Source organism: Xiphias gladius, chromosome 6, assembly GCF_016859285.1.
Source record: "Xiphias gladius isolate SHS-SW01 ecotype Sanya breed wild chromosome 6, ASM1685928v1, whole genome shotgun sequence".
Taxonomy (NCBI): Eukaryota; Metazoa; Chordata; class Actinopteri; order Istiophoriformes; family Xiphiidae; genus Xiphias; species Xiphias gladius.
The window spans coordinates 28,267,765-28,339,853 of NC_053405.1; positions in this window are offsets into that span (position 1 = coordinate 28,267,765).

Genomic DNA, 72,089 nt, shown 5'->3' on the forward strand with positions numbered 1-72,089 from the left:
GATATGTATGGCCTTGCCTTGAAGTGACAGGTTGAGGTCATTCAGTTTGGTGAACACATCAACAAGATATGCCAGACGTGCATCCCACTGTGTCTTCAAACATTACAGCAAGGGGGATAAGAGTGCTCTTTCAGGAAAGCAAACACCTCAGTGCGAAGTTAAAAAAAGTCTCAGTAGCACTTTTCCATGAGACAGCCAGTGGACATCAGTATGAAGCAGTAGCTGCTCGTGCTCTGACCCACGGACATGACAAAGATTTTGAAACAGCCTGTGATTCATTGGCCTGGACTGAATTAAATTAATCACCTTAACTGAATCATCCTAAACAGCACTTAACTCAGGGCTCATGCTCCTGCTGGCGAGTGCCTCCCAGTGAATGATACAGCGCATCCACTTTATGTCAGGGTTAACCTTCTTCACACGCCCGAGCAACCCATGAACTCTCCCCGTCCTTGCTACCGCGACATCTGTACAAATGTGACATCAGGATTTCCACTCCAGATTGTCATCTTTGAAAAAGCCGTTTATAGCCTGTAAAAATGTCCTCGCCAGTTGTCTTTCCTGTAAGCCTCTTGCAAAACAAAATATGCTAATTTGTGTCTTTATATCTTTATAATGCACACAGGCCAGGAGCTGAGCCTCCCCACCAACATCTGTCATTCCAACTGCAAAGCGAAGTGACCTGCTGGCTTCTTTTTATACACCAATTGCCCCACAATATGCACATATCATCGATTCGACGGGACACTGTTTGTTTGATAATAGAACTGTCTTTAGTCTATCGCCTGCTTTGCAGGGAGAATGACATCTTCGACAATTGAATGTGGCTCTCTTGACTTAGCCACAAGTAGTGACACAGCGTAAGACGCCTCCAGTGCTTTCTTAGACACACTTGTTGTTTTCTTCAGTATAGTCCGATTTGACCTGAATTCTGACAGTTTTCGATTGAAAAAGTTTTAGCAAGACTTCTCGAGTGTTTTGTGCTCTTGTGCCACTGTAGATAGGCTGGCTTCACTGAATTATTTGTCAGGACCTTGCCGCAAAGAAAGCACTGTGGCTACAATGGATCCGCAGACTTACAAGTAAATCCATCCAAAGTATATTTTTCACTGAACTGCTCTTGTTTGGGCTTGTCCTCTTTTTCCTTTTTTCACCAGTCTCCCTTAAACCTGAATTCAGAGCGACAGCAACTGGATTTTGAGCAGTTTATCCATGTTTGCTAAGTAGTTGGTATACGCTAGGTTTTGACTTTCGTGAATGTAACCATTTCACAGAGTAGTGTAACAGTTGTCACCTGCCAGGGTAGAACTAATTGCAGCATGCACGTACCATTTCAGGAATGAGCTTAGGAAATGACTTGGAATATTTCCTTATCATTTTGGAAATAAATAGTTATCCCCTATCATTCCACGTATCCCTTAAAAGCTATTCAGTTATCCCCTGGGGTAAGCATACACTTGTTTGGGACCCACTGGTGGCCCTTTCTCTGCTAATGCCTGCATGGGAGCTTGCTAGTCTGTAAGTCAGCCATAGCGTCAACCTCCAGAAGCTAATTGTAGCTTCAAGCCTGAGAGGAGTAATAGACCAGAAGCATGTTCACGTATTGATTGACAGCCATGAACTCCCATCCATGACTTTGGCCTTCTCTGGTTGGTTGGAAGGGTAAGGCTCACTCAGAAACTTGAGAGGGGAATAGCTCTGCACTGCTGCAGGGCTGTGCAATGAGCCTGGGTCAAAGGAAACTTTGACAGCCTCTCCACATGAAGATATGTTTTTAAACATAGTTCAACTGAAACATATTATATTATATTATAAAGGGTATGATCTAGACCTGCTCTATATGAAAAGTGCCATGAGATAACCTCAATTATGGCTATATAAATAAAATTGAACTGAATTGAATTGATTTTCAAATCAAGAATTCAATTTTAAGGTAATTGTTCTTTAATTCAATATTTTTTTATATTCTATTTTTTACTTATATGTCATTACATTTCAGAGGAAAATTAAAATTGTACTTTTTACTTCACTACATATCTGACAGTTATAGTCACTTGATTTTGCATAAAAATCAATTGATAAATGCAATAAATTGATTAAAAATAAACCAGTGAATCCAAACATTAATTGCTTATGAACCATTAGACCGCATTGTCTAATTAAGCCCTATTGTCATATTGCAGATATTTATTAGTTTTCATTAGTTCCGCCAAAGAAGGGTTTCCACTTTAACTTCTCATATGGTTTCTGAGATGTTTACTGTTTAATATATTAAATTAGCCAATATTTTACAGAAAAAAACCAGTAAGGATCAGAGAAAAAATTCCAAAACTGCATACAAATTTGTGAAGCAAAACTTTGGTTTTTGGCCACAGCACCATGTGTGGGTAGATTACCATGAAGTTTTGTATAGACATTTATGGTCCCCAGAGGATGAATCCTGTTGACGTTAATAATCCCCTAACTTTTCCTTGAGTGCCACTATGAGGCTGACATTTTTCGGTTTTAGTAAAATATCAGTGCCATCATTCTCAGCTGTCCTTTGTGTTTAGCACTACTTGGCAAATTTTTAGCCTGATTAGCTGATTTTAGCATTTAACTTGATTGTAGACTGGTGGCTGTCTGAAATCACTTGCTCATTCAATCATTCACGTCTCTCATTACAATAAGTATGCAATCATTTACTCTATAGTGAGATAACTTTAGATTCCACCCACTAATAATCATTTTTCGTCACCACTGACAAAGTTGCACAAAGGGATTCTTGCTTTTATAGGTGATTTACACAGAATTTGGAGTGATTGCAGACACAGCCTTAGTGTGTTTTCTTTCTTTCTTTCTTTCTTTCTTTCTTTCTTTCTTTCTTTCTTTCTTTCTTTCTTTCTTTCTCTCTTTCTTTCTTTTTTAATTTATTTCCCCTTAGATTTATTGTGTGGCCCTTTGGAGGGGGCTTGCCCTGTAGGTTGGGAATCATTGAACTTAACTAAACTGAAGTAGTTCCATCTGCACTACCAACAACAGTAAAATGCACTTTAACTTGATTTAATAAAGAAATATATGATACTATATCAGTACATGTAAATTTGTATAATTGCTAATAATACCTGCGTAATTTTTACATGAGTAGGAATCTGAATGCTGGACTTTTACTTGTTCCAGACTGCTGTTAGATTGCTTCTTTGGTACTTTTGGTAAATAAAGTACCTGAATGCTTCTTCCACCACTAACTAATATAAATACTTGTTGAAATGTAACAATACATTTCAAATGGCACACACATGTAATAAAATGTAATGTAATAAATTGCTAGATTGTGACGTACTAACAATATTAATACATGTATATCATCAATTGTAGATGATCACCTCATAAGGAGTGCCATGTTTTTCTCTAATGTGATTATAAAATGTATGTAATTCAAAAGGATAATAAGATTATGCATTAGTGAGTGTTATTATAGTATATGTTATTGTTATTATTATTACTACTACATAAGGTAAGAAGAAAATACACCCTCTATGATGTTGAGAGGTAATTTAGTAATGTGATGTAAAAAGATTATCCAGAAATTTAATACGTTAGCCTTTATATAATTTTGGCCAACACATCTTTCTCATATATAGGCCAAAAGTTATTACACAATCAGCAACTTAACTCTCCTACTGTGTTCAGGTCAAATTTGACCTGTTTTAAAGTTTAGATGTGTAAAACATACCTTTAATTTTTCTGATCAAAACAGGCTTCATTAAATCCTTTACATACTCAAAAATGGTTCACTAAACACAATTAAACATTTTTTTCATTTAAAAAAAATGCCTATTAAAAAAAAAAGTTACATCAGTGTTGTTATGGGTCAAATTTGACCCAGTAGTATTATGGGTTATTTATGCATAGATGTACATAGTAAATGTTGCCTAACCATCATGAATAATAAAAGCTAAATAATAATGTGTCATAATGTTAAATTTATGTTAATTATGAAAACATATTGACTTAAATCCATTTTTAGAGTGACAAGCAGCAAATATGATCCCACCTGTTCTGTTCATCATAAGCAATAAAATAGATAAATTGTGCCTATTTTAATCGATTTGTACATTGTACAATGAATAAGTTACTTAGCAGACAAAACATTTTACTGGATGATAATTAGTGTTTTTTTCAGTGCTTGTACACCATTTTTACACACAATAGGAGGGTTAATCTCCCTCACTTATTTTGTGATTCCTGTCCCTCCCTTCCTCTTTCAGCCTCATCTAATCTCATACGTTGTCAGGCTCTGCCATGGCTCCCATATGCATCTCCATGATGACAGCCACAAGGCAAATCAGTGGCTCTCCCATTGGCATGGAAATGAAAAAGATTGCTGGAAAAAATGGAGCCTATACAAAATCTTTCCCAGAGTAATTTAATTCCTGTCTGCAGCCCACGCAGTCTGGTGAAAACCAAATGGAGAATTATTGAGAACTCTTTCTAGGCAGGAAAAGTAGGTCAGCAGGGAAAAAACAAACAAACAATTAAAAAATAATAATAAACAAACAACAAAACAACAACAAAAACCTAAAAAAAATATAGAGGTATAAAACAAAGTACTTGTTACACTGGTAATACCAGCATTATACAGTAACACCAGCTACATACAGTTATAAACACAACAAATTGAAGAACCTGTAATCCAGTTGGTAGATCTTGTGTTAGTCTTTGTTTCAGTTTTAGTTTTGTCAGACTACTCTCTCTCACTATTTTATTATCTCAATATTTTTATTATTCATTACAGGGAATCCTTAGTCTGAATTTTTTTTTTTCCATCAGCTGTAAAATAAATCAGGTGTTTTCATCATTAAAGGACTTTCTGTCTTTTTGTGTATACCAAGTCTCAATTTGGACCTAAACTTAATGGAATTGTGGTGAGATATTTGTGGTTAATCAAAAACGGTGGTTCTAGATAACACAAATTCATATAGCACTTTACCTCATTTAAACAATCCACTATTCCGCATTTGTTTTGACAACGCCGTTAAACCCATCTCACACGGTGTACCATGCAATGAAGTTGTAAGTGTTGTCATCCAACAGTGTATAGGCACCATTAGTCTTGACTAAGTCTCTCTGTTGTCCCTGCATTTTTTGAGTCCCATTTTGGCATCGATCTAACTCGACATACTCACTCAATCTTGCTCCTCTTCATATTAGCCTTGCTGCTCTTTCTCATTTTGCATGCTGTCTTGCTCATTGGTTTTGGTCTTGACTAAGTCTTGCTCATCAGTCTCACTTTTGACTGGATCTTGCTCTTCCATCATTGGCTTGACTTTGTCTTGCCTTCAATCCTTCTTGATTAGATTTAGGTCAGGATTATGAGATAAAACCAGTCATTCTAACCTAGTTAACATGTCCATATACAGCACAACACCAAAAATAGCTCGATTCTCCATTTTTGTAGCCATTTTTGCTGAGATAAATGGAATGGCAGGTTTCCGATTTCAAGTCAATGATGTTGGACAAAAACAAAAACATTCATACTCACATTCAGGCACTCTGACACTCATCAGGAAGCTTCTGTATGATGTTGACATTGACATGTGGCTGGGTGGCTGTGTGTGAGTTTGTCTCCAGGCTAAGTCTGTGAGAGGCCAGATGTTCGTGGAGACAGAAAAAGTCTGGGGGCCGGCTGCACCTGCCAAATAACCAAACGCACACACACACACACACAAACATACACATACTCTACACATCTATCCATAGAGATGCACATACAAGTTTATGCATGCAACAACTCAGTCTTGCACATAGCCTCGCTTAATAATAATAATGATAATAATAATACACATAATTACAATTTTAATCTGACCAAATACAAAACTGAACCCTCTCTGACTTTTTGGTTTGTAACTGTTTGCTATCAGTTGTTTAGTATAGAAGCACATTGCTTTCACCGAGGAAATATATATATATATATATATATGTGGTATGTGGGCACACATTTTTGGTCAGTCTCTCCATAAAGGTAAAAAGTGACTAAAACAGTTGTGTGAGGAAAGAAAAAACAGAACTTGAGAGATAAATTAAAAGCCTGCTCCCCGTCTCACCTCCACACATCTGGGCAATCATTGCATGAAATGAGCATGATTGTTGGATTATTTCAGAAAGTTGCAGGCATTGTTGGACACAGCCACTCCAAGTTTAATGTTGGAAGGGGGTGCTGGGAGGTGCTTTCAGATGCTGTCTGACAAGCACCATGTTTGAAGGAGACTGTTCCAGAGGACAGATGCTACACTGATGTATCTGATCACAAGCAGTGTTTTGAGCGGTGAAAGCTGCTCAAAACACTGCTATGGAAACAACTCAGGTCCAAGATTACTCGCTGTCAACTGATAACAGGAAACACAGACGCTGCAAGAGAACTGAGATCTGTGCTGTGCGTGCGCCAGACTATTTCCAATGATTTAGGATGCCTGGGTAGACTGATAATCAGACCGATTTGCTATTTCATTTTTACTCACTGAAACATAATTCCATTTAGCATTTTATCAGTCACTGACATCTATATCTTCCAAAGCGTCAAATGAAGGAAGAAATTGAAAGCAAATTAACTGAGGTAATTATGAGATATTAAGTGATAATTACAAGAAAATGTTTTGTGAATGCAATGCACTTTCATAGTTTCATAGGCTCATTATTGTAAAGTTTGTTCACCCAAGTCTTCATTTTAGGCCTTGGTGCCCACTTTCTCAATTTCCCATTTTACCAACCAACCAAAAACCGACCAGAGTCCACGAAGCAAAACATTTTATAAACCCAAATAACTAAAGCGCGAAGCAAACCCAGTTTGGTGGCACCAGTTTTGGCATTATATTGAATGGATTGTGGACTTGATTAGTTTCTGAAGCTACTGAAACCGTCATGTTTATTAAGTCTTCATATATCCTTGCAATGTAAAGTGAATAAAATATCGTTGTCTTATACTTTCAAATGTACAAAACATCAGGCACACATTTCTAATGAAAAATTGCACTTCAGTGCCTCAGCTATTTAATTCCTCCTTTACAATGCTCTCTTCACTTTATATGCATATGGCAAGGAGAGATGTTTCTAATGGGATTTACCCATTTATTTAATGAAAAGAGCAGGCTCATATAACAGGGTAGACAATAAAAAGAACATACATTTTCTTATTTTGGTTCACGTGGTAGGCTGTATATTCTATTTTAGATTGAGAGAACGTGTCTTTGGAAAAACTGGGTCTGCAAAACAGCGCGAAAACTCCCCGTGTGGGTGAATGTTAACACTCTGTACCAAGCTTTTCTAAACTTGAAGGCCGACAAATAAGACAGCTTTTAAGTTCCTCTGAGGTGGTGGTGAAATCCAACACCAATTTCAATATTCAGATTATTTTGTTGCCAAGCACAGTCACTTCCAGGAGTCCTCTTGTGAGGAGGCAGGACAAGCAGCAGACACACAAGGAAGTGACTGCACCGCGGCAAGACATAGTCCACCACCACCACTAACCCCACCCGCCGTAAGACCACAATGTGTTATTTTTACATTTTGTTATAAATATTTAGAGTTTAGAATTGCTAGTAGGCAGTTTTGTAGCTTTATATTTACCATACAGACAGGAGAGTGTTAACAACCTTAAGAATAAACTCTTCTCATCTAACTCTTGCCAAAAAAGAAAATATGCATATTTTGCTGAATCTGTATTTCATTAAAAATATCTTTGAAATTTTTATTCTTTTTTTAAATTAAAATTTCCGGCATTTCCACTCAGGTGTAATTGAAAAACAACAGTTACGTTTCCTCTTTGATTTACTGATGTTTAGACAGCAAACTTAAATATATCTCGTTCACATAACATGTTGCTTCGTTTATGGGAGATTAACTGATAGTTAATCAGTCTAACAGTGAATCCACAAATACTATCGAGATTATGGCTACGGTTATCTCAGGCTGTTTTAATAATGGAAGGCAATCTCAGGCAACTGTTTCTGTGGTGTGTTTCACTAGATTGGTATTTAGTTAAGATGTAGAATATCTCCAAGGTCAGTGACCTTTTTTAGCTACTTTTTAAAACATTCAAGAAATGTTTCATCTTTGAAAGGGACGGTGTCATGGTTGCCCTGAGCATGCTTCCACTGCTGCGCAACGCGCGTAAATAAACAAATAACATCTCACCCTCTAAAACAATCTTCCAAGAGTCTGCTATTGGGAAGCGAGGCCCGGATCCGGCCGTTGGGGCAACCATAAATTGCAGTAATCCTTGACATCAAAATTACACTGTGCTAGTTCACTGACACAGCCAAGTTTAAAGTGAGTTACCAAAGTTTTCAGGAAAGCAAATTGAAACCTGTGTGCACTGGGTAAAATGTGACTTTACCAGAGAATATTTGCAAACAGAAAAGTATAACTCTAGTGATTAGAACAGAGAATGTTTAAACTGATTTTTGTACTTTTGAGTGCATTGCTTCAGGCTATATTATGTTATATCAATCTTAAACCTTAAACAACACTTTTATTTACATAAATATTGCACAAATTATTTCTTCAGGCTACACTTCTTTTGCCATGTATGATTTTGGATGGAAAACCCAGGAGGAGTGAACCTGTTGTCAGAGAGGCCCTGCAGGTACACCAATGCTTTTATGTATTAATCTGGTTTGTCCTCATTCTCCCGTCTCTCCTGTCCAAAGCAAGCTCCATTAGCAAAAATGGGTCAGCTTTAATCCACAGCCAAATTAATGGAAATGAAAACACTTCCATTTGTGATTGATGCTGCTGTGTGTGGCAGCATGCGAGTCTTTCTTTGCGAGAAAGTGAGTGAGCTGTCAGCACTAATTAGTTATGCAAGTGCCCTGTGATGAGTATATAAGAGTCTGTGTGTGTGTGTGTGTGTGTGTGTGTGTGTGTGTGTGTGTGTGTGTGTGTGTGTGTGTGCGTGTGTGCGTGTCTGCTCATATTCTAAACTTTAGAATAGGCCTCCTCATCAAGGAGACACATTTCATTTGACCAATATAACTACAAAGTAAAACATTAGCATCTGCAAAATGGAATAGAAGAGAAAAAATTGCACTTCAAAGGAAACTGCTAAAGCAATACAGCCAAAACTTTGTTAGTCTATTTATGAACCTTGATGGCTGTTGTGCTCTCCCTCAAGGCAGCTAGCATATGGAATAACCACAGAGCAGCTGTCTATCTCAAGAACAACACACATATTCAACCTGTCAGCAGTGTCAGCTTTCTAATGACAGAAAGAAGGGGATCTTTGCTAATGTTTGATAAGAGAGGAAGACAGATGGTTAACTTCAGTGTAATTTATGTCACTTCGGTTGCCATTATTGCAGAGAAAAAGACTGGATTGCTTACTCATATATTTACACTTGGGAGGAGTAAACCCTACATCTGCGTCTTACAGATAGATGCATTTACACCTTGTCAACATCTGGCTACAATGCGTGTCAGATTTCAATCTGTCCTCAATGCTTCTTGCATGCATTTACACTAGATATCAGATGGCTATCCTATCAGGGGAGAGGTATATGAAGTGACTTAGTGTAAATGGGATATATGTGATACTGTGCTCCTTAAAAATCAGCTTCACCAAACACCTGATTTGCCTTCTTGGTTGTGTCAGAATAGCAAAGGTATTATGAAGACCACTTTTATGGTATGTACCAAAATTTACTACCAAGGAGATGAGGGTCTACTGAACTTCAGCAAAACAGAAGTATTTGAAGAAATACAGTATAATATCTGCTGAAAGACATTTATTTTTGAACATAAAATCTTCAAAGACACTCCAAATGTGTGGTTTTGTGGCTTAATATTGAAAAAAACCTGCTACCTGTGTTACTTTCTCAAAAATGCCCAAAAAAGTCCCATCCAAGTTTGATGTGAACACAGGTGCTACATTTTGCAAATGTGCTATATATATATGTCTTACATACTCTTGAAATGTGGGTCCTGCTAGAGCATGAAGATAAGACAAATGCTTACATTCTTTTTTTTTTCCAGAGAAATCTAACCTGGCAATATTGTCTCTGCTAAGTAATTGTACTATAATAATTTCCATCACCTGCATTAACGTATGTCGATCTTTCTGCGCTATCATTTCTATGGCTTTGGAAAAGATTTTTAAAGATTTTTTCATGACAAAAAAAAAAAGACTTTTCAACTTTAGCCAAACATCCTTAGAGTCATCTTTTCAACAGCTCAAAAAAAAAAGATCCGTTATAGGTATCCCGATAATTTCAACCAGGACTGGTTGAATCATTGGTACCCCTAAATTTTAAGAAAAGAATTTAGAATTCAGAAATAAATGCAAATGAACCAATCTTGAATAATCAGAATATTTAATAAAATGCCCAAAGTAACTGAGCAACCCCAAGAAATACTTTTATATAGTGAAAGACAAAATACACATAAAATGCACTTTTGACACAATTATTGGCACCCTTTTTATGAATTTAAATTAACTTCTCAAACAAAATAAAAAACAAGTAAGACTCACCTGTGCTTAATTTTCATTCCTCACAAGACCTGAATTAAGTAATGAATGATGGTTTTACTTCAAAAAGGGGGCTGATTGCTATTATCAAAAAACATAACAATTCCAAAGGCTACAAGGTAACTGCCAAAGATCTTGAAATCACTGTTTCAACAGTTCGTAATGTTGTCAAGAAGTTTAAGTTTCTGTTAGGACACTTCCAGGACGTGGTGCTAAGAAGAAACTGAATGAGAGAAGTCTGCAAAGGTTGATGCGGATTGTAGAAAAAACACCACACAAGACATCTAAAGAGCCTCAGGCTGACCTGAAGCAATCTGGAGTTTTGGTTTCAGCCCATGCCATACGCCGCACACCAAACCAAATGAGTATCCATGGATGAAGGCCAAGGAGCACACTATTATTGAAAGTGAGGCACAAAAAGGCAAGACTGATGTTTACAAAAACTTTCATAGATAAGCCACAGTCTTTCTGGGATAATGTTCTGTGGACAAATGAAAGCAAAGTAGAGCTCTTTGGGAATGAGTGCATCTGTTTGTTTATAGGTGATGAAATGAAGCCCATAAGGGAAAGAACCTCCTACTTACAGTAAAACATGGTGGAGGTTTTATCATGCTGTGGGGCTGCTTTGCTGAATCTGGTGTTGGAGGCACTGAATGTATTAAAATAATGATGAAATCACAGGATTACCAGGGCATTTTACAGAAAAATGTGTTACGCAGTGTCAGAAAATCTGGTTTCAGGCAAAAGTCTTGAGTCTTTCAGTAGGACAAAAACCCCAAACACACAAAAGACGGACTGTTTTAAACTGGCCAGCAATGAGTCCTGACCTAAATCCCATTGAAAACCTTCGGAGAGTGCAGAAATCTGCCATTGCAAAAGGGACTCCTGCAAACTTAAAGAAGCTTGAATGCATAGCAATGGAAGAGTGGCGGAAAATATGAGCAGACAGTGCAAGAAGCTTCTAGATGGCTACTAGAAACTTTTAGAGGCTGCCATCGTTGGCAAAGGTTCTGCAACCAAATATTATTGAAGGGTGCCAATAATTGTGTCTGGGGACACATTTTGTGTTTTCTATTATTTCACTATTATGCAAGTTTTTTTTTTCTTTTGTTCAGTAACCTTAGATGTTTTATTAAAATATTTTGATTATACAAACATTTGTTAATTTGAATTTATTTTTTAAGATATTCTAAATTTTGTGCTTAAAATTCAGGGTTGCCAATAATTTCTGTAAGGACTGTACTTTCACTTCAAACCAAAAATTGGCAACATGTAATTTATACTACCGACCTAGACTAATAAACAGCTGAAAAAAGTGTAAGGTGGATTCTACAAAGAAGCACTGACCTCTGATAAGCCTTCTGCTCTGTCATCCTTCACTCCTTCACTCTGACTATGTTGGATCTGCAATCAAAAAAGATGTTTCAAAAAGAGGATACAAACATACGTTTATGTTAAAAAAAAAAAAAACAATCAGTATGTTACTGGCACTTTACACAATAATTATAACAGAATATATCAGTGAAGGCAAGTGTTGCTGATCAATGTGGAAGCTGATCAGCTCTTTGTTACATCAATACCTGCTGAACAGGCAGAGTCAGCCAAGTCTGTTTTTGTTGGGAATGCTCCAAGCTCCCAGGCCCCCTGAAATACTACATAGCGGTATGTGCTCTTGGAGTTATTTGGATTTGGTACCTGTAGCACCTCCAGCAGTTCAAAGGTTAACCTCGTCAAGTGAAATATCTCTTATTCTACAAGATAGGTTGACACACATTTTAGTAAAGACATTCTTGCTACAAGGTGATCAATCCTAATTATAATGGTGATCCCTTTGTATTTAATCTGGCACACCCCACTGGTTGACATTTGTAATTCAGAGTATAATTGCTGGGACAGATGTTGAATGGATTACAATACAATTTTGTTCATTCATGGGTCCAAAATTAGATGGTGTTCTTAAGAGTTACTGGAAAGTACATGAGCAGGCAGAGCTAGAACAATGTCTGGCAGCTCCTGTGGCAGCTTTTTGAAGTTGACCTGTTTTATGGAACTAGTTTTCTACACAGATCCTAAGTAAACTTTCTCAACAAGTTATTTCTGTCATAGTTGTTTAAAGATCTAATTCTATAGTCAGATGCAGTCAAATGCAGTGCAATATCTGCAATAATACACTCAAGCAGTGCTATCTCTTCAATGTAGTAATCGCAATAGTTTTGATTTGTTGCGCTACTTCTGGTGTATTGTTGCTTGAGGATATACTGAATTTATCACAATAATAACGTACCGTATGACCTAAATATGCAGACATGCTAAACAGCTGGTCAAAAAAAGCACATGGGAAGGAACATTGTGCCCAGTTTAACATGGCTGACACACAGTAACTAATAATTCCATTGCTCCAAATTATTCTGTTTTCATATTCTTCTCATTCATTCCTGTTTTTGGATGGAAATAGTGTAGATATGCAGTTTATACCAAATTAATCTTCATATTGTTGGCAATGTGATGATTTTTAAGGGTGAATCCCTATTCAGCTTGATCAAGCATAACCTTTAATTCAATGTGATGCGATTCCAAGCCCTCCCATGGCCGGCTTATGCACGACTCTAAATCCTCCTATAGCACTGCTTACGTCTCCCTGTCTCCCAACAGCTTCATCATCAAATAAGCACACATGACCTGTATTGTGAGCAGAGGGAAAATGCAATAAAACGTGAAAGAAAAAATACACAAACCCAATGGCAGAGAATCTCATTATATATCATTCAAGTGGTCAAACACACAACACAAATACGTAGATAGAGATAGATAGAGTTTTGTTCCAATCATGGGTTTTCTGTTACTGCTACATTAAGGATATTGATGCAAATATAGGGAAAGCCTCAAACAAGAAAAGGAAAGACTACATTGAAATGAGTATTCACACCCTTTTCTATGACACTTGAAATTTAGCTCAGGTGCCTCCGATTTCTCTTAAACATCTTTGAGATGTCTCCACCCGTGGTAAATTCAATTGACTGGACGTGATTTGGAAAGGCACACGTCTGTTTATCTAAGGTGTCACAGCTGACAATGCATCAGAGCAAAAACCAAGCAATGAGGTCAAATGAACTGTCTGCAGAGCGCAGAGACAGGACTGTGTCGAGGCACAGACATGGGGAAGGCTACAAAAAAAATTCCGCTGCACTGAAGGTTCCCAAGAGCACATTGGCCTCCGTAGATATTAAATGGAAGCAGTTTGGAACTACCGGGACTCTTCCTAGAGCTGGCTGCTTGGCCAAACTGAGCAATCGTTGGAGAGAGGGTTTTGTAAGAGAGGTGACAGAAAACCCAATGGTCTCTCTTTTTGAGCTCCAGAGATTATATGTGGAGATGGGAGAGGCTTCCAGAAGGATACTGTATGTATTTGTCCAAACACCTCTCCAAACATCAATATGAAGCAGCACTGTCCATTTGTACCATGTGACTTTGTTTGTTTTGGTGATTTTAAAACTATTTACAATTATTTACATTGTCTGCCTGCAAGGAATTCACTTCTCATTCCTCTGGCCATCTGCATGACCTGGGATTATACATAGGACATTATCAGATAAAGACAGATTATACTGTATGTTCAACAATTTATTTATTTTTTTTAAATCTATCTCACCATGTTTCATGTCTGGCTTGTTTTTTTACAAAAGTGAGAAAGCAACATATTAATCTATAAATTGATCCAGTAAGTCATTGTACTGTGATATATTCAAATCAGACTTAATTGCATTTAGAGATTTTTATGCCCCGGTAGGTTTGCAGGTCATTAGCCAGACAGTTGAGGTTGGCCACACAGAATGAGTCATTAAATTCAGAAAATAAAAGGGAAAGTATGGGCGAGTATAGTGAGTGAAGTGAAATGAGCATTTATTTCATTACTGTATCTAGCAAACCTTCCTTTCCTCTCCATCGCTGCTCTTTTTTTTTCTTTTTTTTTCTGGTTGTTGGTATCTATTTATCCTGATTAGGCAGATAATAGCAAATTTGTCACATCAAAATAGACATTATCTACAGTTTATTGGTAGCTGAAGTGATTTGCTAACAAGCTATAAATGAAAATCGTCACATTGTCCGGCTCTGAAACGGAGTCAAATTACAATTCACTTACCTATCAGTCATCAAAGTGCTGGAAGAGACTGATGAAATCGTAATCTCTCATGGTCCAAGTTTGTTTGCTTCAATTAATCATGCTATTATTCCTGATTTAGACTGCCTAGATATTCATAGAATGGTCAACTATGAACACAGGTATGTTAGGTAGCCCTCTAAATTACAGCTCCTTCATTTCCATAATTATAATCTAATTAGAGTCTAAAGCAACAGAGAACGGGCAGTGTTCTTCTTTGCTCTTTCAAGTGGTAATGGATTATTTATGTCAGGGTATGACCAAATCCGGCAATCCTAGCCCTAGGGGTAGAAACCAGCTGGGACCTGTGAATTCATGCTATTTCTGATTCAAAGAGCTTTAATTCCATAATATTGCTGAGTTCAAAGCATGGCAATTTTTTTCTTTATAATTTTTGCCATTCATGATTACAAAGGAGTCAGGTGAATTTATTTCAAATCAAAACTTGCTTTTTCAGTAAAAGGCTGGAACTGACAATAGGAACCACAGTCTGCTGAGGTCCTCTGAAAAGGGTGACGATGAATCAACGTTGGCTTAACCTTTTCACCAAACCCCCCCCCAATCAGACCCTTAGACTGCACTCTGACAAAAGTTGGATATGAAAAGTTTCCAACTAAGATTGTATAAGATACTTTTTTTTTTTTCTATCTTAATGACCGCCAGTGATTTCCATATATTTCCAACAGTTTAACTGTTGTCAAAGTTATTGACATAGTGTTGTAATGCATTTAAAAGTATGGATTGATTTGAAATGTTTTCACTTCATTACCACATATTGATCACTTTACAAATTTACAAAAAAAACTATAACAGGTTACCATTCTCAAGTGAGTTTCAGTTCTCATAAATGCAAATGAGAGTTCACATAGTGTACTGCAATGCACGGAAACTGGAGGCTGCCTTCATGGCGAGAAATCAAGGTGATAATGATAATAATAATATGATTTGTTTATTATGGGAACTTTATTTATTTATTTATTTTAATCGTATGCTTGCAAATTGCTAACACTGATTTTGTTAGACTAACCAAGCTGTAACTGTTTTCACAGGCTGAATAATATTCATTATAACATAGTACCCATCAAGATTAGTAAACTACTCTTAAAATGTAACATCTGAGATCATTTTTAAAACAATCCCTCACTTGTGTGATGTCAGATAACCACCTCTCAGTGAATGAGTTTGCATTTAGGAACTCCTAACATTGAGTGGTCATCCGTTACACTTTCCCCTGAAAATGTTGACTTTGTGAGTAGTCTGAAATGCAGTGTAAAAAGGTTTATAGTTTTCTAGTTTACAGGATTTGGGGGGTTTGAAATTTGAAAACTTCAAACACCTTCAATTTCTACAACTGAAACTTTCTAGTGCAGCTTTACATTGTGATGAGGTAAGCGCAAGGCCTTATATTCGCAAAACAGTTCACTTAAAGAAATGACGGGATAAGTGAACAAACTGTTCATTCTGGTACATTTTTGCCATGCAGTTAATACTTACTGACCCAGTACCTTTGCAGGCCAACTCTGTCTTCATGTGATCAGTTACTTTGGCACAACTGGGTCAGACATGTTTGGATTCTGCCTGTGATGTGGTGGGCGTAAGGACGCAAGGCAACTTGGCTATAAGTTAAATAAACTTTAAACCCACACCATGAGGTCGACAAACAGAAGTGCCTCAGGGCGCAAAACAGTCCAGGCTTATTCCCCATGAGACAGAAATGTGAAGAAGAAGAGAAGGAGATAACAGAAGGTTGTGGGTTGGGAGGAGAAGCAAGAGTAAGGGGAGGGAAAACGAGACAGAAACAGACTTAAGGGTGACAGGGAAGAAGAGAAAGAAAGAGCCAGGGAAAAGAGAAACGGAGAATTCCCATCCTCTGTCAAAAACTCCTCCAATTAAATGCCCTTTGATAACTGTTCTGGTGAAAAGGAGGCAACATAGGAGGAGGGAGAGAATCTGATGGGAGGAGGATGAACGAGGTGGATAACAGAGGGGAGGAGAGGCGAGTACCCGAAATAATTTGTTTCTGTCATTTTCTAGCAAGGTTAACTACATAGGGCTAGTGCTATATGAATTCCATACACCTCGTCCCATACTTTTCACTTCTGCTTCTCCGTCAGCTCCCCCATTCCCCTCTCCTCAACCTCCATCTTCAAACAAAATTTACTCTGACATTGATCACATTTGTTGTGCCTGTAAGGCCAGGGGTAAACTGTCACTGCTGTACAACCTGTATCTTTGGTCACACCACCTGACACCTCACCAGCTCTCACAATCTTTTTCCTTTCATATAACAAAACCAGATATCTTACTTTATTCCTTGAACCTCAGTCACCCTAACCTTGAGTTACACCAATATGCTGTGGGATTTTTTTGTGTGATATAGTTAGTCGACCACTCACTCACTCCTGCGTGGTGTTGTGGCAGGATTTTTCCTCTATTGTTTGTAAAAGCTGCAATCAGATGCTCAACAACTTGCCTTAAAGGTAGAATGAAAACTTCCCTTTATCATTATCAGCACCCTCCACCTCAGTGCCCCGACTCTTATCGCTCATCTTAATGAATTGTCAATGGTCCCGAGACTCAAGTAACCAGCATCTTTAAAGCCTCCACAGGTGCTGCAGAAGCAGATGGGGATCATGTGTATTTTTGAGTATATTTAAATCAGAATATTTAATAGTGTCTAAAATTACTGAACAACAACAACCAAAGAATGCTTTCAGGCATTTTAGAGCGAATTGTGTTACCCAGTGTTAGAAAATCTGGTTTTAGGCAAAGTTCTTGTGTCTTTCAGCAGGACAACAACAAAAGGGACACGTCCAACAGCACAAAAAAATGGTTGAAAAGGAAAAGATGGACTGTTTTAAACTGGCCAGCAATGAGTCCTGACCTAAATCCCGTTCCAAAAAGGACTCCAACAAACTTGAAAGAGCTTGAACCCACAGCAATGGAAGCGAGGCAGAAACTACCAGTAGACAGGTGCAAGAAGCTTCTAGAAAAGTTTAGAGGCTGTCATTGTTGGCATAGGCTCTGCAACTAAATATTAGTGAAGACTGCCAATATATGTGTCTGGGGTACATTTTGTGGTTTTATTATTTCACTATTATGCAAATTTTGTTTAGTTTTTTTATTTACTTCTGTTCGGTAACCTTAGATATTTTATTAAAATATTTTGATTATACAAAATTGGTTAATTTGCATTTATTTTTTAAGATATTCTAAATTACGTAATTAAATTTCAAGTGTTCCAATAACTTCAATCAGGCCTGTACAATAAAATCAACGGAGCTTAGTGCAGTCATTAACATGACCAGCACCTAGTCTTTGGTGTACATTAATCAGCCAATTCTTGCTGAAATATGAATGACGTGTCACAAGTAGATGTGTTAATAATAGAACTGAAGAGGGCAGGTGCTTCCCTCTGTCATCTTCCATTCCTTTATCTCTTTGTGTTTCCTCTTTCTCCTACCCACTCCTCCACACTGCTCGATTCTGATGTAATTGTGTCTGACATGCCGGAATACATACTTTTTCTGGGTGAAAGCAAAGCACTTGTATCATTTACAGGTTGCTCCTCCACCCATAATGCACTGTGATGTACTTAGGCCTCAACATAATGGATGAGAGACAAACCATTATTCATAGTTCTATGGATATCCTCAAAAAAACACTTGAGAAGCCCTTGAAAGCACCTCAGTGTGAAACAGTGTCGGAGTGAGAATAGGAATGTGTGAGCGTGTGAAAGAGAGTTAGAGGGAAGAAGAGATCTTAATTATGCAGGATATTTCTGGGTTGGGCGGGGGCTCACAGGCAAAGGCAGGGGTTTAACTTAACTGATTTATTTAGCTTGTAATTGTTAGCTAACAGGACAAGCAGCTTACACAGGCCTGCAAACTCAGATGGGATGAAAGTGACAGTTCCAAAGCAGTTGTGGCTAGCTACAGTGGCTGAATGTTCTGATCTGGGGAGTGAATGTGATAAAAATTGTTGCTTTTGTGAGAGTCAGCATGCATCAGGAGCCACTGTTGTGGGATTTGGCATAGAAAACAATAGGTGCAGGCAGTTTGATTGGCATCATGCAGTACGCTGGCCGCTACAATGCCGAGTTTTTCACAAACATGAGGTCAAGCAGTGTCTTGCATCAATTGCAGGGGTGTCTGATTTTCCCAGAGCAGTTAAGTACAGCTTTTGACTTTTGTCACCATGTTCATGGGTCTGAATAATGGAGAGAGTGTCCCCGTTTGTAATCCTGCCTTCACAACAACCATCTAACCTACAATATTAACTGGAGTCTGTAGGCAGAGCACCAAGGTGGCAAGTCAAATTTTCATGTGTACTGAACATATAGGTTAGCTGGTAGGTGTGAGCTCATAAATTTTGTCATTTTACATTTCTATATTTATCTGGTCCTATTTACTACTGTGTGTGGTTTCATAATAACTTCATTGATTTACAGGATCTACAAAGGATACATACAAAAACTGAACAACATTCAACATAATGCAGCACAAAAGCCCTGCAAGAAAACCTTCCTTCGTGGAGCGTATAATGGTCATTCGTTGTTCAGACTGTTACATAGTTAATTGAACTCATTTGTAATTTGAGGAATAAAACACAAGCCAACCAGCTTTCAAGTTGGGAAGTTAATGCATGTCTAAACACACCAGTGAAGATTATACAGTGCAGTCCATATGTATCGGCTCTATAATGCAGCACATTGGATTTGAAATTAAGGTTAAATTGGGTCAAAGTGCTGACCCCCCAACACCCTTAAAGTGAAAGTTTTAAAAGTGTTTCAGTGCCCATATTAGGTGAAGTGTACTGTAGAATTTGCGGTATATCTGAAATGAATGTAAACAGCCACAGATTAAAACTGAAAGAAAGTAGCTCACAGCCATCAATTCCTCTCAAACCCAGTGTGCTTGAGTACATTAAACACGAGTCACTTTAAAAAATTACCGTAAAGAGCTCGAGTGGGCTGAGGGGACTGGGTAATATTCTTTCATGTCACCACTTAGTATTAATGCACATTTGCTTTTGTAGTTAATGTGTTTCTAAATCCATAGAAGTATCTTCCTGACCTCAGAATATGGTCAAATTCATTATTCCAACAAACTGTTCTATAAGTAAGCTAAGAGTGAGAAGCTTGACTGAGTCAAGAGTGGCTAATGTACAGCATACATTACAGTTTGAGAGGATGGAGATTAAAGACAGACAATTACATACGTGTGAGGAGGATACTAATGATAACATGAGAAAAAGGCAGGGAGCATTGGAGAAATACATCGATGCAAACCAGATGAAGGTACTCAGGCTTTTGACAGGATTGTACAAAAGGTCTGGATGACAAAAACAACTTGTATACAGTATACATCAGCTCAAATTATAGAACATCTTATGTCTTATACAAGAGCAGGAGTAAGGAAAGCAACGGTCATATGCTTTTTTCCATCTGACTCTTAAGTGATTATGTACACTTTTTGTTATGTTGCAAAAAAAAAATTACGCTTCCATCAGCTTGAGTTGAAGTGGATAATCAGCTTCCCGAGCCTAAAAAACTGTATTTGAAAGAATTGATTAATACAAGGAAAGTGGTTATTATTTCTGAGTTTCAGCTAATGGTCACTCAAGGGGCCCTACTTGGTTTCATGTGCAGCGTATGGTACTGGCTGGAACCACCACTCAAGATTTCTCCAGGTCAGCCTGAAGCTCTTTAGATGTCTTACATGGTTTGTTTTTCCACAATCCGCACCAACCTTCACAGTCTTTCTGCCGAGCCCCGCATCCTGGAAGCATCCGTTTTATGTATAGTTTTTCTTGTAGCCTCTGGAATTGTTATGTTTTTTGAAGTAGCATTTCTGATGCCCTCAGACGAGCTCTCTTGTCTTCGCTATTGTGAAAAAGAAAGCTAGCAACAATCAGCCCCCTTTTTGAAGTAAAACCATCATTCGTTAGTTAATTCAGGTCTTGTGAGGAATAAAAATTAAGCACAGGTGAGTCTTGTTTTTTATTTAGTTTGAGAAGCTAATGCAAATTCATCAAAAGGGTGCCAATAATTGTGTCAAAAGTGCATTTTATGTGTATTTTGTCTTTCACTATATGAAAGCATTGTTTTTGTTGTTGTTCAGTTACTTTGGGCATTTTATCAAATATATCAAATATATTTTATAATATATATTTTGTATGATTATACAAAAATGATTATTTGCATTTATTTCTGCGGATATTCTAAATTCTGTACTCAAATTTTAGGGGGTGCCAATAATTTCAACCACGACTGGTTGAATTATCGGGACACCTATAAGGACTTTTTTTTTGAGCTGTTGAAAAGATGACTCTAAGGATGTTTGGCTAAAGTTGAAAAGTCATTTTCTCTTGTCATGTCCTCGATTTTTAAGTTTAAAAAATGTTTACCATGGCCATAGAAATGATAGCGCAGAAAATTAGACACAAGTTAACGAACGTTTTTTGGTTGTTTATGGTCAGTAACTTTGGATATATTAGTCAATATTCTGAAAATACAAAATTGGTTAATTTACAATTATTTCTGGGGATATTCTATATTCTGTACTTAAAATTCAGGGGTGTAGATAATTTCAAACAGGACTGTAACAAAGAAATTCCGATTGAAAAAGTTTAAATGTCCCATGGAACCCTGAGAGCAAGCTTCAAAGAATTAGGACTGAGGAGACAGGGAGGCTACTCTACAACAAGTGCCATCAGAGGGGTCATCTTATCAAAGCTGCGTGGACCTGGAAAGATGTTTGGTTACCAAACTATGTGGTTGACTTTAAAGAAGAAACACGGCCTCTGTGGTAAAAGGTCACTAAATACCTCCAAATTTGTTGGCCGGCTGCTTTTTAAACCATAAAGTCTCATTTTCTATGTCTGCACATGCTGAGATATACAGTGGCCTCAGAAAGTATTCAGACCCCTTCACTTTTTGCACACCTTATCTTGTTTTACATTTATTTATAAATGATTAAAATTGCCATTTTTGCCCATTAATCTACCTTCAATAACCCATACTGGCAAAATGGAAATATGTTTTGCAAATTTATTAAAAATCAAAAATTGAAATCTCTGATTTAGACGAGTATTTAGACCGCCTCCTGGGCACTGCAAATTGTGGACAGGTGCATCCTTAAGTATCCTCTAGATGTGACTAGAACTTTATTGGAAGACTGAATTGATTGGACATACTTTTTAATGGTCCCCAAAATACACATACGACACATCAGAACAAGTTATGAAGTCCAAAAAACTCCCTATAGACAGTCTTATGGCTGTATTTTGCTTAGCAATCCTGTACCGTATGAAATCCATATAATTTTGAAAAAAAATCATTTCAAACGGAAAAATATGTTACTCATAGGCGAGAGTTGAGGTAATATGCACATGGTTCTGTTTTCCCCTGACATCTCTATGCAAATCGGCCTTTATTTGATTGCCTGGTTTTATTCTGCTTATTATTACAGGTGCTTCACACCATTAATCAGCTGTGTTCAGCCATATAACTCCCGCAGCCTTGTTAAATTCAGTTCTAGTTATCCTTAAAAATGTATTAAAAATTCCTAAATATTATTTTGGAAACCTCAGATACCTTCTAACAGGACAAATTAGAGGTAAATGGACTGCACTTATATAGCACTTTTCCAGTCTTATCAACCACTCAAAGCACTTTAAAGTACATTACACACCCGTGAATGTGTGTGAATGGGTGAATGTGTCTTTTCTATACATACAGTGCTTTCTATACATAAACTCACACACACTCACACACCGATGCCACATAAGGGGGAACTGGGGGTTAAGTATCTTGCCCAAGGACACTTCGATATGTGTACTGGACGGGCCGGAGGTCAAACGACTGACCTTCCGGTCAGTGGGCGCCCCACTCTACCTCCTGAGCCACGGGTGCTTGAATGGCAACATGGCACGAGTTTGCAGTACAAGTTTGCAGTACTAGTACAAGTTTGCAGCCCCAGATGGCATCAGCTAATGTGTTGGAAATGGTTCATCTTAGATTAGGCTGCAGTGAGATCTCAGATGCAGAAATGTTTATCAGCAAGGCCTCTCCAAAGTTCCTCAGCATGTTTATTATTCTGGTATTATTTGTGAGGGCTGTGGCTGCCTCTGGCCTCCCATCTTGCTCTGCACCATGCTGTACCCTCCAGTTTGTGTCAGCCTTGATAAACTGAGCCAGTTAAAAGTGAACATCAGTTCCACTCCCTTTGTCACTGTAAAACAAACGGGACACAGATGTAGCTAAAGACAACATCAAAAGAGTTAAAATATAAAAGTTACAAACAATATTACTAATTAGGTTTGCTAGCAGGAAGGCCAGTATTATTCGGGACAAGTATTTTAGTGTTGTTTGGGTGGTCGGGATGTGTCAAAAACGTTCAACAGTTCAACAATAAAACAAGAAATGTACAGGGTAGACTCTGATCCTGTACATTTTGCTAATTCCTAATGCCATGGGGGGTGCTTTTGTTGGGTTGGTGAATTGAAGGACACGGACACAGTGCACTCTCATGCGCACCCTGAATGACAAGTACACAGAGATAGCCGGTAAGGAAACTAACAGCACTGGTAAAAACGTTATGCATTTCTTTAACGGTCCACCGGCCCAATCAAGTGTTTTGTCGTACCTGGCGTGGTACACCAGCGGTCAGAGTGAATATAAGTAGGTAATAAAAATCTGTCTGCCTTACTGTTAGCCAGTTAAATCTACATTTCTATCTCTTCTCTTTCTTTTTTTCTTCTTTCTCTCTTCTTCTTGACTCGGCCAGTGTCTCCACTTCCCATGTCTGTCGTTTCAAATTAAAAAACCTCTGCAGAGTCGTAATTTCAAAATCGAATATAATGGAAACGCGGTTGCAAGGTGGTGAGGATGTGGAGGTTGGGTCGGTAGATGGGCGTGGAGCGCATCAGACAGTTTCTTTCTCTCTACCATTGCCACAATCATTCCCTGACCTTAATCAAACCTTAGTTGCCCTGCATATACATTAAGGAAAGCAAGAACAAAAACTAATCAGAGTACAGAGTGCTGATATATCGCTTTTAACTAATCATTCCGTACATAATGGCTGCTCTGCATATTCTGCCGGAAAGTTGTGCAAAATTGATGTTCAATGCAATTGTAAGATGCAGTTCTGCACACAAACTGCGAGTGCACTATATCAGGATGTGAAGTAAGCTACAAAATGAACAACAGTAATGGAAATTTCTGAGGAGAAACAAATCGATGATGGCGCGAGCACTTCTTTGTCTGCTTTGATCTCAACATTAACAATATAGGAACCTCTGGTGACGCCGTATTTAGTTATGTTTACACTGTGCAAAGCATGAAGATATTCTGGTGGTGGCCAGGGATAATTCAGCCATGATCTACTCCCTTGTGGGAAAATGATTTAATCCTCCAGGTAAATACATGAGCAAGTGTGTGAACAATGCCACTCTGGTCACGGCATTTGTTAAAACACCCACAACACTAAAAGAATGTTGCCTTTACATATCTTGTCTTTTATGATCACTGCCTTTTTTCCAGTCATCCATTAATGTGTGAACAGAAAGATGTGCTGTATATGCTAGCAAAGAGGAATGTGGGTTAGTTCACAAACCGGTACTAGAATCTGTGTGTGTGTGTGTGTGTGTGTGTTGTGTGTGTGTGTGTGTGTGTGTTTGTGTGCATGTGTGTAAGTGCTACATCTGTTCTGTCAGGGGAGACAACCTTACAAGACTGCCGGTTGTGACAGAGGCGCTGGTACACGAAGAAACATATGCTGCATTTTATCATAGCAGCACACTGACAAAAAACATACACAGGCCCGTCAGACAAAGTGGAATGACTGCATTTGCACGCATTCACTTAAATGGGGGGTTCACAAGCTCTTACGTACATGCACACACACACACTGAGCTGCACACTGCTTCATTTATCAGTGGTGCATTATTTATCAGCAGCAGTGTTGCTACTCCTCAAGGTATTTACAGCAAGGAATACATTAGCAGTGAAGAATGCAGGATTGGAAAAATTAATATTCCTCCAGATTAATATGCACATCACAGCTCCTACCGGAAAAATCAGCCAAGCTGCTCTGCTTCCACTGAATACAACTCGGATGGGCCTCTTTAAAATGTGTCACCAAACAGACATTCATCAGAAATCGCTCATTCAAGGATAATTCTCTTCAATCTGATCTAATCTAATCACTGCAGCGTTATGTTAAAATATTATAAATCTGGGAGAAAAATCATGCACTAGCGAGTCAGGAGACAAATTCCAACCATTGGAGAAACTGGAGTAATATAACTGAGAAACAGGAGGGACTTGACTGTCTGAGAAGAGAAGCATCCCAACAACCAGTGAACGCATGACAAGTTCTCTGCTCATTACAGAAAAGCTAAGTGAGTTATTTTTACTTTGGTTAGTAAGACCACAAATGTCCAATGTGGGGGTGCAATGTGCAACATAATAAGCTATATTAAAAATGACTTTTCCCAGGGCAGTAAGTAAACTTGTAACATTTTCAAAAGGTAGTAAATGTTAGATATATATGATGTTTATGAGTCACAAGCGCAACACTGAATCCACATTTTGGAAGTGAAGACTCTCAAGGCCACATAACCAAATTCAGGAAGTAAGGATAATTTTAGAAAACATATGCAAGCAGGGGACCTTATTAAAACACATTTTAGAGGGAAGAAAACTGAAAAATAAATTACCGGCAAAAACAAGGCGACAAGGAAACACTTAAAATTTGGAGGGTATAACCACAGACAAACAGAACAAGTGTAATGAGACATGTTTCACATGGAATTTTAAATAATGTAGTGATATTAGTAATATGTAGGGATTGTGAACGAATACTATGAACACAGTTCTTATTATCACAATTTACTGATTTACAAAAATAGAAAAAATTTACTAAAATGGCAGTTTTTAGCTAAATTAAATCCAATTGTGTTCTGTCGTGTAATCACATGGGGGTTCTTGATCTGGGGCCATATTCACAAGTTTCTAACTGGCCAAAGAACCTACAAAATAAGGGTTGTGTGAGTCCTAACTTTTTTGAACACAAAGCATTTGAATGCTAAAACTAGCTCCTAAATCACTAAGAACTGTTTACAATCAGCCTTATGATCAGTCAGCCGCTACAGCTAATGTGCAGTGTGGTGTCAATATTTTGTAGAAATACGACTTTTTAAACCATGTTTTGATAGCTTCCACATAATAAGGATTCAGTCAACTCACTAGCAAGAAAATACGGTGACACCGGAAACGATGGTTTGCATAACTCTTTGCTACTTGTAATGCAGGTTTCAATGCGGATGAACTTCGAATATATCAGAATTATTTATCAAAACAAATATGCTCCTCAAACTCTACTCTCTTCAACAGTTCATTAAGTTTACATTAAATAATCAGCAACTGCAATAAATACATGAATAAAGGGTAGTTCATGGTCATTGCTGGATTATCCAGTAAAACTGTTGCCCCTCCCAGGTGGTGGTGTATACAATCAGATCATTTAAATGTGCATTACAGTTAATCAAAATAGCCAAAACTGTGTTCACCAATCTTTGAAAGGTGGCTAGGGCGTTGCACATGCAACCCAATAAAATGGTCCAGGGTTATGAACACAGAAATTTTGGAGTTGCGGCCAGTTAATGCTACTTACCAATTGCCTTTGAGTAGGCTCATTTGCTTATATATTTGGCTGTGCCCAAATTACTGACACAATCCTCCATCCGCAGCAAAGGATAGGAGTCAGGGACTGTAACAGTATTTACTTTACAGGCATTATTTATGAACCGAGGGGAACCATCAGATTTAGCCTCCGGAAGACACAAAGAACTCTAAGGGCTGGAGATGGGCTTAGCTAAGCCATGTTGCAAAAGATACTCTGCTTCATTTTTCATCAATACACATTTAACCGGGTTAACGCAGTAAGGATGTTGTTTAATAGGCTCGGCATCCAAAACTTTATCACCCTCCTGAAAGTGCCGAGGGATGGTGGAGCAGTCATACTGATGCTTTATCACTGTCTGTGAGGTAGAGAGGAACTCTTTTGCAAGGGATTTGGCATGATTCAAATACTTACAGAACTGACTAACATAGTTTAACACATTTTTTCTCAGGAGAAGATTCAGGTGACAGGAATTGTAAGGATTTGATTGGACCTTGGGGCATGTGGCCAAAAACAAGCTCTGTGGGACTGAATCATAAGAATTCCTGAATGGCTTCATGGGCTGCAAACAACCCAAATGGAATTACCTCATCCCAGCTTTTTTCAGTTTCCAGGCAATACCTGCTGAGCATGGACTTGCTGAGCATGGACTAAAAAATCTGATGCCACCGTTCTAGGTGGCTTTAGATTTTTAAGTCCATGCGTTCAAGGATGGTATGTGCTGGAAACTGTGTGATGATCATTCAATGTTTGAGGACCTTTTTGAAAAATTTTGCCTGGAAGTTTGTGCCTTGGTCAGTTTGGATTACACGAGGAAGGCGATAGTGAAAGTTTTAACCAAGAAGAACTTTGTCAAAGCTTTCACTATGGAGGTGGTGGTTATTTACAAAGCAATGTGGGACGTACAGCGACATGAAAGAAACAGTGATTAAATTTGATTGTACAGGTACACAATGTACAGGCCTTGGGGTATAATCCACCCAATGCCTCGTAAAACAGAAGCATAACCACAAACAGATCGTTCTGAAAACAGCAACGCAGAAGGGAGGATTAAAGGCTGAGAACCCCCAGTTTCTCTCAAAATATGCACTGGATGCTGATTGGCAGGCTTGCCTGTTAACGACACTAAATCATCAAATTCTGCAGCACACCCTGAGAAGGCTGTTAGTGTTCTTTACGTTTAAGGGTCAGACAGTTGACAATTACATGTTCAAAATTTTGGTGATAAAAACACTCCCTTTCATCTTTCTTTGAGCTAAGTAACTTAGGCAGACTATTTTGCAAAGCCAGGGCACGATGAGACTTCTTAACACAGATGGGCAGAAAAACATTCTTGTGCGATAGCACATAGTCATTGGCTAATACAGCAGCAGAGAATAGTGGTTTTACTTTCTGTTCATTAAAGTACACTACCATAAGGTCGGGCAAACAGTTGTTAAACTCCTCCAACAAAATTAACTGTTGTAGAGACTTAAAATCAGTTGCTTTGCATGTGGTGCTCCATTTGTCAAACAAGGCTCCCTTTTCTCTGGTGAAATCAACATAAGCCTGATTTGGGGCGCATTTATGATTTCTGAATCTTTGACTGCAGGCGTCAGGGACCATTTCATTAGCACATAAAATTGTGGCTTTAACAGAGTCATATAGGCTGTCCTCCAAGGGGAGCACAGCAACAGGTTCCTGGGCTTACCCATGTGTTTTGCACTGTAAAAGTAGAGGCCAGAATTGGGATGGCCACCGCAGAGCATAAGCGTTGTGTTTAAATGCACCAAAATAGGAATCTACTTCAGTTTCACAGAATGTGGGTACTAAAGCAATGTGCTTACTCACATCAACTGCACTATGGGGTAAAGTGTCAGAAGAGGAAGACATACCTGTAGCAGCAACAGTTGCACTCGGCTCATGCACCTCCTTCTGAGGCTCAAGTTGGTCTTATTCCTGAGCCTCCATTTTGAGACAAGCAAGGCAGACATACATGTTATATATATATATAACATGAGATATGTGTGATTTAAACATATGCCAATGGAAGTAATGCTTAAGTAGGTGCCCAACAAAAACCAAACCCACATGTGGCTTAAAAATGCAGGAAAGTACATATTGACAAACTTTACACAAGGATTCGGTTGACTTTTACTGTATATTAGTTTAAAATGAATGCTGGATTTCCCCTTGGCTATTTTGGAGTATATTTTTGCCTTTAGTTGTTGCAGTAACTGCCAATATCTAATGCTATGATCTGGTCAGTGAAGTGGTTAAATAGTCACATTGTTGACGAAAACCATTGGCTATCTTCTACATGAGACAAATAGAAGCATGTTGCAATTGGCTCGTTAGAACAAATTAAATTCAGCATTGAAGCCAGCTGTGCAATCCAGTTGGCGGGGTATATTTTATGTTCATTTTGAGTCTCAAAATATCAAGCACCAAGCACAGGTACTTGCCATAATTATGGAAAACACACTTCTATCCATACCTAATTTTGTAACTGACACATCGGTCAAGGACTGTCTCACACCATGAGGGCCCATTAACTGGTGCTGCTGTGCTGCCACTGTGACTCTGGCTTCTTTGTTGCTGAGGTAGGAGGCAAAGATATTAGCATAGAAGCAGTGGGTAATGCTCCTCAGTTGGACTAGTGAGTACTTTGATTGCAAACACGCTCATTACCTTCCCTTATCCCATTCAGAAAGTTTAATAATGCTATCATGCAGATTTAGCAAACAGTACAAATGTGGAAACCTTCCCCTATAAAAGGATATAAGGATCTAATGAATGCATCAATGCAGTAACTGAAGAGGGTGGCTGCTGTGGTCGTGTTGCTGCTACTACTGTATATTGCCACACTGGGATAAATTAAAAAAATTCTAGGGATCTGCTAATTAAGGCTGGGTAAGTAAGAGACATGACAAAGTAGTAACAGTCTGAAACTGCCCACACAATTTTGTTTTTTCCTAACCTTCAAATTACTTATTGTTTTAACCCAAACAATGATCTTTCCAAAGATGTACACCTAACTGCATTGGTTTTGTGCATAAACCACCTTAACCAAAGTATTGTCACATCATGACACAGATTTATTTTTCAAAGGTGTTTAGTAACGGTTTTGGAAGACACATACAAATTATGTCATCCTGAGAAAAAGGGATTGCATATAAGAAAATGGACCCCAGATGACTTTTGGACCCCACTATCACCCACAACATTAAAACAGGTAACTGTAGTTTTGACTTAGTCAAACCATGACGCCATGGAAAATAACTGAAACTACAAAATAAGTGTTAAATAACATTCCTGATGGTTCAGAATAAACTCTTTCAAAACAGGCCCTGGATATGCACCGAACAGCAGCAACATTACAAGCACTGACAGGTGAAGTGAATAACATTGATTATCTCATTACAATGGGAAGTGTCAAGGGGTGGGATATATTACACTGCAGATGAACAGTCAGTTCTGCAAGTTGATGTGCTGGAAGCAGTAAGGATCTGATCGACTTTGACAAGGGCCAAATTGTGATGGCTGGACAACTGGGTCACAGCATCTCCAAAACAGCAGGTCTTGTGGGGTGTTCCTTGTATGCAGTGGTCAGTACCTACCAAAAGTGGAACAATGAAGGGTAACCATTGAACGGTGTCAAGGATGCCCAAGGCTCATTGATACACACGGGGAATGAAGACTGGCCTATCTGGTCCAATGCCACAGAGGAGCTACTGTAGCACAAATTGCTGAAAACGTTAATGCTGGCTATGATAGAAAGCTGTCAGAACACACATTGCATCACAGTTAGCTGCGTATTGGGCTGTGTACATGCAGACTGGTCAGAGTGCCCACTCTGATCCCTGTCTACTGCCAAAAGCACTTACAATTGGCATGTGAGAGTCACAACTGGACGTTTGTGTGTTTACCTGGGGAAGAAATGGCATCAGGATGCACTGTGGGAAGAAGGCAAGCTGGCAGAGGTAGTGTGATTCTTTGGCCAATGTTCTACTTGGAAAGCTTGGGTCCTGGCATTTGACACGTACTACCTACCTAAACATTGTTGCAGACCAAATACACCCCTTCATGGCAACATTATTCCCTGATGGAACTTAAAGGATCAGGACTTAAAGGATCTTATGTAACATCTTGGCTCTAGATACCACTGGACACCTTCAGAGGTCTGGAGTCCATACCTCGAGAGGTCAGAGCTGTTTTGGTGGCACGAGGGGGACCTACACAATATTAAGCAAGTGGTTTTAATGTTGTGGCTGATCAGTGTGAAGCATCAAAGATTTTTTTCTTAGTAATATTTACTTTAAAGGTCCTAAATGTAAGTATTTGCTTTTGCTAAACAGTCAAAATTAGCATTAACAGTGGCTTACTTACGATTCCAGAACAAACATTGCAAGTTCAGCATTAAACTTCATTCCTTCACACGCTACTTCATCCTCTCATGTTGGACTGAGGACAGACTGGATGCTACACTGACTATCACTATCGCAAAGTAGTATTACCAGACGGTCGAGGGATAGCTGTTAGCATGCTAACTTCAGTAGAAGAAAATAAGCGATAGAAATAGAAGCAAAACAAGAGTTTACATAGGCGTTGCTTTCCACCGTTGGAGACAGCTCTTGGTGATTAAAGGAATGAAGTTTGATGCTGAACTCACAATGTTTCTTCTAGACTGGTAAGTAAACAGCTGTTAATGCTTACATTGGCTATGTAGCAATAGCAAAACGTACATACAGCACCTTAAATGAGGTAGAGACAGTTTATTGATTTCCCTAAAAACCACTGAAAATACATGTTGTTAGTTTTTGATTCACTTACTTGAACATGCACGAGAATGGATGTATTGAGAGGGGAAGCTTGGGTCCCAGATTTTCATGTGACGTCCCCTGCCATTATTTGCCATGTATCTACAATGTCAATATATGTATTGTTTTTTATGAATAAATTTTAATCTTTTTTTCTTAATCCGAATTAGGCTTTCCAAGATTGATTGGAAATTTAGATGCATGTAAACCCTTTTGAAAAAAAGTAACTATCCTTCCTGAGGAGAGGTGTACAAGCATTTTTTCTAGCACCTCTATTTTCATTCAACCTCCAGCTGGTAGACTGACAGAGGGGAAAAAAAAGAACAAAAACAAACTATGCCTTTCTCTCTCTTCTCACTCCTCTATTTACTTAGTGAATAAAGAAATACATGAAGATGATTCACAGCCCTGTGACATGGTATTTTAATACATTTTTATTATTGTAAACCACATGAAGGATGCTTGAGATTTCTTTGCAAGTGAAATGATTACTTCAGACACAGCTCAGATGCTAGTTTAACAGGGTGCTTCTATTTTATTTGTTTGCTAAATGTGACATGAATGCATGAACATTGTCAGCCCTACAGCCGTTTGTGGTGAGGTTTAGCCATCAAAAGCACTTTGGTTATGGTTAGGGCAAGATTGTGCATTATGTTAATAGAAAATGTTATCCAGTCTCAATTATGTTTTCTTCAAAATGTAGTTGCTGTTACAAATTAGTTGTATATGAACCTAATTTCAAGGAGACAGGGTTCAAAGAACATAGTACATCACAACAGATTTTGGAGGAGCAAAGGCAGTCAAGAGTCAAGAGCATAGGTTGTTTGTCCATCCAAAAATTAATCTGTTCCAAAAATGACTCATGAGCATTTTCTGAGAGATAACTTCTATGTTAAGTTAAAGAAAATAAAGCAACTTGATTAAAGCTGCACTAATCAATATTGGGTGGGTGATAACATGTCAGTGTCGGCTTGTTTCATCAATCCATCAATGCAGCTTTAAGTAAGTAAGGAAAGTAGGTAAGTAAGTCTAAGTAAAAGTAAAATTTTTCAATAAAACATAATCTTCTTGGTTAAAAGAAACAGATGTTAACTTTTGGTCAGAAACAGGTTGTGAACCATGGTCTCCTATGTCAAACTCAAATATTTTGTACGTCCACATCATCCACACCAACCTCCTCCCTAATGTGTCATTCACATATATGGACTCAATAGCTTGGACAGCGATAGGCTGCTGTTCATTGTGAATGGGACGTGGCATTTAAGCTGAGCTTCAGAAATCGAAAATACACCTTGCACTGCAGGGGATAGTTGACCTAAAGCAAACAATAACCACGCAAGAGCCAATTATGCTTGTTTTGATTTCCAAAGAAATGGAAGGACAGTTGTTTACTACTCTGCTCCACTAGTGGAGTGGGGATTGCTACCATCGTAGAGACAGGGCTGCCATGTCATTCAGTCCACTCAGGGGTCATTGTTAGCTATTCTGTATTCGAAAAAACAACTGTGAAAATGGAAATTGACAATCCCTTGTGCGTAATACAGCGTCTACCACCAAAACAAGTGTTTCTAGTGAGAGCAGAGTACGTACAAAAAGCTACGGAGTTGTGAGAGGCCAGAGACTGCCCGCTAATTTGCATCTGTACGTGTGAATGCAACGTTGGAGGTTTTCTGGAGCTAGATCATCATGCTACTTTTACCTTTGCTTCTGAGAGGGGACAGTCACTATTCAGATGGCTATAAGAAGTCAATCAGAAAATCCTTAACATTCCATTCAGCTTTTGAACAAATAGCCAATGCTGTCATTTTTCTGGTGAGGACAGTGTATGAATTCAAAAGACACACAATTTCAAATTAGCGGGCAGTATTATTGTTTCAGGACTTTAAAACAGAAATGGGGTAAGCTCGCTAATGAGAGGAACCCAGGAAACCAGGGAACATTTAATATAACTATGTAAACACTATTACTACGTTATTCGTCACTCACAGCCTGTCGTAACTCATGGGAACAATGCAATTTCTAGTTACTAGAGATAAATGAAAGTCATTGTAAAAGGTTTGCCCAGAAAATGTTTGTCATTATTGTATCACTTTCATGTCAGTCAAAACACTATTTTCACACAGCCAGATGTGAGGTCTACAAACACTTGTAGTTGAAATGATGGTGGAGAAAGACAGCAATGACATAATTACACCACTAAGCTTTTTGCTCCAATATTGTTGCAATATCTTGTTAGAATAAACCCATCCTGAAAGCAGAAGAGCCAAATAGTTGGAATGAAAAATTCTAAAATTAGCCTTCATTTAACTCTTGTATTAGCACAGTCTCTACCATAATATGACAAGACAAAATGCAGCACACTACAAACTCCAAACTGCAAATCGTTAAGGTGTGCCTTTAATGGTTCCACCACCTCCAAATACAAGAAAGACCTTATTCTGAAGTCTTATTATGACATCTTTACAGCTCATTTGTTAATTTTCTCCTCATCAAGTCTAGAATGCAATGTGTGGATTAGGAGCTTAGCCAGGAGAAACAATGCTGCCTGTTTGTGAGCTATAAATGTGTCTTATCCTTAAAACAGGGATAATTGGGTAGTATGTGTTTGTGATGAGACGCATTGTCCTGCACATAGACGAATACATAATCCTGCCAATTCTCCTTTTGTGCAATCTCCCCCTAAGCTTCCATACACAGATTGAATGGAAAATGTGGCCCAAATCTTGGCAGACATGCAGCACGTACTGTATTCTGCGGCCGAGTCTTTGATATATATCCATGATGAGTGAGAGTATCCTGACCCAGTTAGTGATCATTAAAGGTATAATATGAGAATAGTGCATTTGCTTCAGTAAGCTTAGCCTGTTTAAAGGGGAGCCCTAGACTCCTGATGTGTCTTAGCCCGGAGAAGGACTTAACTTATTTTACATGGTGTATTGCAAAAACACATCAAATTAACATGAGCATGAACTGCTTAATCAAGCTGTGGTTCCTTGACCTCTTGCACTTAATTTGAACTTTTTGATTTTCTGAAAACAGACTCAAACTGAAACTACTGCCAAATGCCTGTCATTTTCATCTGCCACTTTGTTAAATAACCAGCTTTTTTTTAGGCTTTTCTTTTCTCAACACTCCTTTGTCAGCAAATGAAACTGTGTTTAGCTAGTGTGTTTCAGCGCAGATTTGAAAAGTAGAGATCAGCAGTGGAACCTCATAGCCTGATTCTGTGATCCATAAAGATGTTTTGTTTCAAACATTTTACTTTGCATTTAGCTTTCTTGATCAAACCTACAAATGGTGAGGGAAGCCAAACGGTCACAATGTCAATCAGGGCAGTATTTTGCAAGAATTGATGGGACTGCACAAGAAACGACAGAAAAAGGTTATACATTTCTAACTCTAATGTACACAGAAAAATCACAACAGATTGAATACATGACGTGATATCGTGACTTTTGGAACTACTCAAACAGCTGACAAGTTAAGTCATGGTGATACGTATGACTGGGTGCTCCAACATTTCAACACAACACGCATTCACTCGTAGAGACGCTTTGGAGGCAGAGCCAGAACAATCAAGTGAAGGCCAATATGTACCAGACCTACAAGATGAGGGAGTAAATTGGGATCGTGAAGTTTTAGAGTCAACTTGCACACTGGGAGCATGATGACATTTAGCAAACATAAGAGAAGCGCTCAAGTATTATCACAAAAAGGTGAAGTGGTGTATTTGAAGCAGTGTTTGTTTTACAGTCCTGGTTGAAATTATTGGTAACCATGAATTTTAAGTACAAAATTTAGAATATCTTCACAAATAAATGCAAATTAACCCATTTGTATAATCTGAATATTTAATAAAATGTCCAAAGTTACTGAACAACAGCAAAAAAAAAATGCTTTCATATAACGAAAGTAAAACTACACACATAAAATGTGTTTGACACAGCACCCTTTTGATTAATTCAATTTAGTTCATCAAACAAAATAAAAAAAAAAACATAAGACTGACATGTGCTTGATTTTCAGTGTTTACATTAACTGAATTAACCAATGAATGATGATTTTACCGCATAAAAAGGGGCTGATTGTTTCCAGTTTTTTTTCACAACGGCAAAGACAAGAGAGCTGTCCAAGAGCATCAGAAATGCTTTTATCAAAAATCATAACAACTGCAAAGGCTACAGGGCAGTCACCAAAGATCTTAAAATCCCTGTTTAAACAGTTGGTAATTTTATCAAGAAGTTTCACAGTCATAAAACTGTTAAGACGCTTCCAGGATGTGAAGAAGAAACTCGAAGAGAGTAATCTGTGAAGGTTGGTGCGTATTGTGGAAAAAACACCATGAAAGACATCGAAAGAGCTTCAGGCTGACCTGGGGCAATCTGGAGTTGTGGTTTCAGCCTGTACCAGACGCCGCAAACTAAACCAAGTAGGGCTCCGTGTGTCAAGGCCAAGGAGGACACCATTGTTGAAAGAAGGGCACAAAAAGGCAAGAATAATGTTTTCAAAAGTTTTCATAAATAAGCCATAGTCTTTCTGAAATAATGCTCTACAGACAAATAAAACCAAAGTAGAGCTATTTGGTCAGTTTGTTTATAGACGACGAAATTAAGCACATGAGGAAAAGAAAACCCTACCTACAGGGAAACATGGTAGAGGTTCTATCATGCTCTGGGGCTGCTTTGCTGCCTCTGCTACTGGAGCCACTGAATGTCTCAAGGGAATGATTAAATCAGAAGATTACCAAAGTAATTTAAAGCGCAATGTGTTACCCAGTGTCAGAAAATCTGGTTTGAGGTGAAGGTTTTGGGTCTTTCAGCAGGAAATCAAACCAAAGCACACGTTCAGCAGCACAATAGAATGGTTGAAAAGGAAAAGATGGACTGTTTTATACTGGCCAGCAATGAGTCATGGCCTAAATCCCACTGAAAACCTTTGGAGAGAGATGAAATTTGCCATTGCAAAAAGGGTTGCAATGGCAGAAATGGTGCAATAAACAAAGGCCCAAGAACGGACCGGTTGTGGATGGATCAGCTCAGGTAATTTTCAGCCAGAGATGGCTTCCCCTTGCAATCACATTTGATGGCACGAGTATGGAAAATTATCCAAAAGAGAACAGCAATATCCAGCAAGTTAGCAGTCCAGCTAGGCTAACAGAGGAGTTAGCTGCATCGACCTCGGTGTGCTGACCCCTTGCATTGTAGACTGGTTCTAGAGATGTGGAATGTCACCTGTATGGTAGGAAAGACCACCAGATTGCAGGAGCTGGAGCAGTACCAAATAAATATAGTGGAGCCCACTTCCACTGAGTCCACTTGACATAGTGCCATTAGTAGAGGTGGACCTAAACTTCTGGAGAGGGGACAGACTCCTTTTCTAGAGTTGCCCAGGGCTAGAAGCGCAGGGCGAGTATACTCAGGAGACCCTGGCTGAATGTCACTGTCTTGGAGTTCTCCCCTGGAGAATGAGAGGGTCTTCTCTATGCAACTTCAACTTACTGAGAGGAAGGCTCTGACTGTTGTTTGTGCATATTTACCAAACAGCTGTTTTGAATATTCGGCCATCTTAGAGTCTCTGGGTGGGGTCCTAGAAAGGATACTGCCTAGGGACTATATAGTTCTGCTGGGGGACTTCAAAGCTCACATGGGCGACGATAGTGAAACCTGGAGGGGAAGACTAGAAGGAATGGCCTACCCCCTCTGACCCTGAGTGGTGATTTGTTATCGGACTTTTGTGCTAGTCATGGATTGACCATAACAAACACCAAGGTCAGGCATAGAGTGATTTTTAAGGGTACTTGATACCAGAACACCGTAGGCTAAAAATTGATGATAAACTTTATTGTCATATCATCAGATATGCAGCCATATGTCTTGGACACTTGGACACAGAGAGGAGCAGCGCCGTCAGTTGATCACAGCCTGGTGGCGAGTTGAGACTGCTGAAGAGACCTAGTAAACCAAAAGGTGTAGTTAGGGTGAACTGGGAACTGAGGGTGAACTGAGAACATATCAGGCTGGGGATATAGAATCTGAGTGGGCTATGTTCAAAGCCTCCATTGTGGTCAGAAGGTTGTTAGTGCCTGTCGTGGCAGTAACCTGAGAACCCACTTGTGAATAACAGCAGTGAAGGAGGCTATCAAGCTGCAGAGGGAGGCCTTTTAGGTTTCGTTAGCCCAGGGTTTTCCTGAAGCAGCAGACAGATATTTGGGGAGGCTAAGGAGAAGGACTTTTGGTTGGAAAGACTCTGAAGACTTGGGGGAAACCTCATCCATAGCCTCATCCCAACAATGTCTCATCCATGGCCTCATCCCAACCATGTCCAGTGCTGAAGGCAAGATTACTGTAAGAGTATAAAGTAACGGGGCTATTACTATAAGCAATTTTGTCCTTATATAACCAGAGTGAGAGCTGCGTCTGTATTCTCAGGAGGAGGTAAAACAGGTTTTCAGTGGGTTATTGGGTTTAACCAACACTAGCTGCAGATGAGGTGGTTTTGTTGGCCTCATCAGACGATGCCCTTCTGCACTGGGATAGTTTACAGCTGACTGTGAAGGATGAGAGTCAGCCCTTCCAAAACTGAGGCCATGGTTCTCTGTTGGAAAATGGTGGTTTGCCTCTTCCAGGTTGTGAGTGAGTTGCTGCCTAAATGAGGGATTTTAAGTTTTTCAGGGTTTTGTGCTGAAGAGTTGGAGCTGAGTCAGAAGGCAAAGCTTTTGATTTATCAGTCAATTTACAGTATGTTCCAACCCTCACCTATGGTGATGAGCTTTGGGTAGTGACTGAAAGAATGAGATTGTGGATACAAGCAGCCAGAATGACTTTCCTCCATAGGGTGGCTAGGCTCAACCTCCTTACCCAATTTTGGGTAAGGAGCTCAGACATCAGGAGGGAGCTCAGAATAGAGCCCCTGCTCCTTCACATGAAAAGGAACCAATTAAGGTGGTCTGAGCATCTTATCAGGATCCTCCTGGGCAACTTACCACATTACCACCATCACTTGGGCCCAGATAAGCAGCAGAAAATGGATGGATTGATGGCTGAATGTGTTTTCAGCTTGCTTTGCTGCCCTCAAGATACCAAATAAATAAATAAATCAATAATGAATGCATTATTGCTTGGTATTGGCTATCACTGGGAAGAGTATGTTGTGTTCATGACATCATGATCAAATTTGAGTAATTAGTGACTCAGAGAAGAAGTGGTGTGATTTTTGACACAAAATGCATTAACTGGAAAATAAGGGTTATGTTTTCAAGACTGTAAGCATGGGTCCAGGGATAGACCCTTCCTATAAATGAATTGTATCTACATTGAACGAGCAGCGTATAAGGTCTAAACAAACTGTAATAAGAGCAGTTTTTTTTCTCTTCCTCTCACTTACTTTCAGTCACGTTTGTACCTGACACTCAAACATATACATTAAAGTTTTGACCACCCCTGCTGCACATAGACTTGTATCTAAAATACTTAACTTGTGCGTCAGTGAACTTGAGTCAACTACCGTCAGCACGTGCTAATAGAAGAGTGATGGGCATTGTGCCATTTGGGCCATTTAGCTATTACCCTGAGATGACATGACATACATTCATCAACTGCCTCATGATTGACACCAACACACGCACTTGCACAAACACACAAATAGTAGAGGTAGCAGCCAGCTGTATAATGTATCCCTTGAGGGCATAGATATACACACTACACATTACTTTCTGTTTACTCCCGCAGCGCTGTCTCCCACACATACACAAACAAACACACACACACACACACACACATTGTATTCTGTCTGTGTGTGTATGTCAGAAGGAGCTCCGAGAGTTTGCTGAATACACAGTGGCTTACGGACATGACAAGACATAGAAGTGCAACTCAACTAGCTCAAGGGAACATAGGAAGCATACAAAACTGAACTCTGCATGTGTGAGTGTGTGTCTGAGTTGATATTCAACTGTTCTGATTCCAGCTCCTCTCGGGATCCTGCTATCAACAGTACTGAAGCATAGAGCTGCAGGGTGGAAACTTTAACAGACACTGAGCTGTCCCACCTACACTGCTGTACATATCTTGGACTCTCAAACAGACTCAGAAAGCATTGACCTCCCCAATATAGACACCTGAATCTTTCCTAATGGTGTCTATGTGCAGCCAGCAACAACCATACAATTTTTAACTAGAGGAAAACTATATTTTAATGTGTGGTCACAAAAATGACGATGCTTTTTCAACATGTGCTTTGTTTATTGATGAAATAATTACTTGATTAATAATTCAGTTGACTGACAGAAATTAATCAATAAAAATTTGGATAATAAATTCATTGTCAAAAGTCATTAATCAAGTATAAATTCCGAACACTCTCCGGCTCCAGCTCTAATGTGAGATTTCAAGTCTGTTATGACCTGGAAAAGACAGAGGAAAACTTTCAGTTAGTTTCTGCATCCACTAGGTGGTGCTTATTCTGTTTGCATGATATGGGCTTCATTGGTTGCCCTTCAAACCCTGTAATAGGCCGTTTGTGTTTTTTTCCTTGAAGGCACATTGTGGAATTGTGTGGTCAAGGCATCTACAGCCATCTTCTTTTGGAAGAATTTATAGAAGCAATTTCTGTAAGTACAGTTCTTATAAAATGCCTATAGTTGAATTGATGTTTATATTTTGTGTGGATAGCTCAGGTAGGCCATGTTTTTTGTGTCCTGCACTATTCATTGCCCACCATATGACCTGTTGACGACTTTCAGCTACTTTTATTTTGTAGCCATATAAAGTATGACAGATAAGCTTTATAAGGCGTATTTTACATGATGGAAATGCATATTAATACTTAATATTCATAGCAGGCTAGAGGTGATTCCACTTCTACAGTTTATACACTATACATCCTAAAATATGCACACACCCCAGGCCACACTTTTTTTGTTTTTTTGCTGTTTTCATGGAAATGCAAGAAATGCTAATTGCAAAAATTTCAGTCTTATCTATTTATTTACTAATTTATTTTGGTAATTAAGTTCTGAGAAAATATTCTCTCTAAACAAGCGAAAAATCAATGCAATAAGATCACACATTCCCGGTTGAAACCAATGAATGATGGTTTTACTACATAAAAATGGGGCAGGTTGTTTCCAGTTTCTTTTTCACAATGGCGAGGACAAGAGAGTGTCTTAGAGCATCAGATATACTACGTATGTCTGGGTGCTCCAACATGAGGGAGTAAATTGGGATCTCAAGTTAGAAACTAAGTTTTAGAGTCAGCTTGCACACTGGGAGCATGATGGCATATAGCAAACATAAGAGAGGTGCTCAATTATTATTGCATAAGGTGAAGTGGCCTATTAGGAGCAGTGTTTGTTGTACAGTCCTGGTTAAATTACTGGTAACTGTGAATTTTAAGTGCAGAATTTAGAATATCTTCAAAAATAAATGCAAATTAGCCCATTTTGCATAAAATGCCCAAAATAACTTAGTGAGATTATTGCAGTGTTGGGCCAATTATATTTTAGACAATATTGTTCTTCCAACTTTGTGTCAACAGTTTGTTGACCCTGAGATACGACCCATAGGAGAGTACCAGCGACATGTGTACTGAACCTTTGTTGTCATAGTAACAACAATAAACAGCGGCTTAAGGTTGTGGAACGGTCACGGTTTAGTTAGGTTCAGGCACAAAAACTACTTGGTTAGGTTTAAAAAAAGGTTCTGGTTTGGGTTTAAAGAAAAACTTCCTTAAGGTTAAATCGCTATAACAAACACAGGTTTAAGGCTGCCGAACAGTGATGCATGAAAGAAAGAACATTGACTTGATCAGTTTCACACAGGAAATTAACAATGGTCTCCCCTTGTAAATGTTCTACGTTTTGTGAGCCCATCCGTTAACCCTAACCCAAACATAGACTTTGTCACTCTATACAGGTTACCCAGTTTCCTCCTCTGCTCTCATTACAATTTCTACAGCTACTAGAGGTAACCTTAGCATAAAATGTAACTATGGATTGTAATAAGATGCTCGCACAAATCACCTATAGGATCGATTTTGTACAACAGACAGTCTCCTGAACTTTGATAGTGTTCTTGTAAAAGTAAGCATCGTCTATTCAAAATCTTACATGAAAACAGCTAAAATAATTATTTCTATAATAACAAAGGGCTCAAATTACTACAGTATGTGTTATGTAAAAGTTGCTTGTTGAGATAAACCCACTGACAATCATCACTCAACTTTGCAGTTCCCCTCACTTCAACAGAGCTTAATAGCTTCCTTCTTCTTTTTGTTTTGTTTGTTCAGCTTGCAACTTTACTGTTTTGATTCACTCTTTCTGCTGTCATTGTCTGAATTTTTTTTTGGCTGTGTGTGTTCCTGCCCAGTTACAAACAGCAAACTGACAAAGTCAGCAACTAACTGGTGAACATAAATGAGCATTTAGCAGCTAAAGAGCAAGATGTGTCCCTCAGGAGTTGGTGGAGACCAAATCAAAGCTAAAATGACAGTGAATGTTGCACTTGCCTTCATCAGTTGGCCAGAAACATGAATCCAAATGATTGCTAATATTTGCTCACACGTTTACCATATCAACTCAGGTTTTGTGTTCCCAGCTTGTTTCTGCTCAATAATGCTTCCAGAGTATGTGTAGTGTAATGTGTAACCTTGTCAGGGCATCACACATGCATTCTTTTAACGGTAGCAGGGTTCAATAAACTGATCATATATATTTTACACTAAACTTTTCCAACAAGAGTAAAAGATTGATTTTATATGGCAGAAGTCCAAAACATTAAAATCTCTGTTCAGTTAATTAAATTAAAATTATCATGAAGAGAATTACAGGATTGGCAGTGAACATGAATACAGAATATCCCATATTTTATTCTTCTCAATTTTAACAGACACCAAATCTAATCCCCTGTAAACTTCTTTTGCTGCTACTGATTTGTACCATATAATATGCAGCATCTTCTGTCCTTGACATACTCAGCAGAAAACACCAATCAACTTAATCAATTGGAAGGCAGCGCTGAGACCCATTATAGCTTGATAGCTCGACACTATGCCAATGCCTGCCGAGGATAAGGAGTGACTGATGGGGCTTGTATGTGTGAATGTGTAGAAGCAAGAGAGCACAATTTAAAAGTTGTATCTCTTCAGTCGCTCTCATACACTAAATATAAAATGGCAAAAAAAAAACAACCCTTTAATCAGTATATAATCTAACTTACAATTCCATGTTGGAATAAATAACAATGACAACAATAATAACCACAACAGTAAAGCCACTGGTCTACTTACAAGTTGTGCAGAGGACTCACAAAAATAAGACAAACTGGCAAGAAGGCATAGGGTTTTTATTATTATCTATAAGAGACTGTGCAAAACACAAGAAGCAGAGTGTGCAAATACTGTGGATTCATATCCATGTCCAATGTGACTTACCAAGAATGAAAGGTTGCCAGAAAGGTCAGAGCAGGCAACAGTCACACATCCATGAACAGTTGGAAAAATCAGTGAGCAAGCAGAAACTGGAAATTGTCAAAGTAATTTTACTTTTTAGACCTTTTGGTAAGGCTGTATGACCAGGCAAAGTGGGCAACTGCCCTAGAGCCCTAGAAGGCTCTAGTGTTAACTGTGTGTCAATTAATTTGTGGTAGTGTAAGTAATTGCAAATTTATTTAATAATATGCACCACTAAAGCATTTAATCTGGTAATACAATAAGACTGGTCACAGTCTATATTTTGCAATGATTAATAAATTCCATGAAAGGACAAAAACCAACACTACATTAGTCCACAGCGCAATACTTCCTGACTTCCCTACACTGTGGCACTCAGCCCTAAGTCCATTTGTTCCTGCTGAAGACATAAATCTTTAAAAATGGGTCATTAACATACTTTAATTTTTTTTTAATTACTTATTTCATGTAGTATTTAGCAAATTTCTTTCAAACAGGAGGAAACTGCATTTATTGAGGACTATATTCAGTACTCAGCCCATTGTGCCACTGTACTGTACATTGTGCAAGACTAAGTCGGATTTGGTGGGAGGTCATCTGGACTGCATTTTACATTTTGTTGTTTGTCTGCAAGTCTGCAATTCTAACTCTAAATTAAACCCCACATACTCTAAGGAGTCTGAATACATCTTGGCTGTCATCAAAGGCTCTTATCTGTAATGCAGCTCAAAACAAATGGAGCAATGACCTGAGATGGCCAACTGGCATAATTTGGTTACAGAATGCAAAACTGTGGCTCATGGTGGATGGTCTTAATTCTAAGAATTGCACACTGCTACAAATGGCATCTTTAAGTTTTCATGTCCTCATATGAAATCTTTCAAACTAAATGGCTTGTTATTTCACAAATCAAGTCAGTCCTAAATTATAATCGATGCATGAATAACTATATTACACCAGAAATGGACCACGAGGCCCAAGAGTAACAGTTCTGCTAAAAGAACCCACAAGCATCATACCTGACTGTGAACATGGAAGCATGTTTATAAAGAATTCCAAGTTACAGTTTATTTTTCTTGAACTCAAAAACCCAATTTATTGAGTATAATGAAAAAATGTTAATTACTAACCCAATACATAGCCTAATCTGTTGTGTATCAAGATGACCCTAGCCACGCTCCTCATTATCCTATATACTGTTAGGTATTTGGGATAATGGTATTTGGACAGTGAAGTAATTTTCAGAATTTTGCCTCTATACACAACAACAGTGGATTTGAAATGAAACCATCTAGATGTGATTGAGATGTGATTTTGTTTAGGAAATACAGCCATTTTTATACTTGGTCCCTTATTTTCAGAGGCTCAAAAGTAATTGGACAAACCAACATGTTTATAAATCAAGGATTCAATACTTGGATGAAAATCCTTTGCAGTAAATGCCTGCCTGAATTCTGGAACCAATGGACATCACCAAATGCTGACTTTCCTCCCTTCAGATGCTTTGCCAGGCCTTTAGTGCAGCCCCCTTCAGTTGCCACTTGTTTGTGGGTCTTTCTGCTTTGGTTGAAAGATACATCCTAGGATGCGCTGGAACACATCATCAGTGATGTTTCCTGAGGTCATCAGGTGTTTCGGGTCTTTCAACATCATACACCCTCGCTCAGGCGACCGAGCCAGCGCTGATCAGACCCTGGCTTGTGTCCCAGCAGCATTGGCCCACGGATTGCCCCTTCCTGATCCAATGCTATCTGGAGTTCTTGTGTGCATCGTCCATGGTAGACTTCATGGCTTTCCTCTTTGCATCTCCAGTGATGCCAAGTAGGGTGAAGACCTTAGACAGTGTGCGGCCAGCAAAGCCTCTACATTCCACTTTGACGGGCTCACAACGAGCCATTCACTGCTCCACCAGCTCCTGGTACTTGGACCACTCATTTGATTCCTCTATGCAGTCCTCCCAGGGAACTGTCATTTCTATCAGGAGCACCTGCTTGGTAGAAGCTGGTGTTAGCACCACGTGTGGCCTCAACGAAGTTGTTATAATGTGGTCTGGGAACTTGAGCTGCTACTCACAGCTCCCAGTCCTATGCAGAGGTGAGAAGACCAGCTGCTGATCTGAGTTATGCCCTAGGCTGCTCTCCATCCCTGACAAAGGTGATGTTACTCTGGCTGCGCACGTATTTGATGTTAGCCATAGCTTTGGAGATGGCCTCTCCAACCGGCTACAACCTTTTCCAGTGCACCGAGGACATGCTGGAGTATCACTCTTGCCCCAGACATGGAGATTTGCTGGGCTGGGTAGGACATCTTACACAGCTTGGACCATGAACTTGATTCGCTGGGGTTTCACCTGCCAGATGTCAGACCAGGTTATCTTCCGCACCAGAGCCCTCCCACCTAGTCCCTGCTTCTTGCTGCCGCATGCCAACCATCCTGCTGATCTGTTCCTCCTCGACTCCTGCCTGCACCTCCTCCTGGACCAGATGCTAGATGTTGTGGGATGGCTCCCAGCCCTACCCGCCCTGACACCAATGTGCCCTGTGTCTCAGCCAAGACTCAGTGATCTCAGGCCTTCCTGGGCTCTCCACTTCCTGCCTACTGACGACACTCTGGAGTCCCCGGCATCCTGATAAAGCAGTGCCTCTCTTGTGTGGGAAACCCTGAACTCCTTGTTGAGGCTATTGATTGGGAGCTGGAGTTTATTGGTCCTCCCGCACTGCACTGCTCAAGCTACATGGCAGACCCAGCCATCTGCAGAGGTAGCTGCTGGTTTTCCTCTCCACGGTCTCGGTCTCTTGTTGACAGTGTTACCACATACACCAGAAGAGACCAGAGGACTCGAGGTAGGATACCAAGTTGGTAATTCCAAGCCTTGAACCTGCCGGGTAAAGTTTTGTCATCAGTTAGTGAGAAACATGCTAAATGCTAAATAGGGGTGAGGTCAGATGACTGACTTGGCCATTGAAGAATAATGCATTTCTTTGCCTTGAGAAGCTCTTGGGTTGTTTTCACAGCATGTTTTGGGTCATTATCCATCTGTACTGTGAAGCCCTGTCATATCAGTCACATCATTAGTCAACACCAGTGACTAAGGTCTATTGGCAGCAATACATGCCCATGCCGTAACACTGCCTCCACCATATTTGACAGATGATGTGGCATGCTTTGGATCACCTTTTCCTTCTCCATACTCTACAAGTACAAATTAATCTCGGTTTCATCTGTCCATAGAATGCTGTTCAAACTGGGCAGGCTTTTTTAGATGTTTTCTGGCAAAGTCTAATCTTGCCTTTCTCTTCTTGGGTGTTGCCAGTGGTTTGCTCCTTATGGTAGATCCTCTGTATTTGCATTCATGAAGGCGACTCTTGATAGTAGACTTTGACAATGATTCGCCTACCTCCTCGAGAGTGTTGGCTAGATGTTTGAAGGGTTTTTCTTCACCAAGGAATGGATTCTGCAATCATCCACTTTAGTTGTCTTCTGTGGTCTTCCAGGCCTTTTGTGGTCCTGAGCCAGTGTAATTCTTCTTTATAAGAATGTACCAGATTGGTTTTTGCCATTCCTAAAGTTATTGCTATCTGTCTGATAGGTTTGTTTTGTTTTTTCAGCCTAATTATGGCCTCCTTCATTGGCATCGACACCTCTTTGAGCCACATACGGAGAGTTCTTATGAACAGCTACCAAATGGAAATTCAACACTTAGAATCAACTCCAGACCTTTTATCTGCTTAATTTTTCATGAAATAATGAGGGAACAGGCCACACCTGGCCATGAAACTGATAATCAGTAATTTTTCCAATTACTTTTGAGCCTCTGAAATGAGAGGCTATGAATAAAAATGGCTGTAATTCTTAAACAGAAGTGAATGCAGTATTTCCGTTAAACCACTTTAATTAAAGCTTAAAGTCTACACTTCAATCACATCTAGAAGACTTAATTTCAAATCCACTGTGGTGGTGTACAGAGGCAAAATTACAAAAATTGTGTCACTGTCCAAATACATGTGAAGAAGTTGAGAAGGATAGCATGACATGCTGTACTTCTCAACATATTCACATTTTTAATTTTCACCACCTTTTCATCGTTGTTGTACCACAGGACTGGCAAGGCACAGATCTAATCTGATTGACATATTTAATCAGAAACTTTCAACGCTTATGTGTATTATTAATTTTCTGAAACAGTAACTGATGAGAAAATCGAAAAACTCAAATAAAATGTTAAAATATTCAACATCAATTGAAGCTGAGAACAGCGTTGAATGGACCCTCACACTTTGAGTCCATAGTGTTAATGCAGTTCATATGACATTTTTCTGAATTTGCATGATCGTCGGATACAAAACCAATGACTTTAACTTAACTTACTGTCTCCACCAGCTACATACTTGTATCATTTATTAAGACAGAGACGTGCGTCTTTTGACCTTAGACTTGACAAGCTTTACAGTATAGCATAATCAAGGTTCTAAAGCTTTCCTGATCTGATGTGACATGGATCTGGTAACACTGCTAGGAGGAGTACACAGTATAACACATCATTTAATGTAAATAGTAGATGGCACTATGACTATAGCTGAATATAGGCATGTAGATGTCTTCAGGCTGAGTTTCTTATGAAACATGGGAAGTTTGGGGAAGATTTACCAATGTATATTTGACTAATATCGACTTCCTATTTCATGGCAAAACACTGATATTCGTCACACAGAAAAATCACAATGTTCAAAATAAAGCATCATCCAGGTCTTTAGGATTTCTTGACAATGTTTAAGGTGGATGTGGTCTAACAGGCTAGGAGGAGTACATCAAAATATAAAACGATGCAATTTCAGGTTGCCAGTAGGTGCTGCTATGACTGTATCTGAATATTGGCATGTAGATATCTTCAGGCCAGCAGTCATATCATACAAAACTGCACCAAAATTGCACGGTAAATACAAGATGGCTAACTTTGTGGTGATTTTAGGGTAGGCTCCAAGAGGGTTTTTCTTAAATCTTGGGATTTTACAAGTGCCCACTGAATGTCATACCTGTAGGTGAAATGTACTGCATGGGCTACTTTGTTGGAATTTTTTAGGAGTCCCTACCAATCCATTTTGCAACACCTACGCACAAGACCCATAAAATATGTAATTTTTCACCACGTCTGAGCTTTCAAGCACCTTTAGCCCCTCAAGAATGCGATTAATTTTGAGAAGTAATAATAATAATAATAATAATAATAACAAACAAAGCAATTTCAATGGGGTCCTTGCTCCGGTTGGTTCCTGGGGCCCTAATAATAATAATAATAATAATAATAATAATAAATATAACGATTCCAATAGGGTCCTCGCACTGGTCAGTTTGGGCCCTAAAAATAAACAAAGCGATTCCAAAAGGGGCTTTGCCCCAGTTGGTGCTCGGGCCCTAATAAACATAACAGTTTCAATAGGGTTCTCGTACCGGTCAGTCCTCGGACCTAATAATAATTATGATTGTACAATCAAAGTTTCACAGTCACCCAAGAAATTTACACAATGAAACTGTTATGCTTCAAGGTTATAACCTTGTTGGTTTGATTGTACTTCCCAATCTTATGTCCTAGTCAGACTGGATTAGTTTCAGTAGGGGAGGCGGTTTCATTTTTGACAACACTACTCTTTAATCCTAATCTCATCAGGCCTGCCAGTGTGTTTTCATTTTTCAACCATGATACAAATCCAGCCCCAAAAACCAACCATGTTTTGATCGACATATAGTCAGGGCAGTCTGTTTTAATTGTCTCTCATATGATTGTAATGTATCAGTCTTTTGACTCTTGCATGTTGGAAATCATGTTTTGACTACTGTTAATTGCACACATCTGTATGTATAGTTTAATTACACAACAGAATTTAGCTGAGGCATGCATCTTAAATCCTATGTGTCACAATAACACGCGCATAAAAGCCAGGTAAATCGATGGATATCGTCAGTCAAAAGCAATGTTAAAATGTTGATATGCTGAGAATTGTGTGCTCCTCAGAAACTATAATCCTGTCTCAGTGAAAGCACTTGTCCGGCTACTCAGGGGCGAAAGAATACTGTAAACATTCATCTTATAGATATTCATTCATTTCAGTAAATTTAAGGTTTAAACTTAGATTCAGACTACAGAACTTTTAGGAAGTAAAAGAATAAAACAGGTTTTATTTAATTGACAATATATAAACACAAATGAACACAGAATAATATATATATGAAAATAAAACCAAATTATATTAAATGTGCTAATCACATATCAGCATTACATATATTTCAGTTAAGCAATTTAAAAAGGCCTCATTAGGCAGTTTCCTTTCTCTGGCAATATATTACTTTTTGATCAATAACGTTTTGTCCTAGAGACCAGGTTCCTGTATTATGAAGCAATATCAGTGACAGATTAGTGGGATGGTATCACAAAGCTGGATCACACACACACACACACACACACACACACACACACACACACACACACACACACACACACACACACACACACACACCCTAGTTTGTACTTCTGTCTTTGTGAGGACACTCATTGACACACCTGTGTGTTTGTGACAGTGACATTTTGGCTGGTCCTCACTTTTTGACACAGCTTCAAATTGCTGTTTGACGGTTAAGACTTGGTTTGAGGGGTTCAGGTTAGAATTAGGTTTGGGTTAGGGTTAGGGTCAGGGTTGGGGTTAGACATTTAGTTGTGATGGTTAAAGATAGGGTAAGGGGCTAGGGAATGCTTTATGTCAATGAGTGTCCTCACAAAGATAGAAGTATAAATGTGTGTCTGTGTGTGTGTCACTGCATTTGTAAATGTGTGCCTCTTTGGACCCAACTATGGCCCCAGTATGAAGTTTCAATACCTTTAAATCGTTTTTATGTGCGTGCCACAGGTCCTTCCAGCGAAATATGGATCTGTTTTCAGCCCCCGACAAATTTGGAGGAAGAATTCATGTTTTTACAGATAATCTAATACTCTCCTGCTATGGCATCTGAATAAAGCGCCAATCTGTTTGTCCTTGGCTCTGACTTATCTCTGCAGCTTTTGTTGCATCTCACTTCAGTATTCTTCACCTAGGGCTAAACCACTTTTAGACATATTAATGGTTCACCCTGACACTTCTTGGGAGTCAAAATAAACAGGCTTTGACCACTCTCCCACCTGATTCACACTAACAGCAACAGGGCACTAAGGTAGGACACGGAAGATAAATGAAAGGCAAAAATAGGGAAAAGAAATGTTCAGTGACTGCTCAACAATTTCTTGTCTACTTCATTCTTTAAAGTGACTATAATTAATGTGAAAACAATGTGATAATGTGAAAGGGATGGCTCATAGTGATAAACGTACAGAGAATTTTCATTCAAAAGGGTTATGGAGCTTTATAGCAACCTTCAACTCACTGTTCAACTGTCTGGCCCATACCTTTAATGTTCTGGTTCACTCTTATTGCTATCATAGCAGTGCTTTCAGCTGCAGTAATCAGCAGTTTTCAGTAAAAAAATTTAAGCAGCTGAAGAGCCAGATATTTCCCCCAGGAGTCTGTAGAGACCCGAATCAGCTACGGTCTACAGCCATGCTAGTAAGACTGTGAGGCTTTATAATAGGCAGAGTTGTGCTTTGAGGTGAATCGTAATGTCCACATGCTAACATCCTCAGAGTGAAATTGTTAACATCCCGATGCTAAATTGGTATACTGTTTGTGTTAGGATGCTAACATTTGCTAATTAGCACTGAACATGAGCAACAGCCGAGGCTTATGGGACTGTCATCATTTTTGCCGGTATTTTACCATAAACCAGAGTATTAGACAGATTATATATTTTAACTGATGATGAAAAGTTCGTCCTGTGGTGATGTGTGTACCAGATTTCATGGCAATCCATCCAATAGTTATTACATTTCACTCAAAACTACAAATGTCAACCTAACTGTGACACGACGGGAAAAGTCAGGGGATCTTCAAAGTCATTAGGAATCATCCGCTGGGGACCATAAATGTCCGTATAAATTTCAATCCATCCGATAGTTGTTGAGATATTTCTGTCAGGACCAACGTGATGGACCCATAGATTGTCAGACCAATATTGCCATTCCTAAAGACATGCTACAAGCGTCTACTCTAAATGTACTCACAGTTCAATGATTTCCTTGCTATGTGAGACTGTGGGACAGATATGTAACAGAGAGATGTATCCTGGACAGTGGTATGCTACTTGAGTTACATATATAGAAGAAAAAGAAACAACCTTCTGACAAGTAGAGAGATGCTTTGGATTTATACACTCGACACCCCAAAAGCTGACGATTATATTGAATTTATTCGAATGACAAAGAGTTTTGAGTGAGTATGCTTATCTTGTATGTACTTTCACCTTGATGTTTTTAAAGCAAGACTGATGGCTTGTGTTGTTCCTGTTGCTGAATGCTAACACAATATTCATTTTTTTGGTTGAATGATGAGGTGTTGAAATTTTAACATCTTTTTTACTATCTTCAAAAGACAGAACTGAATAGCTTGGGTTATAGCCAAAAAAAAAATGCAAATTGACATAAGAAGAAAGTGTGGGTGGATGTCATGAACTGTATAATGTGCACATTCCTGCGATTGAAAGATTTCATGGGAGTCAGTTTTTTTTTTTACTATCAAATTAAACAATGTTTAACCTTTTGTTTTTAAATCACAATGGATTCAAAGTCTAATAGCTTTTTCTGTTTTGAATATGAATCGTAAACTCAAACATGATTCACTTTATCAGTAACACCAATAAAAGGAACTATCAATGAGAAATACCACTGAGTTACAGAAGCTAGTGGAACAACACGTACAGCAAACTATATGTGATGTCAGGATTTCTGCTTTCAATGGGTTTTGAAGTTAGTTTGCTTATTTATTAGAATGATGATTGATGTCTGTTGATCATCCATGCCATTAATTTTGGACAAACCATGATTCAGAAAGATAAAAAAAATAAAGAAAGTACAAAACCATGGTAGAAAATGTTGCTAAGTGGAATTTAAAGTATCAAGGTATAAATTTGGCTGAATAGCAGCTACTCTGACCACATGTGAAATTAACAGGAAATGCTAAAATGTATATATGTATATGTATAACTGTAACACAAACAAAAAAGATTCATGAATTAGGCGAGCTAACTCACTAATGTCCATTTTACAGCCACAGATATCTACTGAGCCAACTCTAGCTAAAGAATGCTGTAGCAGCAAAACCACTAAGTGTAATGACATGAGTAAGAGTGCATATTTCTGCTGAAGAATACAACGTGTGAGAAAGAGAAATTCATCATTCCTGTTAAAAGTTACACAATGTTGGAATATTTAAGAATCCAATGGGCCAAAATTCTTCCACAAAAGACAAGGCAGTTTTGTAAATTTTGAAAAGGCATGGCTTTCAGTGTAGCACCACTTGAGTGTTAACCCACCAAGTCTCAGAGTGACTGGAATATATTTTTAGCCATGTTGTCTTTGTGTGTATTTCTGTATATACAGTTAGGTCCCTAATTATTTTGACAGTGAAGCTATTTTTTTGTAATTTTGCCTCCGTACACCACCACAATGTATTTGAAACAAAGCCATCCCCATGTGTTTGAAGGGAGGACTTTCAACTTTAATTCAAGGGGGTTCACAAAAATATTGCATTAACCATATAGGAATTACAGCCATTTTTTTTCATAGCCCCGTACTTGGATGAAAATCCTTTGCAGTCAATGACCGCCTGAAGTCTGGAACCCATGGACATCAGCAAACACTGAGCAAACACCTCACTTGAGATGCTTTGTCAGGACTTTACTGTAGCTGCCTTCAGTTGCTGCTTGTTTGTGAATCTTTTTGATGTCAGTTTTGTCTTCGGTAAGTGAAAAGCATGCTCAATTTGGTTGAGGTCAGGAGACTGACTTGGCCATTGAAGAATATTCCATTCCTTTGCCTTAAGAAGCACTTGGATTGCTTTTGCAGTATGTTTTGGGTCATTATCCATCTGCACTGTGAAGCACCATCCTATCCGCTGTACAGCATTTGGCTGAATCCGAGCAGATAGAATAGACCTATACACTATAGAATTCATCCTGCTACCCCTAGAATAGAGAATGGAACCTAAGAAAGCTCTGATGGAGGCCCATACTGTGTGGAAGGAGGTGTCTGATGTTAAACAAATGTGCTCTATGGTAACTGAAGGTGCTCACTTACACCAAAGTGTTATTTTTTGTATTTGAGAAGCTGGTGTGGCTCCTCTCAATGCCTGGCACTGAGCCACCATGCTTCCAAGTTGTTGTGGCTCATAGCCAGGAGCAACTGCTACAGTGATGTGTGGAAATGAACCTTTAACATTAAACAATTCACGCTGTCTGTTAGACAGGTGGAGTTATGTATCACAACCCTGTGGACCAACAAATGAACAATGCTCACACTCCAGCTCCTCCTGTGTATTTAAGAGCACATTAGCCAATTGTTTGTACTGCTCTGAAAGGTTAAATGCTGCTGTACAATGACAAGTCAGGAGAGGTGCCATAGCAAACATCAGTTTTGCACATGATGGGGACGTTTTAGCAAGTTTCTGAATGTTGGACACTGAAACTGGAAGACATGTTAAAATCTGGCAATGTCTAACAATACAAACAATCAACAGTGGATTGCAAAAACTGAAATTCTTGAGTGGCTTTATTGTCAGGGAGGGTTAAAAACAATCCATCTGGAGTGCAATTAATGGTAGCATGCAGTTTACAAAGTACGTCTCTTCCCATGAGGTTGATTGGACTCTTATAAGATCTCAGAGAAGAATGCTTCACATCTGAGCCTTCAACAGTTATTTTAGTTTCATGTGAAAGTGGCTCTGCATTAGGAACGCCTGAGATGCCTACAGTGGTGATAAAGTTAGACGTCGGTGTACATACGTGCTCTGCAGCTTTTACAGTGGAGATCATTGCTCCACTATCTACCGAAATCTCAACAGTGCTAACATTAAGCTGAACGGGCATCAGTGGGTCGACAGTGGGATTTGTAGAAAGTTTAATTATTGCTGCTTGAATGGGAAATGGTTGTTCTAATCCTGTCCCTCCATGGCCTCCCTTGATTGCAATATGTGTGTTGCACGTCCACGGCCTGTTGAGCTGGGGTGGACTAGAAGGAGAGTCCGCCTGTGGGGGGGTGGTCCCATGTTTGGTGACCCTGGTTTGTGTTATGCTGTTTTGATGGCATCTGCTTCTACATTCTCTGGCCCAATGCCCTGCTTTAGAGCGCAATGTGTTACCCAGTGTCAGAAAATCTGGTTTGAGGCGAAGGTCTTGGGTCTTTCAGCAGGACAAAGACCCAAAGCACACATCCAGCAGCCAAAAAGAATGGTTGAAAAGGAAAAGACGGAATGTTTTAAACTGGCCAGCAATGAATCCTGATCTAAATCCAATTGAAAACCTTTAGTGAGAGCTGAAAATTACTATGGTAAAAGGGACTCTGCAAAGCTGTCATTGTTGGCACAGGTTCTGCAACCAAATATTAGTGAAGGCTGCCGATAATTGTGTCTGAGTTACATTTTGTGTTTGAATTATTTCACTATTATGCAAGTTTTGTTTGTTTATTTCTTCTTTTATTTTCTTTTGTTCAGTAACCATGGAAATGTTATTAAAATATTTGGATTATACAAAATCCTCTAAATTATGTACTTAAAATTCAGGGGTGCCAATAATTTCGACCAGGACTGTAGACTGCCAGAACTATCGGAGGATAATCTCCTCCTCCTGGTCAAACGTCACTTCACATATTACATGTCCAACAGGAAAAACAAAAGACAAGTTACGTTATAATGAACTACCTCAGCAAACCAGTTAAGTTAAAAAAAAAACATAATCAAAACAGAATAGTGGCATAGCAATGTGCTACGTTTTGTCTATATTTTAGTCATGCTGCAATGCTCCTTTTCATTCTGTTCTTTCTCTCTCCTCCACTCTCCTATTGTCTTCCTGTCACGTCAGCAGATAGAGCACAAATACCCACAGCACTCACAGTTACACACCGGCTATTTGGCATGTTTTTCTTTCTTGCCAAAAAATACATTTTAAAATATTTGTACGTAAAAAATATTTTTAAAATCCCAGTATTTGTGCTTTGCATGAAACCATATTCGGATTTGGTTCCATCCCTCCTTCACAGACGACGAATCCTAATGACTTCGGTAAGCCCCTGATTTTCCCTCTTTCACTACCATAAGGCCTACATTTGTGGATTTGAGTGAATGTTTGAAAAACCATTGAATGGTATGCCATGAAATGTGGTAGAGACATCCATCCTCCCTTTAATGTCCTTGAAAAGGGTTGCCCCTTTCCTCAAAATAGTGATGACCAAGAAAGTTGACTGGGGGCAACTTTCTTGATAGGTGGCACCCCATGATTGGTGCATTTGAATTTTTTATTTCATTTAAACCCCAGCTGACAGCAACCTTCCCCTCTCCCCACCTGTGCCCCTTCCAATAACAGCCAGCATGCACTGTGTATATATTGTCATTTGATAGTAAGTGATTGTAAGTAGAGTATTAATTTCTGATCTTACACAGAAGATTTGTATAGAGATGTCTTAGAGGATGCTGCCAGTTTGTTAAAAATAGTTGTGGTAAATAGTCTACTGTATATACAGTATGTATGAAGAGCACAGATAGTAGCAGTTTTGGAGTAGGAGTAAGTAGCCATTTAATTTCTGTAAACTGTTTTTTCTCCTGTTTTTTGGTTTAGGAGTTTACGTTAAAACATGTAATTTATTTTAATGTTTGAATGACCTTTGAATCAAATTGTGCTGCCGGCCGAATTCCCCTAGACTGGGGACAAATCGTGATTTGGGGGCTTGTCCGTTCTCTCCTTTGTCCATGTCATCCTATCAGGTAAGTTTGGGATGTGTCCGTCTTTTTATCTCACTGTGTCTGGTTGGTAGTTTTTGGCTGGATCACAACAGCGGGGCTAGCCCTATAAATGGGAACCTCCATGACTGAATGACTGACTGACTAAGTGAGTGATAAAGTTACACCATTGGTCAGTAAAATGCTGCGTGACTAAGTACTGAAGTAACACCATTGGTCGTTGCTCTTTTAAAATGATTATTATTATTATTGCGTCATCGGGGGAGGTCTCTAGGTGCTTTTTCTTCACAAAAGCACCAAGAGACAAATCAAGCGACTCTTTGGACAAACCTTAGCAACTTTCCATAGAAGAGAGCCGTTAGTATTCACCCTGCGAACCCAACGTCGGGCTTTCCCTCTGCAGGTACACCTCTCTATGCATCTCATTCAATTGACCTCATGGCAGCTGTCACAGGCATGAATGAGCTTCTAACTGTCTCTCGGAGCAATCATTTTACAAGTACATATAGCCGAAATCACAGCACAGCCGCTGTCTTTAACTAATGTGTATGGTTATTCTGTTAAACAACGTTATTATAAAATCAGGATTTTAGCAGCGAAAAGCAGCAGCTTGAAAATGGCATGGCAGTGACTGGTGGTTAACATGTGCACTTAATGGGCCATGTTTCAGTCACTATTTCATACTTCTTCCGTTGTCTGACAACAAAAATAGAAAAAAAATGAAAATGAGAACAGCTTTATTGGGAATTCAGCTGTATTAATGTGACATTAGTATATGTGAGCAGAGAGAGTAGGAGAGAATCAAATGGATAAAGGGTGGTCCAGCCACATACTAAATTTTGACCTACCCATTCTTTCGTTTCTTTTTTTTCCTCCTGCAAACCATGCATATGTAGAGTTTAAGAGGGAGAAAGGTACTCTTTTTGACAAATGATGCCAGGAAAGTAAATTCTGGATAATCTGTGAGAGCTATTACTGTTAGAAGAATTTAAACATCAGCTTTGTGAGTAAAGTACCATTTACCCAAATGAACAGCAAGTCAAGTCCCTTACTACTGCTGCTTTACTGGCAGATGAGGTCGTGTTTACGCAGAGGAGTGCTTTTTTTTTTTTTTTTCCCCACAGTTCGCTGTAATCCAGGCTCAGTTGATAGAAAGATTAAATCCCCAAAAGTCCCATCGAGTCCATTGCACGGTTTTCATATAGTCCTACTGATGACAGACTAGATGAGAGGCATTTCTGCTTCCTCTGCAGATCTCAGAAACTCTGAAATGTTGTCAAACTTAGATGCATATTTGGCGCATATGTCTGATGTAGCCATGTCAGATAATGGTGGGCTCGACAAAAACTATCTAACACTTTTAAGTGACATTGCTATTAAAACTAAAGTCATGATATTGATGTAGACAGCAGCATCTGCCTTAAATGCAGCTTTCGGTTTCGCTGTTCTACGTAGTAGTTCCTGGAGGTGCCTTCCCTCCTTTTACCTAAACCTGATCAGACCCTGCGTTTCTGAAATGATTACCAAAAAGTAAATGCCATTGCTAAACCAAATTCTTTCCTGCTTCAAAACATGGACGACTGTGTTGATCATGTAGAATCAGCCATATACAGTATGTCACAGAATTAGACCCCCTTAAAAGGATACTGGCAGGTCCCGCTCACGCAGGGCACCTTTGAAATAACTTTGTCACCTCTGATCTTTTTTTTTCAATACACTGTCATGCCATTTAGTTTGAGAAATGCACCAGCCACTTTCCAGCGGCTGATGAATACACTTCTATCAGGTATTAGTAACTGCGAGGTCTATTTGGATGATGTAGTGGCCTATTTTTCAACATGGAATAGACATGTAAAAAAAAAAAATTTAACTGTACACACAATACTTCTCAGCTTTCCCAAATGTGAGTTTGGGAAGGTTGTCATTAGGAAACAAGTAGGCTAGGGTCATGTCTGCTCTTTGCAAGCAAACTTAGATTTCTCACCTCTCCAAACACATTGTGAACTCCATTGTTTTCTGGCGATAGCTGGATATTACCGTGCATTCTTTGGAAACTTTTCTGAAGTAGTAGCTCAATTGACAAACTTAGTAAGCCCCAAGAAACCTTTCCAGTTGTCAAAGAAATGTCAATCTGCTTTTGAGGCCACCAAAGCTCTCCTCTGCAGTACCCCTTTGCTTGCTGCCCCAAACCTCACACACCCATTTAAACTGGAGGTGGATGCCAGTGCTCCTATAATGCTCCTGCAGGATGATGACAATGGCATTTATCATCTGCTCTGTAACTTTTCTAAAAAGTTAAAAACATATGAGTTACACTACACCAACTGAAAAACAGGCCTTAGCGGTATTGTTACCATTAAAACACTTCTAAGCACATCTAGGATCCAGCCCTGTGCCAACTATCGTCTTCTCTGAACACAACCTTCTTGGGTTCTTTAATCAAATGCATAACAGCAACCAACGTCTCATGCGCTGGTCCTTGTTACTTCAGGACTTTAATATCGACATTCATTACAAGGAGATCTGAAATGTTACCAGATTCCACCAGTCCTGATCAACTGTCTGCCCATACAGGCTACAGAGCTTGTATGTGCATGCTACTCAACCTGATCTATATAGCATTACATGGGCTAGCACCAGGTTCCCTCTCAGATCTTAGTTCACCATATAGACCTGCACACTTTCCTATATTCTTATAATTATGGTTACTAATTCATAACCAGAATTCAAAAATGTCTTCCCCCTCCAAATTATAAAAAGCTCCCTCTTTGGAAACCTGGTCCCATCAAACAGTGTCCATAATCCTGCATTCATTAAATTTTTTGTTCACTTGGGGGAAGCGCAATAAACTGGGAAGTTGACAGTGATATATTATAACACTAGCAAATATTTGCCTATTTACACAGTCAATAAACACAAAGCAACATTGGCATTCATTTGGAGTCATTTTTGTGTCCTCCTTACTGAATGTAACCCTGATATTCTCTCTCCTTTTAGCTCTGGTTTGGTCTCCACCCACTCGAGGGAAATAGCTGTATTTTTATTTGCTACATAATCCAATACATTCAGCCACTGATCACTAACTTTGTTTGTCTGGATGTGCACAAAAGCTGAGAGCAACACTGATGAGATGATGACTGAATTAAAAGAGTAAAGTTGGTGAAAGACCATACAGAGCTTCACAGAGCTGAGGAGAACTGTAGGGTTGAGTGTTAATTTGCAAAGGACATCCCAGTGAGTAAAATGTGAGTAAAATGACTTAAAAGCATCTCCCAACATCTTCACTGCAGAAATGGACCAGAAAATGAATCAATGATATGTCAAACAGCAAAATAAATAAATTAAATAATCAATATTAAAAACAGTCTCACAGAGTGTCAATATGAGGAGCTCAGAAAGATAAATGGAAATGGACTGCACTTATATAGTGCTTTTCTAGTCTTATCGACTACTCAAAGCACTTTACAGTACATGCAACATTTACCCATTCACACAACGCTCTCTATACATACTTCATTTTCTACACACACACAGTGATGATACATCAGGGCACTTTGACATGCGGACTGGAAGAGCCAGGGGTCGAACCACTGACCTTCTAGTTAGGGGACAACCCCCTCTAACGCCTGAGCCACAGCCACCCTAGTCTGAGCCATACTAACTGCCACAGAATATCATTCTGACTGCTTCAAGAGACAGACATGAGACTGTGTGAGTGTTTTACTGAAACAATCTCCACAAATTTACGATTTACGCTCTGCCTTCACTGAATAAAAGTAAGATTAAATATTTAAAGTTTCTCTTTTACAAGAGAAAAGGCTTTGAGCCAATACTGTATTTCAGTGATGGATCAAACATAACTTTGTGATGAGTTTATTGCTCTAATCTATCAATCCAAGTGCAGCATAGTATCACCAATGAAGATGGTTTTCCAGGAAGTAAGTAGTTTTGTGGAATTTCAACAAAAGTTCAAACGCTCAAATCATGTAATATTTGAGGCCAAACTCAAAACTCAAGTGTTCTGTCTTTCCTAGAATATTTAATTTTCTGCAAGTGTGGTTAGCTCAGTACAAGTGCTGGTTTTAATCCTCTCTCTGCCCTTTGCAGATTTGAATTACTGTTTCCATTGTTTTGTTTCTCTACTGTTTTTTTCCTAATCTTAATCATGTATCCGTGAAACTGTAAAACTGTATGTTAGTACTTCTTTTGCTTTTTTCTGTCTTTTGTAGAGTGTATTGAAACACTGTTGTGCTCTTTTAATAAATCTCAATTTGACCCTGGGCACATACAGTATTGAGAAGTTGTGCTACTAAATGCTATTTACAGACACGTGAAAGACCAGAGTATTGATAAATGAAAATGCAGCATGTATGCTTGCTTATTCATAATCTATCACAGTGAACACCATGTCCAGGTTGGTGTATGTCTATCAAGTTATGAAGTGAAGTCTTAAAGAAAATCACACTTCAATTAAAAAATACATTCATCCCAATTGCCTTGCAGTGATATCACTTTGACATTAGAAAGACAGGCCTGGTGTTGATTTCATAACCTTTACAAGGAAAATCAATGGCTGCATAGAAACAACATTGAAAATGTAAGGTGCTTTATTATGGCTTGAAAAATGGTTGGCAGTAATGTTGAATACACAGAAGGTGTAGCAAAAGTGCTAAATCATGTAAAAACAATAGTATGATTACTAAAGGGGCACTTCTACAGTTTTACTCCCAATGGGGAGTACTATTCATCCTTTCGAAACAGGTGTTATGTTTTGGGTAGCTCTTGAGGAGCTTTGTCAAGTCAGAACATTTTTGTTCGTACTTGTGACATACGATTTTTAAGATAAAAAGCCTGCATTACAAATGGGGTGTGGAGGTTTGAAAGATTTGGGCATTGACTAGGTAGGAAGGGTTTAATGAAAAAAGATTATTTATGGGTAATGTAGAATCCAGTGTTTTTGGAGCTTGACCAATACTAAAAGGACCAAAAGTCAGGATCTCTCAGCCTCTACTCCTTCTACTTTTACCAGTTTTAAAATCTCTCTCTCACAAGTGTTAGCTTTGTTGAAATTTGTCAATGTCAATACCACATTGCTTCTTGGTATTTGGTATATTTTAAAAACAAACCTGATCAAAAGAAACCATTTACATCATGCAAATGATTTGTTGTTCAACAGTGGCTAATTTGTTGTACTGAACAATTTATGTCAGTCTGCATCATTGCGCCCCTTTGTCAACAGAAATTTTTTTTTTTTTTTTGGACTAGCTTTTATTTCTGGTAGTGTACAGGTCCGCAGCCGTTTTTGAAAAGGGGACCATGTACTGCAGTTGCAGTGCATGGTCTCCTGCTCTCTTAGGCAACCATGATGCCCTGAAATGTTAATTTATACTAGTGCAATGCTTAAGGAATGTTGCATTCTAGGCCCCGGTGAAGTGTGAAAATCAAGGTATGCGCTTTCTGCTTCAGCATCAGATTTAACTCTACGCTCACACAGCAGCAACACAAATACTGTGTAAACAAAGTAAATCATCCATGTCGCTCTGTCTGCACATTTGTACACACCTCACTCCCCTCATCTCTCTTTAATCAATTCATAGCCAATAACTGTAACCACTGCCATCAACCCCTAACATACTCCTTCTCTCTGTCAAAGCCCTCTTCAGCATCCTAAAGCCTGCAGCAACCTGAGTGTAGAAAAGGTATCGCAACTTTACGACGCAACACCAAGCCATTCATCTCATTACTGCTCACTACACCACAAAGAATAGAGAGAGAAAGAGCAAAACATGGTCAATATCAAGCACAAAAAAAGATTCTTGGATCCTTAGAAGGTAATGGTGAGAGTTCCTCCTTTAAACTGTCTCTATCTGTGATTCACAGCAAGTCATCTGTCAGGAAAGACTAAGATGGATATACTGCTCCTGACGTAATAGACACCATGCGAGTAAATGGGATTATGACAAGATTCTCTTGTCCTAGAGAACAAGACTGCAAAACATGACAAACAGTCATGACAAACAGTCTAAACACACTTAAAAAACATTTTTTTAAAAACATCAGGATGACAAGGGATCATCAAATGCTTATTACAGTATGCAGAACTGTTTTACTTAAATGACAAGAAAATTATTGGTACAAAACCCTTGAAGCTCAGTGACAGCTTCAGGTAGTGGTTCCTACAAACACAATAAGGAATGCTTACCGGTGGGATGTGGGTGAGGGATTATATTCTTGTTGCAACACGAATAACCAAAAGGTCTCCGCATGCTTACAACAAGCTCAGTCGTTCAACATGTCTTCCAAACACGTCTAAAGGCAAAAGTGTTTATACCTGTCCTGAATGGCCACAATTGAAGGTGGGGGGAAGGTTTGCTAGAAGTGGTTCTGTAACAGACATGTCTCTTGTGGGTATCCTTTATTAATAAGGAACCATTTTAATAGGGTAACGTTGTAACTAACTGTTTTAAAATATTTAATGAATAATTTTCTAATCCTTTATAGATTAGCTGCTATTAACAACAACTCCTGGGTTGCCAGGTTATGAAAATTCCCTCTTGGGCTTCTTACTATTTAACAAGCCATCTGGTCTGCTTGTCTTATGGTTACCTTATTAGAAAGAAGAACCCTGTCACATTTTGAATGGATAAAAACTAATCAGGACAAGGCAAGCGACATTTACACAAACTGAACCACATTGTGGGGCATAGCCAAAAGAACTCCACCTTAAAAAAAAATAGCAAAATAGTTTCTGCAGTGCAGTAACTCGTACTTGATTTTTCAAACTCACATTTGACCATTCAAGAGTTACATAAAGCATATATCATTCCATGCCAAATTGAGGATCTCCACAGCAGGAGATCCTTGATCCCAGGGAAAAGTCAAACACTGAGGAATGATATCCAATCACTGGCCTATCTTCTCTACCTGTTACTGAAAGATATGCAATCATATCAAAGGGCAACCTTTGCTCACAGACAGGATCACTAAAATATGCGACAGAGAACACTCCAGGGGGCAAAACTGGTCTCTCTCTCTCAGAGCAAACACGAAAAGGATCACGAATACAGTCTATTATTATTATTATTTTTATTATTAGCATTTATTTTACCAAAGCAGCAATTGAGCTTGTGCATCGTAACACCTTCTAACATTGACTTTCTCTGGTGCTGTAAGTAAGATGAAACAGTTAACAGTTGGTTTTTTTTATACTATATGACAATATGGCACTGGCTAGACGTAAGCAATTTCCAGAACCTATCCATCCTTTTTCTTACTCTGATGAAGACATGCTTAATGTTGAAACACTAGTAGCTGCAACTTATTAAAAGAACCTACTATAAGTGCGTGCTACAGATCTCATATTTCCAGACAGCACACTCAGGGTAAGGTTAAGGTTTTTCTAGCAGGGACACCGTTTAAAGGGGAAGTTTCAGATACAACAACAACAGATTGTTTCGATGTAAGGGTTAATGAAGTTGTTTTGTTTTTTTTAAGTTATGAATCAATAAAGTGAATATTACTTATTGATTTCAGTAGCTGACAATTTGTGTAACTTTCAGCTATCTTTGCAATTGGGTACCACCATAAATTAAAATTAGATTATGATTTTGTTATTGATGGACAGCATGTTGGTTCAGTGGTTAGCACTGTCGCCTCACAGCAAGACAGTTTCTGGTTTGAACCACAATTTTCCCGGGCCTTTCTGTGTGGAGATGGCATGTTCTCCCCGTGCCCGTGTTGGTTTCCTCCTACCGTGACGTAACCCTTTGTTTTTGAACTACCATTTTGAAGCATCGAGTCTGGCATTTCGGCCGTCAGCATCTTCTTTTTTTTGGAGCCAGAAGTAACAACATTAGGATGAGAGAGGGGAGCTGGGGAGGAACGAGGAGTGGATCTGACTGAGAACCTGAGGAAACTATGCACGTCCACTGGCAACCTGACTGCACCAGGCTCTCAGCTGCGCCGTACTAAGTTGCTTACTAAGTTTGCTTCCATAATTCGAGGTAAACTTCATAGCTGTTAAAGTATTCTTAGTAGCTAGTTGCATACATGTCCACATTGGGCAAATATTACATTTATGAGGAGTAACTTTGTAAGGGAATTGTAGCTCCAGTTAGCATGAGTGTAAGCTAACTGTGTGTAAACACTTGTGGTAAAATCATCAACTGTAAATAAAGGTTAAAACATATTAATACATTGTGTTTCTGAATTGTTGAAAATATAAGGTTACGTCACATAATTTAGTGAGTGTTAGCAGTGACAGCAGGTTGTCAATATTAAATGGTTAAAAAACAATAAGATTATTACAGTTAACTTATGGTGTCACACCATGCTGTTCGTTCAAGAACTGCTGCTCAGCAGATGGAAATTTGCTCATTTAAATAAATTAACATTAAACCACAGAACACTAATGATTAACATTAATTCTCCAAATTAAATGAATGAAGTACAGTTCGATGCATGGTTCAGTGTTATGAGTGTGCATTGATATAAAGAATCTTTGGAAAAGTGTCTGAAGGCCGTTTTTGCAGGTACTGATCATTTCATAGTTGATGACGGGCGTTAAAACATCTATTGGAATGATTTCTTCCACTCTTTCAGAATAAGCAACACTACTCTGTGCTGGGATTGATCATGGCATGTGCACCCACACTATGCCACCGAAGTGAGTAATAGTTTTCTATTGCTATTCAATGTAAAGCAGCAGAGCAGACTGTTTTTTTACAACTAAGACAAGGGGATAAGCCATTTATTTAAGGGTCATCTAATAAGAATGCTGTTTCTTATGCCTTTTTCTCTATAGCCTGCAATATGATACATTTCTCACAATTACAGTGTTTTTTTTTCATGTTCATTTTTAAGATGCAGCTTTGTACGTCACCCTCACATAAAGCGAGACACTCCTGGGCTATTTTTGGACGATGGAGTTAATTTCACTACTGGGGGAAATTATATAACACTTTTGCTGAGTCCATTAAAGCCAACTATAACAACGGTGAAATGTTCACTTGTGACAGCTTGTTCCCTGTTCAAATTGAGTCTTAATGAGAGATATTTTTGATAATATTGTATTTAATTTGAAACACTTATGGCCTTAACACTGTTCAGTATTACCAGCCATGTTCTTCCATATTCCCTACACCCTCTCTTATTCCCTTCTCACTCTTATTCCCTTAACACCACAATCTCTGTCCCCATGGCAGGCATATGTGCAACTATTAGAGTTAATAGTTCATATTGTTCATAGTTCTCAATTGTTATAATTATTGTATATATTATATATCAGCGTGCTGTTCCAAGCGCATCACTTATTTAAAGAGAGGTTGTTACTGGGGCAAATGCACATTCAAATACTCAGGTACTCAATATCAGGTTGCCTTTTTGTCCCTTTCATAGGGACCTAATTAAACCAAGAAATTGTTAACATGAATATACTTCAGAGGAGCTTCTTCCCCCCCAAGCTGTGACCCTGCTACATACAAACTGTCTCACACACAAAGACTCATGATGAATAATGGCTCCTGGACTTTTTGCACCTTACCTCCATTACCCATGGTCTGCTGCAATAGCTTTTTAGACTATGCGTTACAGCCAGCCTATAGACTGTTGCCCTATGCTCACTTTAATTGTGAAGACAGCATTTTTTCCTTTACCCAGGATGTGGACTTATAGAATGTACAGACAGCTGCACCAAGTGCTGTAAGCTATATATGAGGTATTATATTTATTCCTTGATTTCTCATGCCTACAATTTTCACTGTAATTTATACTTGTTACAAAAAATTATGTTGCACTGGAGATTCAACTACCTCTTTCTATTATGCAAACTTGTCTTGTGACAGTTAAGTTCACCTGTACCTTGATCCACAGCTGTATTATGTATTCAATTTTTATTTTTTTTATGTAGGTATTTAATTCATCCATTTATTACATTCATTTATACGCCTTTCTGGTGTTGTTGAGGGATAATAAAATTGTTGAACTTAATTTAACAAGTTTTGTATGTGCAATAAAGGTATTTATGAAACTATTGCCCAAAGTTTGGGCAACACTGCATATCTGGTATGAATTTTAACAATAACAACATGCACATTATTGTAAACATACAAGAAAACACTGATGGAGGTTTCGCCAGAATTTGTAATTAATTACAAGGCTATTTCTACGTGAGCGTTAATCAACAACATAAAAAAAAGAAATGTTTATTAAATGTTGCTGTCCTTGAAAATTGACAGCAAAGGACCAAAAGACCGATATTAGATTTTGTGCTTTCCTTACGTGTTTTATGTACTATTAATAAATCAATTTTAATGACACTGAAAACAATAATTCACCAAAGTCTCCTGTTAGATTCATTACGAGGCATATGGTAAATTTGTAAAAGCCAGGCAAGAGTGTTCTGTAGCTAACGGAAAATGCACTCATTGCCATTAAATCACAATAGGTTTGTTTAAAATTAAATATTACAGAAAACTATGACGACAAATTGCAAAGGCACATTAAACACATATTTCAATACATGCATATTTTAAATACATACCTCGTAAGTGGTAACAGTTGTACAAACCTATTACAGGAGTCACATTTTGCTCCTGGGTGCACCTCTGGTTGACCAGTGCCAGCTGTTTCCTGCTAAAGAACCTTTTGATGACAAACTGGGAAATACTTTCACCTGTGAAGGTATTGAATGTGCTAGAATTGTTCCATCACTTAACTGCAGTTTCATATTTTTAAAATTCAGTTTTTAAAAAATGTTACTGCCTTCACCTGTTTAACAACAGCCGAAAGTAAGTCAAAAGCAAGAAATTGAACCTGTGAATACTGAGGAAAGAGAATAATAAACTTCCAAAAAGTTGGTCTGTTCTTTCATCAGATGAAGCTGAACCGGATGTGGTTTTCTGGCATCATCATCACAACACATTTGAAAACTAAGGATGTTGTCCATGTCTCCCTTCTCCACAACCAGATGAATGGAGAATACACTGCTCCATACACACAGTAAAACACAAACGCTTAGTTAAGACATGGTGGATCACATTGAATCATATACAGATACCAGCTTGTCAGGATAGCATGAAATCTCTGCTTCAGTTCAGGGAGTATTGTGTATGAACGTATAGTATTAAATTAACAAACTCCTACGTGACAAATGTTCTTCTATACTTTTTGTGTATTGTACATAAGAACACACGTCTAACTTTTTTACATGTGTATGGGTCATCTTACAAGAGTGTTCTGCGTAAACAGAAGGTCCTCGTACTGAATATTAGACCCACCGAAGTGGAAGAAAGTCATTAGTGCAACACATTAACAACAACACAGGTTCATTTCAAAGTAACACATTAGAAAGATTTCCTGTTTTGGGCTTTCCTTGTACTTTAAGAAAGAGCTGTAGTCACTTGATATTTAGATGAGGGAGTTTTTTTTTTTTTCTCCAGCTTATCAGTGCAGCAATTTTAAACGTTATATTTAACTGTAGTGTCAGTCACTACTTTGGGGTGTTTGGTCTTCCAGCCTACATTGTAGTAAACAAGTCTGACAACCTGTGAATCTGTTTCAGCTCTACATCAAACTAATTAATGTCTATGATTTGTGTAATTAATGGTGTATCCCATTTTCTTATTTAGCATCCTGATTTCCTCTTGTCTTTCCCTAGCATCCCTTAGCTTCCATCGTCAGCTAACACTAGGGTTAGCTAGCTAGCTCAGTGAGCAAGGTGAATCCGTAACTCACATTAACTATGTTATTAATTGGGATACTAATGGTCTCCCCATTTCTGGTCAAAACACCTAGGAAAAAAACGCACCAACTTTTGTGGTGCATTGTACACATTATTCATAACTCAAAACTGCATTTAAAGTACATTAAAATTCATTAAGGAAATAAATATCTACTTATCGAAAAAAATGGATACCAGAGTCCTTGGAGGGCCTGTTAGTACAACTAACCAAAGAACACAGGATAATTACGGTGAACTGCGGTGAACAGAAAACTTAATACAAGGTAATGAACAGCATAGCTGTCTGTGGGAAATGCCTACTTGACCAACAAATAAAGAGAGATAACAGTAATTACAACACATCTGAATCCAAACAATGTACGCAGTGGACGGCTTTTCTTTTTCAAAATTTAATCAAGCACCTCCAGTAACTGTGATGAGGAATTTTCAGAGTGAGTCAGCCCCAAAAAAAACAAGAATAAAGAAAGACAGAAGAAGACCATTATAAAGAAAGGCTGTCACTGTTTGCAAAGGTTCTGAAAAAGTGTTGAGTGAGTACTTTTTCATTCTGTTTTTAAATATTTCCTCCTCCACTCTCGCAACTCCGAAAACTAATAATGGCCTGAAAACTAAAACCTGGAATGTTTTTAATAGATGTTATAACACAATAGCTAAGAGTCTATTGTCTATGCGGTAGGTGTGCTTATTGCAAATTAATCTGTTTGTCAATACATAAAATGTTTTTCCCATTTCAATTATTCAGATGTAGAGAAGTTAGAAATTAGGGTAGATTCAAAGGGAAATTTGTACATATTTTTGGTACATAGTAATTGATCTTGTAGAAAGGAAATATTAAGCATTAATGTGGTTTCCCTCTCCGCACTTCATACAGAGAGCATATGGAGCCTTATTCTTCCAAGAAAATCTATACAATCCTCCTACTTTTTCTAAAGGAAACATCTGGCAGGCATGGTCCCTCACATGCTGTTTAATGATGCCAGCCACCTGACCACCACACCTACTTAAAATATGACAGCATTTTGAGACCTAACACACAGAACTGACATATCTCTGGACCACACAGGTTTCAGCAGCACTGATACCGGCACATTGAATATAGCTTGATTTGTGAGGCAGCTTGCAGTCCCCGCTATAACATATGCTAAAGACATCCTGAATGCATGATGAGGCATCCATAAAGGAAGCACTACAGCTGATTTATGGCAGCAAAATACAAGTGCAGAAATACCAATATCCAGTTATTGTCAAAGTTAATATTTCAACTTCATTCATCACTAAAATAAAAAAGATTGCCAGGAAATACTGTATATTAATCGAGAATGTAGTAGATGCAGAGGAATATACAGACATGGAAGGACCATGACAGTCTTTTTAACCTAGAAATTTCCTTTAAGAATGAATAAACACTTAACATGTCAACCATGAATGATACAGTGGGGTGATAAATAAAAGAAATCCTGTCTCATGTTTCTGATCCTACTGATTCTGTGTAGGGAAGTAGTCAATAAGTGATATCCTACCAACAAATATAAATATCCCCTTATCAGGTACTAAGAGCGTGGTGACAAAGCCTTTTTTTTTTTTTGTAATTCGATGGGTTTTGAAAAGTCTCTACCAACCTAGGTAGGAGAATTATCTCCAATAATGGAGCATGTATTGTAAAACCTGACAAATTTGAAGACAAATGTGGTTTTTACTAGTTTTACTAACAGTGCTGAATTGTAAAATATAAGTATCACAGAAAAAAATCTGAAGTAAACAATACAGAGAATATGAGGTTATTATCCAACCATCCCCCAAGGTTGAAAAACATGGAGGACAAGTTCAGAGTTAATAATATACAACAATGTAAAAGAGAACCATAGCAAATATGCACATAAGACAGGCAGACACTACTACAGATCACTACTTACCTGCTGCCTAATTTTCTTCACTGTTGCTTCATTTGGAGAGGTCAACTGTATTTCAAGCAGGGTTTATAGTGTTTCAGTGTTCCCAAAACACATAAATTGGTGCCTAAGCTCAACTCAACAGATCACTATCAGCTGCACATGTTGTGCGTTCTAAACTTGTACTATACAGCTGCACCCTACAAGTCACACAGCCTTGTAGTTGTAAACTTTGGCTCAACTCTTGCCTTTGCTAAATCAAAAAGCAGATAGCCAGTAAACAAAGGGATTACAAAGGAAGTTCAACATACCCAGGATATCTTTTCATTATCTGGCTTCACTAAGCCTAAGAACCACAATCATGCTAAGCAGTCACACGACGACGGTTATCAACTCAGTAAGTCAACCTAGCCTTACCAGGGTGCTTTCACATAAAATGAATGGTGTGTGCAGCCTATGACCAGTCGCAAACATGAACAAGTCTACTGGCATCAGAGTGGCATAATTTACAAATGAAGGGCAAACAATGATTAGACAAATGTGAAGAAGTTAAACGCATAATCCAGGCTAAAAGAAACAGCTGCAGCTGCCAAATGCAGGAAGGACGGCTGGCAAAAAATTACCGACTGTGTGGATGCGTAAGTTAATAGGTTTATAATATCTCTCATCATTAGGGCACAAGTAGATCTGACTATAATTACATCTGAGTATTCCATTAAATTAATGTGTTGCTTATATTAATTCTTATGGCGTGTAGGACAATTTTAGCCTTGTTCTTCCCTGGGACTTGGGAGCAAATAAAAAATAAATACAAAAACATAATTCAAAGCAGTAGGTAGTTACTCAGTCCTTGTTGTACGATGATATTGGTATACATAAGATAAATTAAATGGCCTTGACATTGCTTGCAGCCAACAGGAAAAAAATGAAATGAAGAAGACAGGAGGGGGCCCTCCTACACAGGAGTACACTCCAGCTGAGGAGCTGGCCCTCTGCAATAATGAGGGATACTCATATAAAAAATAGTCAGGGAAAGCCAAAGGGGTATTCCAGCCTCTGAACACTGTTGCTCTCCTAAGAGACCCTTTCATGATCCGAACACCGAGCTCCATGGGACCTTCTACAAATGATAATGCCATGTTCCAAGAAAATTAATTGGTCGGTGGGTGCTGCTTTTAATGCATTCATCTGTTATGTTAAGTTAGGTTAGGTGTGCAACTAAAGTTACCATAGCGATGTACCCCAGCAAGACGTGAATCACTGTCATAAACCTGAAAACCCAGGGTTAAGCGTTACATGTGCAGCAAACTAATGCTTTTATAATATAGTCAAACAAAAGTATAGTTGCCAATAAGTGTAAATGTGCCTTTTTTTACTGTATTAAGGACAAAACTGCTTATATGTAAGGAAAAAGATGCGTTGCTTTGTTTATGAAGTGAGTGTACCAGATTGGTATTTTGCCTGTAAAACTTGTTACATGCAGGCGGCTTGAGGCCATGCATGACTCTAGACTTATTGCACAAATTGCAGTTAGTGAGTATAAAATGAAAAGTAATACTCGCAAACTAAGACTTTGTTTATGGCCTTTATCTATATGGTAAAGATAAATTCATCAATGTTTTCTGTGCGCACACTGAATGAAATACTTGCCAAGCACCAAGCAGCAGACAGGTAATGTTAGACACCAGCCAAAAAAGAAATCCCAGCATTTAGCAAGTTAAAGGCCAAGATATTTCTCTCAGGAATTGGTAGAGACCAGAAAGAGATTTGTGCTCTAAATGAGAAGATTTAGGCTAAGTTAGGCTAATCACAGAGCGACTGGATTCTTGCGGCTTTCTGATTCAGACAAAATTGTTGTCAAAAGACTCTATGAAACCTCATTATCAATAATTATTTGGCACATTTTTTTTTTATTTGTGATTTGTTTGCTAGCTACATGACTTTGATCAGTGATGGCACAATGTCATTTGTGGAAGAACACAATGTCCAATTTGTGTGAGATTTTACATGGACCTCAAGGATGAGTTCCTGTAACTGTCAAACTGTGTTTTTGGATGAAAGAGTTCTGTAAAAGTCATTGGAATAATTCTCAACTTGTATCCACATGTGATAGATTATTTGTACTTCTCCTGCTGCCCTCTAGTTGACTGGCTGCATTACCCTTTGTGGTCTCCTGTCCTCTTGTGGTTGCTTCTCTCTGCCATTTCAGAGGGATTTTGGTTACAAGAGAATAAATACTTGATCATGGACAAATAAAATCAAAGAGTAAGTAAAAGTCTGTGTGAATCGGTTAATAAATCTTGACAATAATCAGTTGTTTACAGTTTACCCACCAACTTGATGGCCAACAGAATGTTAGTCTATTACATCATCCCTTCAACACATTTCTCCCTTGGCTGCCAGCTGTCCCCGTTATCAACACCGCTCTCTGCTGTAGCACCATGTCTCATCTATTGTTCATTGAAGAGGGCTGCTGAGGTGAAGTTAGTGAAATTGTTGTGCCATTTCCTTAAACATTAGTTTCTGGTTTGAGAGCTTGGCTGCTTGCTTTCATGACACTTTCGCTGGGTGTGTTTTTCACTTATAGCATTAGCTCCAACAGCCCTATTGTAGATCATTAGCATTACTTAGCTAGCTATCTCACTTTATATCTTTGATTACTTTACAGATAGCGTTACTAAGGAAAATTCAAGATCATAACACTGTTACCAGTGTGTCTCACATTGTTAATTTATTTTCTGTACTGTATGCCTTAAAAAGGGTTGTGACATCTTATATTGGAAGACTGGAAGCTTATGTGTTTACTACATCAGATATTTCTTTTTTGGCTGGTTTGCCAACTGTCAATAAATTCAAAAAAAGAAGAATGGGCAGAATACCAGTGTAACTACGGTATTTTAGAGAGTGTTTTCTTTAATCAGTTGTTTTTAGCCTTAACTTTGCTAGGCTAGCAGGTGTTTTCCAATCAGTTTATAGTGATTTTGTTCAGATTTAGTCAGC